The sequence below is a fragment of the Schistocerca serialis genome, unplaced genomic scaffold (genome assembly GCF_023864345.2).
Source record: "Schistocerca serialis cubense isolate TAMUIC-IGC-003099 unplaced genomic scaffold, iqSchSeri2.2 HiC_scaffold_1362, whole genome shotgun sequence".
NCBI classification, from domain to species: domain Eukaryota; kingdom Metazoa; phylum Arthropoda; class Insecta; order Orthoptera; family Acrididae; genus Schistocerca; species Schistocerca serialis.
Window position 1 is genome coordinate 14,144,208 of NW_026047583.1, and position 72,089 is coordinate 14,216,296.

Sequence of the window (72,089 nt, forward strand, 5' to 3'; positions counted from 1 at the left end):
TTTTCTGTTTGTTCTGGCCCTTTTATTAGTTTGCCTTTGTAATTCACTGTACACAGATTTCATTGGTAGTAAACAAAGGGTCAAGCAGTCCTCACTCAAGGCGCGAAAGCGAACTTGGACGAGAAGCAGGTCATTATATATGGCGTCACAACGGGGAATTTCACAACGAGCAGCACATCGACCGTGGCAGGTAGAATCAGATGCCGCAGATTTTTGCTTCATGGAGAGAAATGTGACTGATGAGATGCATAAGGGCTTTCTGCCTAACAAACGCAGTTTAGGAGCCACCATATTTGTAGTTTTGGCCCTTATTGCTGGTGTTTCTACATTATTGCTTAAATACTCTGAATATGATCTGATGTAATGCTATCATATTGATGATCCCTAGAAAAAAGAGCCGCTTTTGGTACGGTTCTTCGTAATAAAATGTAGGTAGCGAAGTATTGTTGGTTAAAAATATTCTTGTTTAGTGTTTTTCGTGCTTGGTGTTTTTCGTATCGTTATTTGGTGGATCTCGTTTCAAGACACCAGCGCATTAGAAGTTTATCAAAATCGCGCCTTCTTTGTATAATTTATTGTAATTAAATGTCAGTTAACGACATCTCGATAGATAAGGCTTTGACAACATCGTAAAATCAAATAAATGGATATACATTACGTCTTTGAAAAATAGTGTTACGCATATGCGTACGGGCTGAGAACGAAGCGGTTTCTGGCTAGGATCTCCTTTCAGCGAGTCATTTTTTAGTCGTTTGTGTATATTCTTTCGGCATCTGTGACTTCCTTCTACATTTAATAGAAGCATATTCTGGAATATTCGATGTTTTATATAAGTGTATAAATTATATATAAGTTCGGGGCTGCATTTGTTCCATTTTGGAACGCCGTACGGAACATCGACCATTTAATTGCAAAAATTTCTGTCTGTGTCACTCCCTGACTACCTCACAGTTCAGTACAGTGTGTCCTACAGGCGCATCGATATGACCGTCATCTTGATAAAGGAGCAAATATTCGCTTTAATATACACTGTGAAAGAGAGGCAGTGTTAGTTCAGAGTGGATATTATCAATTAGAACAATAAACAACGCCAATTCGAGACGCTTTCTTACGCATGTGAAAAAGTAGAATGCGTCAGGCAGGAGTTAATACTCCAAAGGAATGTCAAAGCAGTTCTCTAAATACGCGTTACAATTCTTTGTTAATTCTACCGACATGTCCACAATATTCTCCGCTATGTTCTCCGCTTATCTTCAACGTTCACTAACGGAACTGACGTAACTATTTCAAAGGCGTCCATTATTGTTAAACAACCTTTGTTGTTTGCACGGCATATACAGTCGAAAATTGCAGCTGGAGGGGCAGTGCTAGCAAATTACCGTGAGGAGGACGGTCTCTATGAAATACCAACTCGTAACTGAGTGTGCAACAACTACATTGGAAACCCCGTTAGAATGGTTGGTTCAAATGGCTCTGAGCACTATGGGACTCAACTGCTGAGGTCATTAGTCCCCTAGAACTTAGAACTAGTTAAACCTAACTAACCTAAGGACATCACAAACATCCATGCCCAAAGTTAAACCTAACTAACCTAAGGACATCACAAACATCCATGCCCGAGGCAGGATTCGAACCTGCGACCGTAGCGGTCTTGCGGTTCCAGACTGCAGCGCCTTTAACCGCACGGCCACTTCGGCCGGCACCCGTTAGAATGTGTGCATTTTATAATGCCAATTACCATTACAACAAATAGAGTTTAGCAGCAGACCTTTTCTACTTTCCAACAAAAACTTTCGTCGGAGCAGCGCACTTCGCAAAAAACAGCATTACTGATAATTTCCTGTAGTATTTCGAGATACACTGCCGGTCAGAAGTTTTCGATCCCTTACGAAAAAAGCTATATACTTTGTTTCAGTGTTCAAACACAACATACAAACTAAATACACCAACAAAATAAATATTTTCTCTCTCTGTGATTAAGTACAGTTCAACATAGTTTAGATTTTAGCGTCTTCAAAGTGCCAACACTGTGCCCTCAGTACATTTACACAAACTCTTGTCATTCTGGAGATATGATTTTGTAGTGTTTCTGCAGATACTGTAGTCCAACACATCCGTAAATTATTCCACACACCTTCAACATTAGATAACCTCAATTATCTATTGTCCCTGTCAAGTTCAGCCCTTAAGACTTTGATGGAATTTGAAGCAGGAGACTGACTTGGCCAAATCATATTCTTCTGTTCCCCACATTTTTCTTTCCTATTGACAGACCCTCTGCACAATTTAGATGCATGTCTGGGATCGTTGTCCCGCTAATGAACTAATCCACGAAATGTAAGTCACTTGCCAGATGGAATTGCATTGTTGATGAGTATCCTTGTACTATTACTCCTTCTCTAATTTTTTATTGATTCTCATTAGACCATTGACTTTATCGACCATAAAATATCCCACCACCATGGCCGACCATCCGCCGTTGCCGCCAAACATGACTCCTCATACGTTATCCACGAAGTCGACGATGGCTTCTAAAATACTTCATATTTAGATTTGTCCGTGAAAACCACTGCTTTCGCTGTACCCGTCGTAATAGTTACACCATTTTGTTCACATAATAACCGTTTTATGGCCGCTATGCACCACTTTAAAACTTGTCACGGAGAAGGGATTGCGCTATTGGGACAGCGATTGGAGTTGCTCGCATAGTATTTACTTTCTCGGGAATTTAAGGTGCAGTACGCGTCCTCTGGTGATTAGTCTGTGCACATAGGAATTGATTTTTCCTGTATGATGTTACTCGGTGTTTTCCAGACACACTTACATTGACACTAGTTTACTTGAACCGCTACAACGTATATATCACTGTAGATGGGGTTATGCAAACTTTTGTTGCTGCTGTCTTTCTAGAGTAGCGTTCCTGTTGCAGGGCTAAAATTACAGCACGTTTTTTGAATTCCAGTCTTCTGATTCTGTCTCATTAGGAGATAATACGTTATGAACCTCACTAGGTATACAAGCACACTGTCAGATTCACCCTCTGTACTGTACACTGACGTGAACTGAAGGAATGAGGCCTACTAGAAGGGAACCAGCTTAGGTTAAGGTACGTCAGTGTTGTAGTGGGTGCTCATCAGCGCCCCTCTAGGTGAACAACCAGTCAAATACACAGTACAGGTGCTTCCAACTTTACGTGATTATAACTGTTTTATTATCAGAATTGGGGATGTGATAAAATATTTAGAATGAATTCTCTGTTTTAATTAAAAATCCATAGTTGTGATAGGTAACCGAAAACTTTTGTCCGGTAGTGTATATAATGACGGTTCCAAAACCACAGCTAATGGCGGGGGTTGTTGCGTGTTCCTGTGGCCAAGCACATGTTGCAAAGAATCTGATTGCACTTCCCAGGGAGACTTTCCATAGAAGCGCCAACGAACTATGCGTGAAGCTTTAAATTAGTTGCGGAAACTCACAATATAAACATTGCGCTTTTACTGTACTGTAGAATGTTGTTCCAAGACATTCAGACGTGAGCTCTTCTCAGGAAAGCTAATCTAATGGTAGCGGACACTAAGAATGCCACAAAAAAGGTCTGTACTCACGCGTAGAAGTTAACGTTTACGTGGATCAAGGGAGACGCTAACATTATATTTAATGAAGTGGTGGATGAGTAAGTGGGGATCGCTGATAAAAATGGCTCTTTAAAATATGCCATCTCACCGAAAGATTGCATTATACAGAAGAAGAAGACTAGTGGGCACTCGAATATCAGTCATCAAGGAGCAGTAAATGGAAATACTATGGACAAACATAGCCAAACATATCCTTTAAGCCCTAGTTCCTGGTTCCACAGAATCAAGGCAAATAAAGTTTTTTATGTTCCATAATTGGCATTACATTTAGTCATCAGTGATTCCTCAGCCATCTACATCGAATACATGTTCGACATGATCTTCATCGTGAATGTCTCTGATCTTTATTCATCTCTGTAATGTATATATATATATATATGATTGGAGACGAAAATAAAGCTGTAAACATTATACGTTTGTTAATGCACGGTGCATAATATGGTGCCGAAACCCGGGAACCTGTGACTAGGATAGTATGGCAGTGGAGTGGGAGTCTAGCTGTCAGACGAAAATCGACGTCCACTTACTTCACGCCCTCGAGTCGAGGTAAGAACGGAGACAGCATATAGCAGAGTACTCAGCAGTCGCATAGCCTCGGCACAGCAATTGAGTTGTACGCTTTACTATTGTGGCAAACGTATATTAAGTAACCTCTGCAAGTATTGTGAGGTTCATTCACAGGCTGGATAGTAACAGTTTAAACAAAGTCGTGTAATGATAAAATATTTAACCGCAGGCAGCGCTTTCTATTGTTTGTTTATATTGCTATAATCTTTGAATTTTCCAGCGTAGCACCAATTCGCGATAGCGCGATCTATAGACAGTTTCTGTGGTGTCACCGCCAGACACCACACTTGCTAGGTGGTAGCCTTTAAATCGACCGCGGTCCATTAGTATACGTCGGACCCGCGTGTCGCCACTGTCAGTAATTGCAGACCGAGCGCCGCCACACGGCAGGTCTAGAGAGACGTACTAGCACTCGCCCTAGTTGTACAGACGACTTTGCCAGAAGGGGATCACTGACAATTACGCTCTCATTTGCCGAGACGATAGTTAGCATAGCCTTCAGCTACGTCATTTGCTACGACCTAGCAAGGCGCCATAGCCTTTGATAAGTAATATATTGAAGCATGTACAGTAACGAGAGATGTTCTCCAATTATGGATTGAAGTTAAGTATTCCAAGATCTTCGTACTGTATTGCAATTCTCAAGACATTGTCCTGTTCCAGACCTCACGCCAGTCTGCGTGCTTTGCACGCGTGCATTTCGGCCTCCTCTAGCAACACTGTGTTGGCTCTTCTGCCAACACAGCAGTTTCTTGTACTATACTCTCTGGTTATTCGCATGTGACATCATGTCAGGATATGATATGGAGACGGATACAGAAATACGTTTGTGCAATTTCAATAAGAAACGAATCATTGAAAGAAAGCTAGTAACGCTGTTCAGTACGGCAACTGATGAGGGAGGTAAAAACAAAGATACAGATTATGAGTACTTTCAAACGCGACTGAAAGAGGTGTTAGACCGTTCGAGAGCCCGAGATGACACAATTCAGGATCTGCTTTCTAACACGCTGACGTAAAGAACTGCGAAGAATATGTCGACATTGCTAACAGGACAGTTTTGAAAGGAACATGAACGATAGCAGATACTGCATCCTAATCGGTTGTAAACGTGAAACTGACTCCACCTTCAGCCGCGACATCAGCAGCTGCAGCTGTGACACACACCGTTAAACTCCCAGCCATCAGCTTAGAGCTACTTTCAAGATAAATATTTATTTATTTCTCAACCTGAACAGCTTAGGGCCATCGGGCCTTGTCATGCATCTGACCAAAGTTTCACATATGAAGTACATTTTTATGTCATATTTACCTAAAAAATAGAAGTTTTAATATGATAAATAGTATCAAAATGGTTATAGTATCAATACAAATAATGTGAGTAATACTATGAGCTGAGAGGTTAATACTGGCAGTACTTCTACTACCGCTGCCGCCGCCACTAATAACGTTAATAACAATAAAAAATGGTAATCAAGACAGCGATGACAATGCCGATAGTGGCAGATGTAAAAAGAATGTGTAGGTGTGCATAATAGATGTTTTTCGATACCGCGAATGCTGGGGAAAGGAAATTTAAGTATGTTTGGCGCTAACGAGTGCGTTCAGGAACATTTGTATCCATTATTTATGCTTCAGTAGATATGTCACCAGCTCTATTCTGAAGTTGTAAATGTTATTCATTTATCTAGTATAGTGCAGGAGGTTATGCCAGAGTCGAGTTCCTGCTTCTGAGAAGGACTTCGTGAAAGTGGCTCAGCCATGGAGTGGTGTAGAAAGCACTTTTCTCTGATAGGAATGGGTATTTCTGAAATGTTGTTGAGACAAGAACGTTAAGGTCTAGGAGAGTTATGAAGGACTGCGTACGTTGGTAAGACAGTAGAGAACCCGAAGGACATGGAAAAAATCTGTACTAGTCTGCACGCAGTCAGTATAGATATGTATATGATGGTGAAATATGATCAAGGAGTCGAACACCACAGATGCAACGAACACAGGCGTCCATGACCAGTTACAGGTTTTTGTGCTTTCCTGAGAGAGACCTTTCAGGGTACATTCAGTCTAATCAATAACTGTAAGTATATGTGTTCGCACTAATTTCTTGTTCTGATCAAGAGGGAAGATGTTTTTATTATATATTTTTGTAGGACATGCAGAAATGCTGATGCCGTCTTGTACAGAGCAGTTACGTGCTCGTCCAAGTCTATATTTTCATCTATTATTTCTTCTAGAACATATGCTGAGATAGATAAGTCGATATTTATTTCCAATTAGGACTGAAGGTGGTAGGAATTCCCGATAATTCGGGCTAATGAGGCTAGAATGACGAGTCAGTACTGCTGGGATTTAGGGTGGGTTGCCCTTTAACCCGACAGACTGCCTACATTTTGGTATCGAGCAAAGGTCGGTATTGACATTCTCGATTTCTGTCTTCAGGCCTATTGGTTTTGTACTTAGATACAGCTTCGTCACGTTGTATTTTCAGCAGGACAAAACTGATGACACATCAATGGCATTCAATGAACAGATTATAGAAACTAATAAAGAACCGTAGGCCCTGTCTAAAACTGCCTGCCTCCTTTGAGTCTTCATAGTACCCAGCATGACACATTGCTGGCGATGCGACATGTATGAGCGATACCATTACACTACACTCGGCGAGAAATTTAGTCTGCTAAGTTCGGTATACTTGGAAAAGGCCGGGAGATACGGGAAGATTTCAATTAGATTACATCATGGTCAGACAGAGATTCCGAAATCAGATACTGGATTATAAGGCGTACCCAGGAGCTGATATAGACTCAGATCACAATATAGTAGTGATGAAGAGAAGGCTGAAGTTCAAGACATTAGTCAGGAAGAATCAATACGCAAAGAAGTGGGATACGGAAGTACTAAGGAATGACGAGATACGTTTGAAGTTCTCTAACGCTATAGATACAGCAATAAGGAATAGCGCAGTAGGCAGTACAGTTGAAGAGGGATGGACATCTCTAAAAAGGGCCATCACAGAAGTTGGGAAGGAAAACATAGGTACAAAGAAGGTAGCTGCGAAGAAACCATGGGTAACAGAAGAAATACTTCAGTTGATTGATGAATGGAGGAAGTACAAACATGTTCCGGGAAAATCAGGAATACAGAAATACAAGTTGCTGAGGAATGAAATAAATAGGAAGTGCAGGGAAGCTAAGACGAAATGGCTGCAGGAAAAATGTGAAGACATCGAAAAAGATATGATTGTCGGAAGGACAGACTCAGCATACAGGAAAGTCAAAACAACCTTTGGTGACATTAAAAGCAACGGTGGTAACATTAAGAGTGCAACGGGAATTCCACTGTTAAATGCAGAGGAGAGAGCAGATGGGTTCAAAAAATACATTGAAAGCCTCTATGAGGGTGAAGATTTGTCTGATGTGATAGAAGAAGAAACAGGAGTCGATTTAGAAGAGATAGGGGATCCAGTATTAGAATCGGAATTTAACAGAGCTTTGGAGGACTTACGGTGAAATAAGGCAGAAGGGATAGATAACATTCCATCAGAATTTCTAAAATCATTGGGGGAAGTGGCAACAAAACGACTATTCACGTTGGTGTGTAGAATATATGAGTCTGGCGACATACCATCTGACTTTCGGAAAAGCATCATCCACACAATTCCGAAGACGGCAAGAGCTGACAAGTGCGAGAATTATCGCACAATCAGCTTAACAGCTCATGCATCGAAACTGCTTACAAGAATAATATACAGAAGAATGGAAAAGAAAATTGAGAATGCGCTAGGTGACGATCAGTTTGGATTTATGAAAAGTAAACGGACGAGAGAGGCAATTCTAACGTTACGGCTAATAATGGAAGCAAGGCTAAAGAAAAATCAAGACACTTTCATAGGATTTGTCGACCTGGAAAAAGCGTTCGACAATATAAAATGGTGCAAGCTGTTCGAGATTCTGAAAAAAGTAGGGGTAAGCTATAGGGAGAGACGGGTCATATACAATATGTACAACAACCAAGAGGGAATAATAAGAGTGGACGATCAAGAACGAAGTGCTCGTATTAAGAAGGGTGTAAGACAAGGCTGTAGCCTTTCGCCCCTACTCTTCAATCTGTACATCGAGGAAGCAATGACGGAAATAAAAGAAAGGTTCAGGAGTGGAATTAAAATACAAGGTGAAAGGATATCAATGATGCGATTCGCTGATGACATTGCTATCCTGAGTGAAAGTGAAGAAGAATTAAATGATCTGCTGAACGGACGAACAGCCTAATGAGTACACAGTATGGTTTGAGAGTAAATCGGAGAAAGACGAAGGTAATGAGAAGTAGTAGAAATGAGAACAGCGAGAAACTTAACATCAGGATTGATGGTCACGAAGTCAATGAAGTTAAGGAATTCTGCTACCTAGGCAGTAAAATAACCAATGACGGACGGAGCAAGGAGGACATCAAAAGCAGACTCGCTATGGCAAAAAAGGCATTTCTGGCCAAGAGAAGTCTACTAATATCAAATACCGGCCTTAATTTGAGAAGGAAATTTCTGAGGATGTACGTCTGGAGTACAGCATTGTATGGTAGTGAAACATGGACTGTGGGAAAACCGGAACAGAAGACAATCGAAGCATTTGAGATGTGGTGCTATAGACGAATGTTGAAAATTATGTGGACTGATAAGGTAAGGAATGAGGAGGTTCTACGCAGAATCGGAGAGGAAAGGAATATGTGGAAAACACTGATAAGGAGAAGGGACAGGATGATAGGACATCTGCTAAGACATGAGGGAATGACTTCCATGGTACTAGAGGGAGCTGTAGAGGGCAAAAACTGTAGAGGAAGACAGGGATTGGAATACGTCAAACAAATAATTGAGGACGTAGGTTGCAAGTGCTACTCTGAGATGAAGAGGTTAGCACAGGAAAGGAATTCGTGGCGGGCCGCATCACATCAAACCAGTCAGTAGACTGATGACCAAAAAAAAAAAAAGTTCGGAAACTAAACGTCGGCAATGTCAAATGCTTTGCTGAAGTCCGAGCAGCACGTGATAGTTGCCTCTTATGCATCCATGACTAGCTTCAGGTCATACTGTATGTTAACTTTATTAAGGCAGATATTGTGCTTCGATGTTTACGGATGCACGATTGTTATTCCTCTAGTAGGTTGACCGTAGTTAGGTAATTTGTTAGCTGGCCTCATAATGTTTATTCTAAGACCTTCGCGCCGCAAGAAGATTGCAAATAGGTCCGTAATCAGAGGGTACTGTTGCAGCGCCAATTTTAGGTAGTTCCTAAACTAGTCCATGTTTTCAGGCCTCAGTGAAGACACTTATGGTTAAGGAGTGGTGTTAGATACCTGCCCCTTCATCTAACCCATACTTCGCAAACCAACGTACTCTGCATGGCGGAAGGTATCTTGTCCACTACTTGTCCTCCTATTCCTGTCGCAAATAGAGCGAGAGGAAAACGACTGCCTAAAAGCCCCTGTATGAACTCTAATTTCTCGCATGTTATCTTCATGGTCCTTACGCGAAATGTACGTTGGCGGTAGTGGAATCGTTCTGCAGTCAGCCTCAAATGCCGGTTCTCTAAACTTGTGCAGTAGTATCTTGAGGAAAGAGCATCGTATCCCCTCCAGGGATTAACATTTCAGTTCACGAAGCATCCGCGTAATACTCATGTACCTATTGAAACTGTCGTTAACAACGCTAGCAGTCCGCCTCTATATTGCTTCGATGCCTTACTTTAATTTGTCCTCTGCTGGGATCCCAAAAATTCGAACAGTACACGAGAATGCGTCGCACTGGCGTTCTAAACGACGTCTCCTTCATGGATGAGTTACTCTTTCCCATACTTCTCCCAATAAATCGAAGTCGAGCATCAACCTTACGTATTACCGAAATGATGTTTTCATTACATTTCATACCGCTTTGCAACGTTATGCCTGGATATTCAATCGAAGCTTTACCCTAATAATGCTGTATTTGAAGGTTACAAGACTGTCTTTCTTATTCATCCGCTTTTATCTAAATCATCTGGCATGTTCCCATAGTGATTCAGCTAGGATACCTACCCGAACACCTCAGTGGCATCAGCAAACATCCGTAAGTTGCTGCTCACCCTGTTCGTTGGACCATTTATGTACATGGAGAATGAAAACGTTCCTATCACAGTTCCCAGGCACACTCCCGAAGATGCCCTGAACACACGCCGTTGAAAATTCTGTGCTGGGTTCTACTACTTAAAAAGCTTTCAAGCCACTTGCATATCTCGAAACCTAACACATGTGCTCGGATCTTTAACAGTCTGCCATTGGGCACCAAGTGAAATGCTTTCCGTTTCGTTGCCGTTCAATTGTGGTTGTTGTCAATGTGAAGTATCGGTTGAGTTCTTCAGCTGCGACAATGAAATCAGCTGCCGCTTTAACTTTCCATATACCAAGAGAACGCAAGTTTTTCCATAGAGCAGCTAGTTTGTTTCTGTTATCGGTCAATGTATGGGCATTCCTGAGTTTTCTCTTTCTCACGGCTTGACTGATTATTACTGTTCTGCTTGTAGGCAAGACGATTATCCGGCTTAGGGCATAGATTGTATCATCGATGTCCCGAATCTCTCAGACTCATGAGCTGTTTTATTTCTTCAATTGGACAACGTGCAGATTTCCTCCTTATTTTTTTGGTCGTAGGGGAGCACATTTTTTTTTATAAACGCTAATGGACACTTGCGGCACTGAGTAAGCAATGAGCAGACTATAACAGAATACGCGAAGGCGGGGCAGTGCAGGCTCTAGGAAGTGAAAGCGCTGGGTATCTTTAGGAACGAAGGAGGTCTTATGGCCAACGCCACAGAGATTAGCAGTAGTCGTTAAACAGCCGAGAGGCGACAAGAAAATAAAATCCCCATACAGAGCTAGAATAATCTGTTAACAACAGTACTGAAATCAAGATAATGGAATAAAAGTAGAATGTACAATACTATTACTGGCTCTAACGATGAGAAACAACAATAATACGGTAAAGAACTGTTCAATAAAAATGGGGCAAGACTAACAAGTCAACGTTCCCAAGTGTAAATAAACGATGTTGATGAAATCTGGGAGTATAGCTTTGTTTCTACCTAGTTCCACTATTAAGAAGTAGAGCGCAGCCCATAATGTAATCTAGATTTAGAGGGAATATCTTGTAAATTATGATATATTGTTTTTCGTATAAAAGTTGACTTGTAATTAACGTTCTTGAAAATTATATACAGCTATTGTAATAATCTGAAATTTTGCAGACTACTGCACCACAATTAATAATTTTGAAAAATTATAACTTTTGTTACAATATAATTTCGAGAAATTTTCAAACCACGTAGATCCAGGCGTAATGAAGCTGTGCGGCTAGGCGGGTTAAAAGTCGCGTTTGGTTGCGTAATTGTATGACCACTGTCTTTCGTCGTGCTGTGCTCTACAAAAAGTTCCACCTACCTCAGTGCGGCATCTGGTCACCAGCCCGTTTCTCTGAATACGTTGACACTGTGCAGACGATTTTAACAGCAGCGTTGAAGAAAAACATCAATACTTACGTTTGCAAAGTCCGCCTAAACTCTGGTAGCAAGTTATCCTGTAATATCTTACAACGTTTTTCGGGTGGAGGGCGATTGCTTCGTTCTTTTAGAAAAAGTGTCAAAATTCGGCAACAAGTTCTTTATTTCTTTAGGTTCAAAATTACAGAATCAGCCATCAGCCCGTATTTATTTAAACGACTAATATAAATTTCCTCAGCTCACAGTTCATACAACCCAGTATAAGAAATGTACTTAAGTCCTACCCGAAATATTACGTGATCTACGGTCGATGCTTTGCTACAATATATGAGTTTCACATTCGGTCTTTTTTTCAGTGGATTAGTAAAAAAAACTGCTCGCCAACTTTTCCATAGATGAATATGAAACATGAAACTTCCTGGCAGATTAAAACTGTGTGCCCGACCGAGACTCGAACTCGGGACCTTTGCCTTTCGCGGGCAAGTGCTCTACCATCTGAGCTACCGAAGCACGACTCACGCCCGGTACTCACAGCTTTACTTCTGCCAGTATAAGCCAATTGAAGTTTCATATCAGCGCACACTCCGCTGCAGAGTGAAAATTTCATTCTGGAAATATGAAACATGCCACGTGGAATTCTACAGAGGCCGAAAGTTCGAACGCGTTTCTCGTCCCAACTAAACACTTCAGAAAACTCAAATTTCCACAGTCTGTCTGTAAATGAAACTGCTTTCACGGCAATACCATCCGGACGCGAAATACCCCTAACTTCTTCATTTTACTCATAACATAGACGGACACGTCCTACGTGGCCTGTACGTCCAATAACTAGCCAACGACTGAATCCCTGCCGTTCCTTCCACGTCTTATAACTGCTTAATAGAGCACGGGAAATGCTTAACGCTGATTGGTTGTTCAAAATGACCAGCCTATCAAAACAATCCTTCGAGTTCTTTCTCGCGTCAAAACTGTCCAACGCCAATCAGTACTCACATATGCATTTACGTCACTTCATCATCCAAATCTTAATAAAATGTTTAACAAAACCAAACGAAAAGAAAACTAATCTTGAAGTGACTTTAGAAAATCATTACTGTGAAAATGGCTATTCTGGCTGCCTTCTTACAAAAGCAGGTACTCTTGGACATACGTCATCAGCAAGGTAGGGAAATTACAAGTTTCATTGCAACTGCTTGCTTCACACTTTCCCATGACATAGTTACGTAAAGTTTAACATCAGATAATATTCAATCTTTACGTATGTCCCACATATACACTCTTACTCACTCTCATTTATTCATACAACAAAAGAAATAGTTATTAAATAAATATTAACCCTTTCTGAATTCTATGTTACTAATATGAAAAATAGTGGACGTTTTTAATTATAAAACATCTAAATAAATTGTTCTGCCATTTAGTGAACTTCAGTAATAATTCCAAATGATGCCAAGAGACAAACTGCTGTGAATCCTAACTAACTTTAATCATATAAGTGTCGGTTTTTGGTGTTTTAGGTAATTGTGTCTGAATCTGAAAGTATCTCAGCTAGATAGCTGAGATTTTAACACAACCTTTCTTTCAATAACAAAGTGCTGTATATTGACTTTTAACAAAACTGAATAATATTTAATACTTAGGGACTTGAATAATCTGTCGCTCGAACTAACACAGGTTCCGCTTCCCACGGCTAGGCTAGCGACCGGTGCGAGTGAGTCACGCTAAGACACCAGCGGCCGTATGTTGCCACCGCCAATGGCTCCAAAGCTACGAGCCCGTACTTCAAAGTAGGTTACTGCAATAAAATGCTATTGCGTATTGACTCGCGACGTTACAGGTGGTTTCTAAAATCCCATTTTTGGAAGATAAGCTGTCACTATGCGCTGCCAGAATATTTAAATATTAAGTTTTAAATTGTTATTTTACATTTCACATTTATGTCCTTCTTTCCTCTAATTTTACCATTTCACATAGATATATTTTGTTAACTGATAACAATCAGTAACTGATTATTATGATGTAAAATCATTACCTTAGTGATAATCTGTGAACAAATTCTTAAAGCATAGCATTTTTTTACATCTAACACATAAAATGAACGAAATTTCTTCGCAAAATGTACACGACAAACACAATATAAATAAAGTTCAGCAGGATTTTAAGCTGTGAAGGTCACCCTCTAAATTTCGCGATAAGCCTTAGGAGCCAAAGGGAAAAACGTGAACAATTATAGCAGCATGATGGCACCCAAAATTCTGCGTGCGTTACCTGCAGATATTGCTCAACACTGGTTTATGTATGCTACAAGACAATAGAACGCAGAAAGGCACGTGAGGAAGCTAATGGAATTTTACGATTGTTAAGTGGTAGTAAGATTAACGAATGTAGCAACAAAACCAAAGTAGCCCGTTCGAGACGAAAGGAGTCCTTTATTCGAATCGTTGCAACGCAGGTAAACGTAGCACATCGTTACAATGAAAATTTTCTAAAAACGTTCAGTTTTGTGAGATGTGTCATTCCCAAACCAGCAGGGCGAAACGATCAGTACGTTGGATACTATAAATTATGTATACTACCTTCCTCATCAGGCTGTGAGGAAAGAATGACTGAAATTTACAAAACGTAGAATTATTTGATGCTTCAACTCGGAAAAACAGTTCACCATCACTCAATGACATTTTGGACACAGGCTCGAATCCGTTGTGTGAAATATTGTCATCATGAATTTGCTTCAGGATGTTCCAGACGACAATCATTGGAGATGGCACTCAGGTATATTTACAACTGACGTAGAACGAAAAGGATAGAGATACGAGATTCCCCTGGTTTCATGTCGAGAAAAAAGATGCAGTTTGGCAAACTATGATGACCTCATCATTCACAGGTTTAATACACGTTTACAGTTTGGCCTCACATACACCAAGGTTCTCCTTTCCGCAACTTTGCGTGATTTGGCTACAGGACTTAGGGGCACATATCCTACTGCAGCAGAACTTCTGCTTGAAAGTACTTTCGTGGACGACTTTGCCGCCTGTTGCGAGGGCGACAATAATCTGATATCCTTACAAAAGCAGCTGACAAGTCTGCTGAAACAGAAAATACTTCCAATGACAAAATGGGATGGTACTTATAATATACTAGAGGTCATATGGAAAACGGATCAGCGAAGAGTTGAAGAACACACAGCAGAGTTAGGCATTGATTGGGACACACAAGTTTTCTATGATTACCGTCCCGTAACCGATAAACTGCAGTATGTACCTGCTAATTAAAGGAAAGTTACTACACGTGACTGCGAAATTCTATGATTTTCTTGGTATCTTGTCATCAACATCCGCTGTAGAAAAAATTATTTTTTAGGGTATGTGATGCCTTGGGGAGGGTTCATGGAGCAGTGCTGTACATCAGAATCTCCCAGACTAAAAACACATTTGTTATTTTCATTTTAAGTAAAAGCAGTGTACCTTTATTAAAATGGTGACACTTCCGCGCCTTGACTAAGTATACGCCTTCCTGAGTTCGCGACTTCTGAGATTTTTTCACCAGTTCTCAGTAATTGACATCGCAAACGCCAGAATGTGGAGCGATCCTATGGTGACTCTGGACTAGATACGGAGACACCGAAATTGCCAGAATACGATTGTCCGTAGAGTAATTGATACCTAAGAGAGTTTGACGCCATTGCAGTGGTGACATTGTCCCATCACATATGATCCTGCAGATCTGGTATTACGTGGAACATCAATGGCCATATACCGGTCTTCTGTACTATGATGGAATGGACCTCCGTGTTAAAGTCAGCCACTTCACATGTGGTCTCTGGAAAAAATCTCTGACGATTCCCTTCCAGAGATGCGAAAGATATCGAACATTCTTTCATTATTAATGCTTTGGTGTGTTCCATTGAGACGTCAAAATATAGAGGATACTGGAAACATTACACATAACGCCATGGATTATTGCCTTTGATCTATAATGTTCGACGCTCAGAAAATGTTAAGAGCAAATTCACTTTCCAAGAGTTAGAATCAGAAAAACGCAGTTGGGTGCGGATGGTCCAGCATCATAGCTTCCCTGACAAATACCCAGCTTCCAACGGAATATGAAATTTAATGTTATAACAAGCTCCTTCGTAACGAACTTGTACGACTTGGAAGGCGAGTTCACTTTGCAGAGTCTAAGATACAAGAAAAGCACCCACTACTCATAGAGTATACCCACCCATTCACAAAACTACTCATTCGACAGAGGGATGTACATTTACACCACCTATGAACTGCTATAGCGCAGTCTGAAATACGTAACGACTTTTGAATCTTGAAGGTAAGAGAAACGGTAAAAATGATCATACGTACGTGTCTCCTTGGAAACGAAACAGAAGTGTCCGCGTATCCGAGGTAGAAGGTCCTCTACCATCTGACTGTATTGAAATCACCAAGCTGTTTTCTGTAACAGGCGTAGATTTCGTAGGTCCACTTTTCGTCAAGCTCGATAACTTGTTTCGTTGCTACAACCTTCTTTTTAGATTTGCTATAACAACAACTCTTCAATTTGAACTAATGTTAAATATGAAAACAAGCAAATGTATGGTGCCTTTCCCATGTTTCCGGCGAGAAGGGGACTGCCAGGGACTATATTTTATGTCGCGCACAGAACTAAAATACCTCACTCACCTCTTCGAGAACACGAAGACCTATCAGAACTTGACTCACAAAGGTGTTTCTTTGAAGTTTATTGTACTACTTGCGCCTTGGTGGTGAGCGTACGGTACGAACTGAGAAACACTATCTGAGAAGGATTTTGGAAAACGATAGTAGAGGAAGAAACTTTTAGGACTTTATTGGTAGAAATACACTGAAGATCCAAAGAAACTGGTACACCTGTCTTTTAGTGTAGAGCCACCGCGAGCACGCAGAAGTGCCGCAACACGACGTGGTAGGAACTCGACTAGTGTCTGAACTATTGCTGGAGGGAACTGACACCATCAATCCTGTAGGGAAGTCCATAAATCCTCAAGAGTACGATGGGATGGAGATCTCTTCTACACAGTGCGTTACAAGGCATACCAGATATTCTCAATAATGTTCATGTCTGGGGAGTTTGGTGGCCAGCGGAAGTGTTTAAACTCAGAAGAGTGTTCCTGGTGCCACTCTGTAGCAGCTCTGGACGAGTGGGTTGTCGTATTGTCCTGTTGGAATTGCCCAAGTCCGTCGGAAAGCACAGTGGATATGAATGGATGCAGGTGATCAGACAGTGTGCTTACGTACGTGTCACCTGTCAGAGTCATATCTAGACGTATCAAGAGTCCGATACCACTCCAACTGCGAACACCCACCATATTGAACAGTCCCCTGCTGACATGCAGGGTCCAAGGATTCATGAGGTTTTCTCCACACCAATGAACGTCCATCCGCTCGATACAATTTGAAACGAGTGTCGTCCAACCAGGCAACATATATCCAGTCATCAACAATCGCCTATTATTGTTAGTTTTCATCGTTAGAGCCAATAATAGTATTGTACATTCTACTTTTATTCCATTTATCTTGATTTCAATACTGATGTCGATGTTGATGGGCCCAGGCGAGACGTAAAACTTTGTGCCGTGTAGTCATCAAGGGTACACGAGTATGCCTTTGGCTCCACAGGCCCGTATCGATGATGTTTTGTTGAATGGTTCGCACACTGACACTTGTTGATAGCCCAGCATTGAAATCTGCAGCAATTTGCGGAAGGATTGCACTCCTGTCAGTTTGAACGATTCTCTTCAGTCGTTATTAGTCCTGTTCTTGCAGGATCTTTCTCTGGCCGGACCGCTGCCAGAGATTTGATATTTTACTCGATTCCTGATATTCACGGTACACTCATGAAATGGTCGCACACGAAAATTCACATTTCATCGCTACCTCTGAGATGCTGTGTCCCACCACTTGTGCACCGACTGTAGCACCACGTTCAAACTGACTTAAGTCTTATAACGTGCCATTGCAGCAGCAATAACCGATGTAACAACTGTGCCAGACACGTTTTGCCCTATACAGGCGTTGGCGACCATATGGCCGTATTCTGCCTATTAACGTATCTCTGTATTTGAATACGCATGCCTACACCAGTTTCTTTGGCGCTTCAGTGTAGATGTCGCCATCAGCTCGCGATCGACCACACGGTGCGACTGGGAAATACTGACACGAAGCCATTTCTGCACTGGAGAACGGTTGACTTCATTAACCTCTGCTCTTGAATCTCGTATACTCAATAATCTTGGATAAGATGCGAACCTAATAGAAAAACTGCAAAATAACTTCATGAAGAGATGGAAGAAACATTATCTCCTCGAGTTGAGGAAAGTTTATGAATACCACCGTCCTCACAGCAAAACTGAGAAATACAGATCTGGCGATATTGTACTCTTTAGCTGACAGTTGAAGCATATGTGGAAGAGAACCCGCACTATTGAAAGAAGTCCAACGAAATGTGGAATAGGGCGGACCTTAATCCTTCAAACTTTGGTCGGCCGGTGCAGACGGTCACCCAACTTGAGAGTGACTAGGTTGGGGAGGCTGTTGATGACTGAATAAGTTCTCTGTTTGTTATTTATCTCTGTATTATAAATATCTCTGAATGGATACGAAAATAAATCAGTAAGCACTACACGTGGTCTCAAGGATTGTCTGTTTTATTTTCTGTAAAGTTGTCGCACTCAGATCATTCTTGGGGCCAAGAGTTGGCTGAAACCTGAAGTAGAAGCCTCTGAGATATTTAGCGAATAATGATACATATATCGAAAAGTGGATTAGACGCCATAGGAGGGGGAGTATTTAATGCAGTTCACGAAAATACTGTCTCTACTGAGGTCAAAATTGGGTGTGACAGTAACGTTATCTGGTCGCGTATTAGAGGTCGAGGTGAAACCATGTTATTTATTATATGTTTCACCGGCCATCGAATTCTTCTGAGACAGTTCTAGAGTCATTCAAAGACAGTCTACGGCCAGTTGCACGTAAATACCCAGATCACGCAATAACAGTAGGAGGCGACTTTGACCTATCGAGTGCAGATTGAAACGTCTATAGGTTCATTGCGTGGGGTACAGACAGACAGTCTTGCGAAGTACTTTTGATCACGTATGCTGAAATCATTCTTGAGCAGTTAATCTGATAGCCCACACGCAGTTGAAATTTATTAGACATCGTAGCTACAACTAGGCCGGACCTCAACGGAAGCGTCAATATAGAGGTAGAAATTAATAAGCAAGATGTCATTATAGCAGCTATGGTTACAAAAATTAATAAATTAGTCAAGAAAGTTAGGAGAATGTTTCTTCTAGAAAGAGCAGATAAGAAGTTGTCAGTATCTCACTTAGACAGTGAACTGGAATCACTTAGTTCTAGTGAGACAGACGTAGAAAAATTATCCCCGAAGCTTAAACAGTTTGTAAACCGTAGTCTGGAGAATTATGGTCCTAGTAAGTGGAATAAGGACAGAAAAGAGCAACCGTGGTTTAACAACGAAATTCAGAAAATGCTAAGACAACTAAGGCTGTTGCTTCTAATTGTGTCAACAAGAAGTTGCAGTTTTTAAGCAATTTTTTAATTCCATGATAAAATTAAAAAATTGCTTAAAAACTGCAACTTCTTATTGACACCATTAGAAGCAAAGCACTGTATAGTGATGAACCCATCAGCACTAAAACTGAGAGCACAGCCTAAGATCCACAAACCAGAATGTCCTATACGTCCCATTGTGAACTCCATCAATAGTCCAAGCTACAAAATCACCAAGAAACTTAATGATATTATCCGTAAGACGTATTTGAAAATAACTTCTCCATCAAAAACAGTTATGAGCTCATCAATAGTATAAAAGATATCCCCATCCCTGTCACAGCTAAATTTGCATCTCTTGACATAGTCAACCTATATACAAACATACCTGTGAAAGAAACAATTAGTTTAGTAAGAAATAACTTACTCAAACATGGGACAATGGGTAGAGATGAAATCTATGAACTCTTAGAGATCCTGGAGCTTATATTATATCACAACTACTTCCTGTTCAACTACAAGTTTTACATTCAGGAAGATGGATTGGCAATGGGCAGTAGTCTTGCAGGCTTGATAGCAAACATATATATCAATAACCTTGAAAACAACTTTTTTAGATCCCAAACCCAACTAAAAGATAAGGTGCTTTATTACAAACGCTATGTTGATGACACTATCATTCTGTTCAATGGAACAACAGAAGAAATAGATAATCTAGCCAAAGAACTTAACAAAATACACAATAAAATTCAATTCACAGTAGAACATGAAACACCAGAAGGCATTTACTATCTTGATCTAACAATCTCAAATAAAAATCAAAAGCATAAATTTCAAATTTTCAGAAAACCAACAACGACCAATGTTATCATACACAAATCCTCTTGCCATCCACACCAAAATAAAAAAGCGTTCTTCAGAACAATGGTTAATCGCATGCTTAAAATCTCAATGGACACTAATGAAAGACAAAAAGAAACAGAAATTATTAAATAAATTGCCTCAATTTTGCCAACAAAGGCACAATACTTGACCTTCAAACTGAACTGAGGAACAAATTTTTCCTTCAGAACTTTGAAGATCTACTAGTTCAAAACAAGTAACCACTCAACGAACCCTACACTGCCTCTCCAACCCCACCCCCTCCAACCACCTCCCCCTCCCCCTCCTCACATCCTAACTAGACCGGTGCCAATGTAATATCCTACCACAGAATAAAACCTGTACTATATTTCTAAATGTTAAAGCCCTCTACTGCTAACATAAACCAGTACTTTTATACATGTTACTTCTAGCTGGAACAAACAGAAGCTGCCTTTACCAAAATATTCCAGATCACTTTAATGTTAGAATAAAAATAAGTCAACAGTTAAAGAACTTTTGTTCATAGTTTTTAAATATAAAGTGTACAGCCATACAAACAATTTTAGTCCATTACAATCACTGTAACATTTATACATATACCTTTAGCTAAAATAAACAGAATCTACTCTTGCTAATACCACAGATCATGTTAACATAACAACAGAAATAAGTCAACAGTTCATCTGAAGGTTAGTCATCAATTTAAATTAAAATATAAAGGTCGTAGTCTAACAGACAGCTGCATCTCACTGCCGATACAATAACTCTGTAGCATTGATTCATGGACATTCATGTTAAGGCCAATCACATAATGAAATAAAAATAAAAAATAAACCAAGAAATATAAACGCTATAAACTGCCTGTATAGTACATAATATACAAATAGAAATAAAATATCAGATCACCTGAAGTTTGTTCTTGTTGTCTTCTTTCTTCTTCTTCGCAGATGGATCACTTAGGACCACGCGTAATCAACATTTGTTGGCCTTCCTTTTCTCCCAGCATTCCTTCATAAACAACGAATGGGCTAGCTTTCGTTGCGTAGACCATGTATGTCGGTTAGATTTTCTCTCTTCTTCCTCAAAACTCCGTATGTTTGTGATTTTTCTGATTTCATTTCTATCACGTAGATTTGGAGACTCTAATTCTCTCAGGTCTTTTTCCGTCTGTTTGTACCAGTTCGGTCTTGTAGTTTTGTTCTTTAAAAATGTATGGATTTTGTGCGTTAACCTGTTTGAGTCCATTCTTTCTAAGTGCCCCATGAATTGGATTCTTCTCATGCGCATTGTGTCTGTTATTTTGGAGATATTTTTATTTATTTCTGCATTGGGTTTTGGATAATGTACCCCATCTTTAGTTCTTGGTCCTAGGATTTTCCTCATTATCTTACGTTCATTCACTTCTAATTCCTCTTTTACTGTTCTGTGTTGAAGGTTTAGTGTCTCAGATGCGTAGAGAGCTTCGAGTCTAATTACTGTTGTAGTGTCGTATTTTGCAGTTCCACGAGAGACTCTTTTTGTTGTAAATGTTTTTTGTTAACTGAAACGCCGTCTCCATTTTCTGGACTCTTGATCTGACAGATTTCTTTTCATTACAATATTCTGCTATCCATTCACCTAAATATTTAAATTCTTTTACTCGAGAGATGTAGTTATTACCAATTTTGAGATCAGAAGGTGCATCTTTGATGTCAGTCATAAATTTTGTTTTTCAAATGAAATTTTGTAATCCTATTTTAGCTGCCTGTTCTTGTAATAATTCTAGCTGTTTCTGTGCATCGGCAATGTCTTGTGCGATCAGTGCCATGTCATCAGCAAATGCTAAACAGTCTAATTCTTATGTCTTGGTCCCAGTCTTGTTCTTGTAGTAGTTTATTTATTTATTTTATTTTCTGCTCTCATGTTATCGCCAGTCTGATTAAAATATTTGCCCTTAAATGGACCTTAATACATATAAAGAAGAACAAATTACATCTCTGTGCAAAGTAGGCCTATGCCATATCTTTCTTTCAAGATCTTTGTTACAAGCAACAGTTGTAAAGCGCATGCTGGGTGCTGGAAAAGTCTCGCTGTCAGAGTGTAATTAATATAGTTTGTGTGCAATTGTGTGTAGTGATACAACAACTGGACATCAAAATGGAGGCAGACAGATGGACACTAACCGAGAAAAGCTGCCTATACTGTCGCAGTAAGTAAAAAACTAAATTTAAATCCGTATCGACAGATAAGTTATAGTCATGGCGATACATTAAAGTGAATTCCATCTTTTTGTCATAGATCCAGCACCCAGCATTATGCTAGCAATAATGATGTAACTTCTTGAAACCATCTGGAGATGAACCTGAAAAGGTTCGAAAACCGGTTCAAGGAATAAAACATAATTATTCCAAAAAGTGACTGGTTGCAGTTTTGTATAACTTATTTATAAAAAGATTTTCATTCTGACGCAAACTGAAAGTGTAGTGTTTTAATTGTATTGAACTGCTAGTTGACGTGTCCTGGCATGGTAAGCCAGTTCTAAGATAGAACTAGGTTTTATATCTTGTGACATAACTAATGCTCGCAGGGTAACCTAACTGGATGGTTACTGTTGTGGCGTAACAAGTTTGCTACGCCACACTGGGAAGGGAGCCGAAAGAAAGGCACGCGTACACACATGCCGACTGGCGTCAAGTCTGGAACAGGATATCTATTGAATGGTAGCAAGAAAAGTACGTAGCTGCTTTATACTTAACTTTTATTCTTTGATGAATACAGCGTTCATCTTGAGACATTTATACGATAACTCTCAAACTAGGTAAGGCTAATTGCGCCTTGCTAGGTCGTAGCCATGGACTTAGCAGAAGGCTATTCTAACTGTCTCTCGGCAAATGAGAGGAAGGCTTCGTCCGTATTGTCGCTAGCAATGTCGTCGTACAACTGGGGCGAGTGCAATATCGAATCTCGAGACCTGCCTTGTGGTGGCGCTAGGTCTGCGATCACACAGTGGCGACACGCGGGTCCGACATGTACTAAATGGACCGCGGCCGATTTAAGCTACCACCTAGCAAGTGTGGTGTCTGGCGGTGACACCACAGTTACTAATCTGTAACTGTTGCAACAGTGCAGCATTGGAGTTTATTAACATTTTTAATTTGTTCCTTATAGGAATCACCCGTGTAATGTGGATGTGTCTGGAGTGTATACAGTATGAAACCTACATTAATATATTGAAAAGCAATTAAAAAGGGATACCCAAATAATTGCAAATTATAAGCATGTTAACTGAGCATGTAAAGGGACTCTATTTCGTTCTGTGGTCACTCGATCCACTGCAAGTCGTCTTACATCCCGAGGTTCAAAATTACACGTGATTAAAATACTTACGTACGCAGCTACCAGTGCATGACATCTGGAATGGAATGTCCAATAAATTAGTATGATATGGAAAAATTAGAAATTTGTGGTAAGATCTTATGAGACGAAACTGCTGAGGCCATCGGTCCCTAAGCCTACACACTACTTAATCTAACTTAATCTAACTCACGCTAAGGACGACACACATCGACCATGCCCCAGGGAGGACTCGAACCTCCGACGGGGGGAGCCGCGCGGACCGTGGCAAGACGCGCTCAGACCGCGCGGATACTCGGCGCGTCATTATCATATGTGTGGCACACTCACACACTATATATGGTAAAGGGAAAAAATCACAACACCGAAAAGTAATTAAAGCAGAGAACTGAAAGTTATAGGGAATACATTTGTCATATGTAGACTGGCAATGGCAAGGAAAGCGTTTCTGAAGAAGAGAAATTTGTTAACATCCAGTATTGATTTAAGTGTCAGGAAGTCATTTCTGAAAGTATTCATATGGAGTGTAGCCATGTATGGAAGTGAAACATGAACGATAAATAGTTTGGACAAGAAGAGAATAGAAGCTTTCGAAATGTGGTGCTACAGAAGAATGCTGAAGATTAGATGGGTAGATCACATAACTAATGAGGAAGTATTGAATAAGATTGGGGAGAAGAGAAGTTTGTGGCACAACTTGACCAGAAGAAGGGATCGGTTGGTAGGACATGTTCTGAGGCATCAAGGGATCACCAATTTAGTATTGGAGGGCAGCGTGGAGGGTAAAAATCGTAGAGGGAGACCAAGAGATGAATACACTAAGCAGATTCAGAAGGATGTAGGTTGCAGTAGGTACTGGGAGATGAAAAAGCTTGCACAGGATAGAGTAGCATTGAGAGCTGCATCAAACCAGTCTCAGGACTGAAGACCACAACAACAACAACAACAACATGGCATGTAAGTGATTAACAACGCAAAACAACAAATTAATGTACGCATGAGATAAGCCACTGCAAAAGTGAAACGCTGGTACATTAATAACCGGTGTACCTTCCATAATATTGAATATAAGCATGAAAACGTACCTGCAGTGTGTTTTACAGGTGCCGATTGTTGGTTTGCGATGTTGAGATCCACGTCTGCTGCACTTGATCCGTAAATATAGGTACGGTTAACGCTGGTTGTGAATGACGCTGCAGTTGTCGTCAATTGGTGGACCACATGTGCTCGGCTGGAGACAGATCTGTCGATCGAGCAGGCCAAGGCAACGCGTCCACATTCCTTAGCGCGTGTTCGGTTACAACAACGGTGTGTGAGCGAGCGTTATCCTGTTGGAAAGCGTCTTTGCAATGCGCTCATGAGTGGCAGCACAACAGGTCGAATCACCACACGGACTTACAAATTTGCAGTCTTGGTGCGTGGGATAACCACGCGAGTGCTCCTGCTGTCGTTAGAAATCGCACTCCAGATCATAGCTCCAGGTGTAGATCCAGTCTCTCTAGCACAGAGACAGGGTGGTTGCACCGAGCCAGAACCAGCTTTCATCAGGAAACACACCTGACCTCCACCCTGTCCTCCAATGAGCTCCCGTTTAACGCAACTGAAGTCGCTGATGGAGGACGTTAGGGGTCAGTAAAATGCACGATACAGGCTGAGTGGCGCAGAGGCGTCTTTGAAGGAACATCTACATCTACATCTACATTTATACTCCGCAAGCCACCCAACGGTATGTGGCGGAGGGCACTTTACGTGCCACTGTCATTACCTCCCTTTCCTGTTCCAGTCGCGTATGGTTCGCGGGAAGCACGACTGTCTGAAATCCTCCGTGCGCGCTCTAATCTCTCTAATTTTACATTCGTGATCTCCTCTGGAGGTATAAGTAGGGGGAAGCAATATGTTCGATACCTCATCCAGAAACACACCCTCTCGAAACCTGGACAGCAAGCTACACCGCGATGCAGAGTCTACCACCTGAGTTTGCTAAACATCTCCGTAACGCTATCACGGTTACCAAATAACCCTGTGACGAAACGCGCCGCTCTTCTTTGGATATTCTATATCTCCTCCGTCAACCCGATCTGGTACAGATCCCACACTGATGAGCAATACTCAAGTATAGGTCGAACGAGTGTTTTGTAAGCCACCTCCTTTGTTGATGGACTACATTTTCTAAGCACTCTCCGAATGAATCTCAACCTGGTACCCGCCTTACCAACAATTAATTTTATATGATCATTCCACTTCAAATCGTTGGGCACGCATACGCCAAGATATTTTACAGAAGTAACTGCTACCAGTGTTTGTTCCGCTATCATATAATCATACAATAAAGGATCCTTCTTTCTATGTATTCGCAATACATTACATTTGTCTATGTTAAGGGACAGTTACCACCCCCTGCACCAAGTGCCTATCCGCTGCAGATCTTCCTGCATTTTGCTACAATTTTATAATGCTGCAACTTCTCTGTATACTACAGCATCATCCGCGAAAAACAGCATGGAACTTCCGACACTATCTACTAGGTCATTTATATATATATTGTGAAAAGCAATGGTCCCATAACACTCCCCTGTGGCACGCCAGAGGTTACCTTAACGTCTGTAGACGTCTCTCCATTGATAACAACATGCTGTGTTCTGTTTGCTAAAAACTGTTCAATCCAGCCACACAGCTGGTCTGATATTCCGTAGGCTCTTACTTTGTTTATCAGGCGACAGTGTGGAACTGTATCGAACGCCTTCCGGAAGTCAAGAAAAATAGCATCTTCCTGGGAGCCTGTATCTAATATTTTCTGGGTCTCATGAACAAATAAAGCAAGTTGGGTCTCACACGATCGCTGTTTCCGGAATACATGTTGATTCCTACATAGTAGATTCTGGGTTTCCAAAAACGACATGATACGCGAGCAAAAAACATGTTCTAAAATTCTACAACAGATCGACGTCAGAGATATAGGTCTATAGTTTTGCGCATCTGCTCGACGACCCTTCTTGAAGACTGGGACTACCTGTGCTCTTATCCAATCATTTGGAACCCCCCGTTCCTCTAGAGACTTGCGGTACACGGCTGTTAGAAGGGGGGCAAGTTCTTTCGCGTACTCTGTGTAGAATCGAATTGGTATCCCGTCAGGTCCAGTGGACTTTCCTCTGTTGAGTGATTCCAGTTGCTTTTCTATTCCTTGGACACTTATTTCGATGTCAACCATTTTTCCGTTTGTGCGAGGATTTAGAGAAGGAACTGCAGTGCGGTCTTCCTCTGTGAAACAGCTTTGGAGAAAGGTGTTTAGTATTTCAGCTTTACGCGTGTCATCCTCTGTTTCAATGCCATCATCATCCCGGAGTGTCTGGATATGCTATTTCGAGCCACTTACTGATTTAACGTAAGACCAGAACATCGTAGGATTTTCTGTCAAGTGGGTACATAGAATTTTACTTTCGAATTCACTGAACGCTTCACTCATAGCCCTCCTTACGCTAATTTTGACATCGTTTAGCTTCTGTTTGTCTGAGAGGTTTTGGCTGCGTTTAAACTTGGAGTGAAGCTCTCTTTGCTTTCGCAGTAGTTTCCTAACTTTGTTGTTGTACCACGGTGGGTTTTTCCCGTCCCTCACAGTATTACTCGGCACGTACCTGTCTAAAACGCATTTTACGATTGCCTTGAACTTACCTATAACGATTTCAGCTTCGGTGCTTTCTATCAGCGCTTGAAGTTCCGGTACTTTACCAACGCAGCTTCGACAGTTGACAATTACAATACCGATTGCTGCTTGGTCCCCGCATGTCCTGACTTTGCCCCGCACCCGTTGAGGCTGTTGCCCTTTCTGTACTTGTCCAAGGCCATCTAACCTAAAAAACCGCCCAGCCCACGCCACACAACCCCTGCTACCCGTGTAGCCGCTTGTTGCGTGTAGTGGACTCCTGACCTATCCAGCGGAACCTGAAACCCCACCACCCTATGGCGCAAGTCGAGGAATCTGCAGCCCACACGGTCGCAGAACCTTCTCAGCCTCTGATTCAGACCCTCCACTCGGCTGTGTACCTAAGGTCCGCAGTCAGTCCTGTCGACGATGCTGCAGATGGTGAGCTCTGCTTTCATCCCGCTAGCGAGACTGGCAGTCTTCACCAAATCAGACAACCGCCGGAAGCCAGAGAGGATTTCCTTCGATCCATAGCGACATACATCATTGGTGCCGACATGAGCGACCACCTGCAGATGGGTGCACCCTGTACCCTTCATGGCATCCGGAATGACCCTTTCCACATCTGGCATGACTCCCCCCGGTATGCACACGGAGTGCACATTGGTTTTCTTCCCCTCTCTTGCTGCCATTTCCCTAAGGGGCCCCATTACGCGCCTGACGTTGGAGCTCCCAACTACCAGTAAGCCCACCCTCTGCGACCGCCCGGATCTTGCAGACTGAGGGGCAACCTCTGGAACAGGACAAGCAGCCATGTCAGGCCGAAGATCAGTACCAGCCTGAGACAGAGCCTGAAACCGGTTCGTCAGACAAACTGGAGAGGCCTTCCGTTCAGCCCTCCGGAATGTCTTTTGCCCCCTGCCACACCTTGAGACGACCTCCCACTCTACCACAGGTAAGGGATCAGCCTCAATGCGGGCAGTATCCTGGGCAACCACAGTCGTAGTCCGATCGGGGGATGCGTGGGACGAGCTGGCCGTCCCCGACAAACCCCCATCCGGACCCCCACAGTGATGCTCATTGGCAACAGCCTCAAGCTGTGTGACCGAAGCCAACACTGCCTGAACCCGGGAGCGAAGGGATGCCAACTCAGCCTGCATCCGAACACAGCAGTCGCAGTCCCTATCCATGCTAAAAACTGTTGTGCAAAGATCGTCTGAACTAATCAACAGAGAGCGCAAACAAATCGACACAAAATTTAAACGGTTATTAAAATACAAGATTGCCTAGTAAATGCAGTAATGCTGCTACTTGCGCACTGCTGACACACTGCTCGGCGGCGGAAGGAGACTACGCGATTTTACACCATTCACGTACTAAAACGCGATGCTGCAACTCTCAAATACTATAATACGCCCGAAATTTTTGAATTAAACAATGGAAGTACCAAAAACACGCAAAGAAATTAAGAATTAAACTATGTAACAAATGAGTGAGCTAGGAGTATACGACTTGCTGCTGCAGCTGCTTATCCAACGGCGGCAGGGAGCACCGATAAGTAACAGTTCCTTGTGTCACCTTCGTGCCAACTGCTGCTGAAGTTGCTGCTGCAGATGTAGCATGGTGCGCCAGAGCCATAAGCCGAACACGGTTGTCTTCCCTCTCGACAACGCCACGCGGCCATCCAGCACCCGGTCTTCCCGTGACCACCGCAGTCAGCCATCATGTGCAGTGGCCACATTCTTGCCAAGTCTTCCTGAGCATCAGCGATGAACATCCAGCTTCTCCTAGCCCTATTTCACACCCTCGTTCAAAAACAAAGAAGTGATGACAATGGAATGTTAGTCGCCTTAAAGGCATCAATGATAAACATCGAATCAGCACGTCCAATCTCAATGGCAACTAACGCCCATGACCGTTACAGCGTGTATTCAAAGCAAACCTGAGCAAACCAAACGCAGTCCTGGACGAAACTTTAGGAACACAAGAGTTTCTGGGGCCACGACCCCACGTCCCGAAAGGTTTACCAGCAGCTAAAACTGATTTGCATCCTTACAGTGGCGTTAGTAGCGCCACTCCTAAGCGACTGGCGCGAAATTTAGAATAAATATCATCTTTCAGATGTAGAAACACGCCTTCTAACTTTCGTTTATGTCGCAAATTCCTTCTTGGTATTGCCATTTTTTCCGTTTTAATTTAACTTGAGAAAACTAAGTATCTTGGAAACGACCCATCGCACGAAAAACGTGTTCTAGGTTAAAAGTTTCTATTTGTAATGTTGACGTCTATCTCTGGTGCAATTGGCTTTCTCCTAATCGCTCTTCCTACGTGTGAGGGGTCAACTTCATATTTTCAAATGAGAAATCCCATTTTTTAACACATTCGGATTCTACGCCAAAAAATATGTACGGCTTACTGAAAGGATTGTTTACCATTCGTGGTAGATGGCGCCGTAATCGAAAAATATCATGTGTGCCTGTTTTTGCAGTTAGGAACCGATGCATTTGATTCAACATTTCGTTTACGATGTAAATGTAAACCTGTATGTTCTATTGGTTGACGTTTGTGTTCAATGTTACTTGAGAGTTGCATTTGTGATTGTACAGCACAAATAGTAAGGTTAGGCCTTGAAATTTCTGGCAGGTAAGCTACTTGTATGGTGACGTAGTTTTATGTTCCTGTAGGGTTGGTTTTGGTGAGTACCGATACCATGGGAATGATTGATTTGGGAGACCGCCTGCGAACCCCATCACCAGAGTGACTGATACCGGTGTGTTTCCATCCAATCCCCGTAACTCTCGCACTGCCAGCTGTGTTGCTATCGGTGGAATACGAACCACATCCTCTGAAATAACGTAAAATGTCCATGAAGTGAACTTGACAGGCTCATGTGCCGTGGATACTCAACGAAATGAGGCAACGCAATGGTAAGAGGCATGGGGATTCACCGAAATCAAACATTCCGATGGGAACAGAGAACTATTACATTCACTTCTTTGTTCCGCGATCATGCTAAACTTAGCTTCTAGGCAGACTTTGGAACGGCTAACCGTATTGAACTGCACAAACAAACATGGAACACATGAGTAAATTTCGAACATAAATACGAACTGTTAGAACACAAAGGTTTTCATTTACACCGTAAATGAAATGTATGACCAAGTAATAGCAAAACAGCACACTTCATATTTGTCGATTACAGCGCCGTCTACCACGTATGGGAAACAATGGCTTAAAAAAAACCGCAAGTATTTTTTTGGTTTACAATCCGAATAGGAAATAAAAAGGGGGGAGGGGGGGGGGTCAATTGGAAATGTAAACTAGATTCCTCACAAACAAGAGAGGTGGTTAGAAGTGGCTAGTTTTAGCACAGACAAATGTCCCCTTTACTAATATTAACTTTTCACCTAGAAATTCTCTAACCAGGTCTTGGTGCTAAATGAATTGTGCTATGCGCAAAATTCTATCAGGCGGCTTCATCTTCCGTTCCTTTAGCCCAGTCCATATTCACCTACAAGTTTTCGTTCTCTTCCTTTTCCTGCTGCCGAATTCCAATGACAAAATTTTCGTTTCCCTAATCTATCTGAATAATTTCTTTTATCTCATCGTATATTTCTGCGATTTCTTCACCATCTGCGGAGCTAGTTGGCATATAAATTTGTACTACTGGGGTGGGTGTGGGCTTCGTGTCTATCTTGGTATCTTGCTTACAATAATGCGTTCACTGCACGGTTCATAGTTGCCTACCAGCATTCTTATTTTCTTATTTATTATTAAGCTGACTCCTGCATTACCCCTGCTTGGTTTTGTACCTATAACCATGTATTCAATTGTCCGAAAGTCCTGTTCCACTTGCCAATAATCTTCAATTATTCTCACAATATCTAACTGTAGCCGCTCCATTTCCCTTTTCAGGTTTTCTAACCTACCTCCCCCCACTAAGGGATCTAACGTACCTCTCTCGATCCGTAGAACGCCAGTTTTGTATTTCCTGATGTCGTCATCCACTTGAATAGTCCTCTCCTCAGTATCCGAATGGGGGACTATTTTATTTACTGAATTTTCTACCCAAGGGGATGCCATCATCATTAAACAATACAGTAAAACTCCGTACCCTCGGGAAAAATTACGTATCTAGTTTCCCCTTGCTTTCAGCCTTTAGCAGTACGAGCACTGCAATATCGTTTTGGTTGATATTATAAAGCGAGATCCCTCAGTCATCCAGATTGTAGACTTATGAATTAAAAATCTACAAAACCCATCAAAAATAGACTAGCAATGGGGATATTAAGATGTAACAGCATACATTATTCATGAAACAGTAGTTTACGGATTAAGAAAATACGTCTACCTATTATTCTTACATGTTGACTTTAGTTGCTTGCATCCGAGAGGGGCGACGTAAACATTATACAAGGACGATTGATGGAAGACTGGAAGACTGAACGATATGTTACATAACAATGCCAGAATGAAAAATGCTATCATAGTACAAAAAAGGCAAGGAAGGCCTGTGGAGACTTAAAGATGTAAAAGAAGGGAACTAGCTTTTCTACTTGTCTGACACATTCAGAGACATTTAAATCAAAATATCTTGACATACCTGCAATTTTTGCTTGTTAGTATTAGTACACATGCCATGTGCCATGTTAAGTCCAGTAACATCATACATGATATCATATAACATGAAACATGTCATCATGTCTACCAGAATGGCATTTGCCTTGTCGTGCGGTATGATACAACTGGTCATTGAAGTTTAGGATGCATGCATCCCCACTAGGGGATATATCCTATATACTCGTACAAGCAAACACGTATCTTGGATACTTCCTATTGTAGATACATCCCACTCCCTAGAAGCACACAAGTTTGTTCTTACTTCTCTTACCGTACAAGTAACAGGTGGTGGGCTTGGGGTGAAATTGTCCCTTTGAGGAAAAAAAATCAACACCCCCACCCCAAAAATAAGAATAAAATGTTTTTTCATCCCAAACAGTAGCAAATCCAACCCCAGAAATTTTGTCCCTGTAGAAAAACTTTCTCAGAAATTACACGTATGCTCTTCAGGGGTATGGGATTATATACTGTTTAGTATGGCTGACGAATATTCTGGATTTTGGCACAGGATGAGGAACTTTTCCAAGATCAGGTGTACCAACACCTTGCAGCTCAGATAGCTCACTGCCCTGAGGATGTAGGGATAACTCAAAAAAGAGTGAAAATGTCAAGACGTTTCCATTTAAATTTCTTTGAAGCTGGCTGATAATTTTCCTTCTTCTGGTGTTTAGTCTCGCTACGACAACCCTGTGTAAACTAATCCCTGTATCCGCTTTGATGATCGTTATTAGCGGAGGATTATTTGTTACTAAGAGGTCAACAATGTTTTCGCATCCGTTTACTATTGGCATGGGCTCATGAATTAACTGCTCGAAATAATTGTCAGCGAATGCGTTTATCACAGCTTCGGATGATATTTTACGCATGCCTCCGGATTTAAACACGTATTTTTGACAACATATCCATTGTACATTAAAGTCATCATCAACTATAACTGTATGAGTCAGGTACGTGTTCAAAATTAGACTGAAGTTTTCTTTGAACCTTTCAGCAATTGTATTAATTCAGTTGGGAGATCTATAAAACGATCCAGTTATTACTTTATTCCAGTTACTACGAATGACACCCACCCATACTAACTCGCAGGAACTACCTACTTAAATTTCGCTACGAGATGAACTACTTCTAACAGCAACAAACTAAACAACGCTCACTGTGTTTACCTTATCCTTTCGTAATACCGTTAGATTCTTTGCAAATATTACGGCTGAACTTATCTCCGACTTCAGCTAGCTTTCAGTGCCTATGACGATTTGAGCGTCAGTGTTATCTATTACCACTTGAAGCTCTGGTACTTTCCCAACACAGTTACAAGCAATTTACAACTGTTGAAACGATGATTCCTAGAACTACGTTCATCTTGCACATTTTGAGACAGAACCCCTTTTTGTCTTTCCCCGAGACTCTGTAACCCTAAAAACCGCCCAGACCACGCCACACAGCACCTACTACCCGGTAATGCCGCTGACCTATTCAGCGAAGCACCCTATGGCGCAAATCGAGGTATCTGCAGCCTACACTGTCACAGTACCGTTTGAGCCTCTGGTTTAGACCCTCCACTCGGTTCTCTACCAGAGGTCCGCCATCGGTCCTGTCGACTATGCTGCAAACGCTGCGCTCTCCTTTCACCTCGCCACCAGGACTAGCAGCTTTTGCCACTCTGTTAGCCGCTCGAAACCAGAGAGAATTTCTTTCGATCCAAAGCGACACACATCAATGCTACCGACTTGAGCCACCACCTGCAGTTCGCTTTAACCTCTCTCTTCACGGCATCCGGAAGGACCCGATTCATTTCTGGAATGACTCCGCCCAGTATGCATACAGAGTGCATACTGGCTTTCTTCCCCTCCTTGCCAGTCACGTCTCTAATAAGCCCCATAACACGTCTAAGATTGGAGGTCCCAATTACCAATAATCCGACACTCTGTGATTGCCAGGATCTTGCAATAATAACGAAAATTGAACGTTAAAAATCCATCGCCAGAAAATTTCACATAATTAATTTTGCCACGAAATGTTGCAACAACCACACCGAATTAGCAGTGAGTATGATTGGCTGAAATAAATAGACGAACAGCGAAATATCCTATGCACGACAAAATACTATCAACTTTTCAATCCTGTACGAAAAATGACGAAATTAAGCGTGTTGTGTCCGAAAATAAATTTTCTGTAAGACAGCACGTTAGTGTTTAAGAAAACACAGAAAAACCTTATCTACTGGTTAGAAGTAAGGTGACCTCTTTTCTGACACTTATTTTTGTACCAATTCGTAGGTTAGTTTAACTGTCTGAGGGGTCGTCGACAAAGCTTTAAATGCTCTAGCAAACAATATATCATTTTATACAGGGCTGGGCATAATTATGGTTTGTTACATGCTTTATTTTGATGTCCAAAGATTTTTCGAGAGTTATAAGCCACTGGTGAATAAAATGTAAACGCATTAACAAGGAAATGATAATCAACTGTAATAAAAGTTATTTTAATTATGTCCAAATGCACAGCCAAAAATGAAACGCATTTCTACGAAACACAATTTCGCGTAAAAGCACATGATTTTACGTAAGTGAAAGACGAATGATAAAAGATTTTGGCAAACGTTTCGTACATTTACAGTAAGTCTGAATTTATTATTATCGCCTTCAACGGTCTCAGCTTGTGCTATTCACATAAAACCGAATTTCACTTGCATTTGTGTGCAAACGTAGACCGCTATATCGTGTCAAGGGATAAAGCTTTCACAAAACAATAGGATAGCCGTTAATTACACGATTTTGTCTAACTTCTTACAACATTTGAACCGATTCGCGCAATTTGGGAACATAGAAGTGGCGTGGCGTGCTTAGAAAGGCTCACAGAAACGTGTATTTTGCACATAAAATCCCACTCTATCTAAATTTTTGAAAGCAAGTTTTCAATTTTACCGTAGTAAGGCGTTTTGTATTTGTTTGATTTACTTGAAACCGTTTACGCGCATTCGATTCAAGTAAGTACGAATTTTATGTACTACAATAACCTCGAATCTAAATCATCTTATCTCGATAACGGATCAACATTATTGGATTAAAACAAAATTGTTTTGACTCTATTTATCTACATTTGTGCAGTGTTTGAGCCGTTTTGTATCAGTTTAAAGTATAGAAGTGCCGCGGTTCAGAAACCTCACAGGAAAAGGTGTTTCTTGTACGTAAAATCCAAACGAAGCAAGATTGTTTCGAAACTGTTGAATCTTATCTTGGACGAAGGTCCGACACATGAGTGGACCAAATTTGAACCATCAGTCTCACTCCAGTCAGCAGTTATTTAAGGGCGACTGTTTTTCCTCATCAAATCCGAATGGTTCACATACAAATGGTATCATTAACTGAGCTTTAATTTCAGCCCAATTACAATCTTTTGCAAATGGAATTAATCGAGTCATCCATTTTTCCTGAGCGCCAGCTCCGGGTCGTCGATCAAACGCTGCTTATTATACTGTAAATAAGCCACAGCAAAACCGATGTCAGAACGTATATAAAAATGGCCGCAGGTCCGGGCGAACGAAAAATATTTCTACTCTATGTTCTTAGGTCAAATAGGAACCTAACACCAAGAGCCCACAAAAAAACAATTTCGTGCGTGGCCTTTTCAACGCAGTAACAATTCATCTCTATTGCTTGTTACTTTAAATGTTTTTACTGTCTATCATACTCCTTCATACCATTTTCGTGATACATTTATTTTCCTTTATTAATCCTCAATTCAATGTCTCTGTTGCGTATGTGCGATCTGTCCCAATTAATATTTTGTAATGATGAAATTTCGAATTTTTACTTTCTACACAATGTTTTCTTTTACACATTTTCACGACTTTGTTGCAGTTACATAGCTTTTGGGACATCTGTTTGTTATTGTTGTCAGTTTCTAGGCTTTAGTTAGCGCCTTTCTCTGAAATATCCCATCTTCCAGGAGTCACAGTGCCCCATCTTCCTGGAGTGACAGTGCTGGGCAACTGCTGCGACGTTTGGAATGTGGGAGGGAGGTGCTGGCGGAAGTAAACCTTGGGAACCGGTAATCGAAACCGGGACCCCGTGATCCAGAGGCAGCAACGCTAGCCACTGGAATAGTAACTGAGGACATCATCAGAAGATGAAAAATCTGTTTTTCATTGTTGTGAGGCCAGAAATTCCATGAAAAGCAACAAACAATTGGCTTCTACCTGTCGCGAGACTGTTCCAAGGTATGTTCAACATGCTGCCCAACGTTTTCTGCACAAGTTGAGATTGAGAAAAAACATGTTCCACAACAGATCAGAATATGTCAGGGGTCACGTTGAGAATGCGTTGGGCAATTTGTGCCTTCAGTTGAGCTACACTCGTAATGGGAGCCCTGAACACAACATCTTTCACAGGCAGAGATTGCAATGAGACTGTGGGGGATGGATTTGAAGATGGGTTTAGGACAGAATACGAGCTAGGTACTAGGAATAACAGAGGAGAAAGACTAACGGAGTTTTGCAATAAATTTTTAGGTGCTAATAGCGAATATTGTCTTCAAAACTCACAAGAGGAGGAGGCATACCTGTAATAGGCCAGAAATAGAGGGCGAATTCAGCTGAATTACATTTTTATAAGTCATAAGTTCCGAAATCAGAAATCAGATACTGAATTGTAGGGCTTACCCAGGAGCAGATATAGATTCAAACCGCAATTTGGTATTGATGGAGAGTTGGCTGAAGATCAAGAAACCATTTAGAAAGACTCAGTGCGTAAGATAGTGGGTTACGGAAGTACTAAGGAATGAAAAGATAGGCTTTGAGTTCTCTGAAGCTATAGATACTGCGAAAAATATATTAGTCAGTAGGCAGTTCAGATGAAGGAAATGGCAGTCATAAACGTTCGAAAGAAAAACGTAAATACACGAAAGGTAACTGCGAAAAAACCATGTCTAACAGGAAATACTTCAGCTGGCCGACGAAAGAAGGAACTACAAAAATGTTCAGGCATGTTCAGGAATATAGACGTGCAAAACACGTAGGAACTAAATGGGATATCCAGGGAAGCAAAGGCGAAATGACTACATGAAAAATATGAAGCAATCGGACAATAAATTACTGTCGAAAGGACTGACTCAGCATGTAGAAAAGTAAAACGAAGGCATTAACATTAAGAGTGCAATGGAAATTCCTCTACTAAATGAATACGGGAGAACGGATGCGTGGAAAGAGTACATTGAAGGCCTCTGTGAGGGGGAGGACTTGCCTGATGACATCATGGAATAAGTAAGTAACGGAAGTCGACAGGGAAGGGCATGGAGAAGCAGCATTAGAGTAAGAATTTAAGAGAGTTTTCGATGAGTTGCGGTCACGTAATGGAGAGGGGATGGATAACATTCAGTCAGAATTTCTAAAATTATTCGGGGGTGTGGCAACAAAACGACTAGTCACGTTGGTGTGTAGAATAAATGAGACTAGTGATTTACAGTGTGACTTCGGGAAAAATATCAGTCGGCAGAAATGGATGGGTTTGAGTGACTTACAGCGATGGACTAATGGGTTTGTTTAGGGTAGCTGGTGGGACTCTGAGGTGAGTTGCATGCTAAGAAAAGCCCGAGTACGTTCGCATGACACAATTTTTGGGAAAGTTTTTAAAGGCACTGAAAAAGGTAAACTGAGGGAGCTGGTAACGAGCTTTTCAGTCAGAGTCCTTTAAATAAACAGGAACTTATTCGAATTTTTTGTACTCCCATAGGAGCATTGTTCCACCGGTTGACAGATCCTTGGAATACTCGTAAAACGGTGTTCGTCTACAGAATGTTCCATGGTCGCTCATTGTACACTGCCATGCGAGTAACGAATCCTAGAGCAAACGTTTATCTAACTCCACGCGAGCATGAAGCAAGTCCTGAAAATGAGTAATTTTGCACGGATATGGATACATGATGTTTCGCAGAATTTTATGCACTGGTCTCACAGGCATGTCCAAAGTTCGGGTAATTCCCCGTGCACTCCATGTTTACACACCTCTGCTCGAGACCCCTGGCAATGCAGAATATTTCATCAGGAATATCGTTATCATTTACTCCAGACCCTTGGCAGACATCGGACCAACAATCTTTTCCATACCACTGAGTGTCCAGAACTTCTGCAGAGCTGCTGGCGCACAGTCACCGTTCTTGTAAAAGAGCTTTACAAGCAGCTTGCGATCCTGCATTGAGATAGTTACTCTGAGTATATCAGACGCAAACTGAAAAACAGTCGTTTACCATGTGTCTTGTATTTTGCACATTTTCCCCTTTACTGCGACATCTGTTGGCAAACCTTTCGTTTTTCTTTTCCTGTAGCGTTTCCGCCTTTTTCGATAAAAATCCGTTCAAGTTATAAACAGTTCTGAGAAGTGGTTAGCTGTTTACAGCGTTTTGAACTGGAACTAAAATTTTTATAACCCTATGATTCGATAACGTTATTTTCCTTTCTAACACCATTATTATAATGAACACCCGCAATCGAGTTAAACAGATTACGAAAATCAATTTTGAGTTATCATTAGTAGGGTCCTGATTTAAAGGTCTTATCCTTATTCACCCCATTACGATCTGAGCAATTGTCGTGTTGTTATCAGGAGGTCGAGCGGAGAGCGAGATTGAGTGATCCTGCAGAACGCCAAGGCGCTAACGAAACGTCATTAAATTAAAATCATTTCTCGGCGGGAATTTTGCAGTCACTCAGTCTTCCTCCCTGTGCTGTCTAGCAGCGAACGTGCCGAGTCCACGCTGATTGAAAGCGCGAGAGGTAGCGCGCCAGTGCCAGGCAAGGAGGAACTTGCCAAACACAGGTCCCGTGTTCCCCGTTGTCAGCGCTGCGGCTACGTCGCAGGAGACTGCGTCCCGCAGCCCGGCGTGGCCGTGGACGTCCTTCAGAGCCTCAGCGTCCTCGACGAGTGGAGCCGCACCGAGGCTCGGTCCCAGGAATCTGCTCGTGCCTGTTGTCGGTTGTCGAGGTGGTGTTTAGGCAGGAGACTCAGCAGCAACACACAGCCGGTAAGGCTGTACTTGTACTGCCCCAGTAGCGGTGACACGGGCACCCAGCCTAAGCTGAACAGCTCGGAGAGAGGTAGATCGGCTCTTCATCGACGAAAGACAGGCTCCCCCCCACCATTTCCAGTCAGCTACTGTTGTGGTCGGCAGGAAAGCGGATCGTGTATCAGAAGTCCCCTGTGAGGCAAGACGGCTGTAGATTTGCAGCAGTGGACTCCAAGTTACCGGAAGCTTGTAGATGGTAGTTGAATTCACCATAGCATCCTGTAAATTGGGGATGAAGTGGAACTATCACCCTCCCCCTCCCCCTCGCGCATACTGGTGACGGAGATGACTGAATATCCTCTCTTTCCAAGCCTGTAAGCGCTCTCGTCTGCTCTAGTGTTTAACTTCAGGGTTTCAGAGAGTTCCTTTATGTGAACTTTGCATCCCTAAAGGTATTCTTATGACAGTCTGATGAAATGCGCTCGTAGATTGTTTGTACTTTTGGCCTCCAACGTTGACATTCAGTTACAACACTGTTACGAAGCCGGTAGCAGCTGCGGCCCAGTTAGCCGTCTCTGTCGGTTCTTAACAAAATATTATCCGTGCACTACTTACTATTCCACTGTGCAACATACCTAAAAACGCTTAAATCTTTCTTAAAGGTCACAAAGGGAGCTAAATTGGACTTACACAGAAAAAGTGGGGACTAAAAGGACTTGTTGCTACAAAACATGATTTTTAAATAGAATTTCTGATCCAATACTATGGAAAAAATTCGCAAAAGAGCTTCTGTAAAGTTTGGGAGGTAGGATACGAGGTACTGGCAGAAGTAAAGCTGTGAGGACGGGGCGAGAGTCGTGCTTGGGTAGCTCAGTTGGTAGAGCACTTGCCCGCGAAAGGCAAAGGTCCCGAGTTCGAGTCTCGGTCCGGCACACAGTTTTAATCTGCCAGGAAGTTTCATACGGAGCTGCTGATTCATGATAACGCACGTCCCCACATTGAAAATGTCGTAATGTACAAGTCACGCCAAGGTAAGTGGGAGCCACTTGAACACCCGGCCTGTAGTACTGATCTCATCCCGATGGATTATCACGCCAGCGCTCTCTTAAAATAAGACCTTGACAAATCAGCTGCACCTGTCGGAGGATGTGTATCGGGTAGTTACGGACTTCGTCAACCAGCAGACTTGTTGTTTTAGCTAACAGTTATCTCCAGTCTGATGCGTCGGTGGGATGATTTCCTGAATGGCCACGGCGATTTTTCCTGATCGGCATACCGATTCTAGACTGTACGGCATTTGTGGCAAATAAGCTACTAATTAGTAGCTCATTTGCCACAAAGAACTAGAATGGCCCTGTCAAAAATATAATAACCGTTTCTATGTTAATATGGGAGTCCATTACACTTTCAATTGAAGGAGTCCAAAAACGCTAAAATCAGTCTTACAAAACCCAATAATGCGGGCGCTTGTCATCATCACCAATATTATTTCCAGGGCAGGCTCACAACAATGAGAAAATCGCGCGACGTGACTCTGCCGTTGCTTAGCACCTGTCTGCTTTGTGAGCTCAAGTCATCCGGGCGTGTGTCGGAGTTCTTCGAGAGGAATACAGTGATTACAGAGTTTGCTGTCGTTCTTAGCACTTAGAAGTTAAATAAGGTTTTGAAAGAAGGTTAACTGTTGAAGAGAAGCAGACTTGTGACGAAAAACAATGGAGGTAAGTGACCAATCCATATTCAACCATCATAACAAGTCCACGCTGAAATCTGATACTGTAGGCAACAATTTCAAAAGCTGCTGCTACTACTGAATGCTGTGTGTGCTAATGAGAGTAAGATACAGCGTGAATCCGAGCATTGTCAAAACCACTTCCAAAGTTTATACGCGTATTTCCTTAGTATTTTAGCTTGGGAGTCTCCTGTGAATCGTGCATCACTCAGCTTCGACACATATGCTCCGAAAACGCTTTACGGTGTGTGGCACAGAGTGTTTCAGCACTTCTGCCTTCCCTTTTGTATTCGCACATGGTACAGGGAAGGTCTCCTGTAAACAAACCATCGTAACGAATCCAGTTGTTCTGATTTCCCAGTATTTAGCATTTCGTGAGAATATGTTGCCCATCGTTCTTCGACATGTATGCTCTTGAAATTTCTGCAGTACCTTCTTCGTGATGTACAACATCTTGCGGCGTCTGCGACTAGAGTACGTATTTTGAGCATACCGTAACGTTCTCGCGACAACTCGAGAATCCTTCGACGAAACGTACCGACCTTAGTTGAATCTTCTCACTCACTTATATTACTCAAACCAGACAAAGGCTCCAGAGTGATCAGCAATTCTTAAAAATCTGTCGAACAAAATTTTTGTAAGCCACCTCTCTCGTGAATGAATTACAGTAATACTGGCCTGCAATTATGTGCATGTAGCCGACGACCCCTCTTGAATACGGTGATGCCTTGCACTTCTTTTCCAATCGCTTGATACGAGTAATCTGTGTAGAATGCGCACTGTCTCATGCATCAACAACGTGCTTCCTCTGATGAACGATTTCTGTTGATTTCCTATTTCGTGGTCGCTTGTTTCAAAACTAGCTCTTCGGAATTTTTGCGATGATTCAAAGGAGCAATAATTGTTAAGCTTCGTGGCGTAATATTTTGGGACAGTCAAATACAGCAATTCGACCTTTATTGTATTCTATTTTTGGGCCAGTAGGGCTAACGCAGCAACTAATTAGAAAACTTCGATCCTTTAACCGGACTTGCGATGAACACACACACATTCAGTGGATCTACACTTACGATGCTCTCAGCTTGAGCCTCATGAGACTGACAAAACGAGCAGCGGATACCTCTCCTCTAAACCACGTGAAACTAGCGTAGATGCAGTAATCGAGAGTGCACGCTGCTAAATTTTAACTCCAGTGCAGGTGTGTGCATGTTCCTACGAGCAGTAAATATACGGTCGAAGGAAACAGGTCTGTTAAACGGTTCATCTGCAACCCTCCGACCCTTCGCCATCTTAGATTAATTCTTCGGGATATATGCTAAGCAAAACAGATCGCCTTATATCCGTTGTCAATCGAATTAAGTTTCTTAGAGAATCAAGAGAGATCGATTTCGATTTGTTTTGCGTTCGTAGCGTGAATGTAAAACTGCAGTAGTAAAACAAGCATCCCAATTAAATAACGTGTTTTGTCACTACGTACGAACCTATTTGTCTGATTACCATTAAGTCCTTTATGCTCAGTACACATGAAGGTGGAAGTGAATTAAAATATGTGGTTAGATACATCTGAAAAGAATTTTAGGAATAAATAGTTAAAAAATAATCCCAGATACGGAATTATTTCCGCTATTGCCTCTCATTATCGCAATTTACTGTTCCACTACTTAGAACCATTCATTATGTGGTACGGAATTGAAGTGTTTCGTAGGACAGCGTTCATACTGAATGTCATTATCATCTTAGCATTAACTTTACCATTGAGGTTTATCTTAACATTTTATTGAAGTTTACATGTTCATTAAAGTATGTATTACATAAGTTTTCTTAAGCATTTGAAGGTAAAGACACTGCACCGTGCATGTCACCATGGGATGCACCTATTAATCTTCCTCCATTCCGCAGGATTTTGCATCTAAGTACGAGACATAAGATGACAATTTATATTTCAACAACTTGTTTGCGTGTTTCTGAAACTACTATCTTCAGCATTCTTATTCGGATACAACGATATATCAATGTGGTGTCACCGCCAGACACCACACTTGCTACGTGGTAGCCTTTAAATCGGCCGCGGTCCGTTAGTATACGTCGGACCCGCGTGTCGCCACTATCAGTGATTGCAGACCGAGCGCCGTCACACGACAGGTCTAGAGAAACTTCCTAGCACTCGCCCCAGTTGTACAGCCGACTTTGCTAGCGATGGTTCACTGATAAAATACATTCTCATTTGCCAAGACGATAGTTAGCATAGCCTTCAGCTACGTCATTTGCTACGACCTAGCAAGGCGCCATTATCAATTGCTATTTATCTTGTGATGCATGTACCGTCAGAGCGATGTTCACCAATTATGGATTAAAGTTAAGTATTCCAGCAGCTACGTACTTTTCTTGATGGTATAATTACTTTACCTGTTCCAGACCTCACGCCAGCCTGCGTGAGCTAAACGCGTGCCTTTCGACTTCCTCCAAACCCCGTGGATTGGCTCCTGCCAACCCACAACAGACAATGTTCCTCAGTCAGATGCAGTCGCTTGCCCTATTTCAAAGGAAACCTCTCGGCCTGCAAGATCCGGGCACTCACAAAGGGTTGGATCATTGGTAGCTGGGAGGTTCAATGTCAGGCGCGTTATGGAGACCCTTAGGGATATGGCTGCCAAGGAAGGGAAGAAAGCCCGTGTGCATACCCGGTGGGGCCAATCCTGATGTGGAACGGGTCCTTCCGGCTGCCATGAAGAGCACAGGGTGGAGCCAACTGCAGGTGGCTAATAGAAAGTACTGATGTTCTAATCGTTATAGGTACTTAAAATTATGCTTGGGCGACATTTTTTGCGAAGAACCTAACGGTGTTCAGAAAGGATAGGCTAAATACAGCTGGCAGTCGCGTGTTTGTTGCTGTTAGAAGCAGTTTATCTTGTACCGAAATGGAAGTAGATAGTTCCTGTGAGTTAGTATGGGTACATGTCATTCTTGACAACCGGATAAAATAATAACTGGATCATTTTACTGACCTCCCAGCTGAAATAATACACTTGCTGAAAGGTTGAAACAAAACTTCAGTCTAATTTCAAACACGTACCCGACTCATACTGTTATAGTTGGTGGTGACTTTAACTTGCCCTCGATATGTTGGTGAAAATACGTGTTTAAATCCGAAGGTATCCATGAAACATCATGCGAAATTGTGCTAAACGCATTCTCTGAAAATTATTTCAAGTAATTAGTTGACCAACCTATTAGAATCCTAAATGATTGTAAAAACACTGTTGATCTCATAGGAGCAAATTATCCTGAGCGAGTAACGAGCATCAAAACGGATACAGCAACACAGGGTTGTTGTAGCGAGCGTAAGTACCGTAACTCCAAAATCCACTAAAAATACTTCTATTCAAAAAACCAGATAAAAATTCGCTTCACTGTTTCCTGAGAGACAATTTCCATTCCTCCTTAATTAACTATGTAACCTGATATAGCTTGAATTCAAACAACTAGTATCGACAGCAATTTAAAGATTTATACCAAACAAATTAAAAAACGACTACACAAACCAGATCGTAACACCGCTGCAGAAAAAACGAAAAAGCATGCCAAACTTAAACGGACGCAAAACACCCAAAATTGCCGATCTTTTACAAAAGCTCGAAATTTAGTGCGGATATCAACATGAAATGCTTCTATTACTTACCATAAAGGACCTTTGTCTCGAAACCTGGTAGAAAATCCAAAGAGATTTTGCTCGTATGTTATATATGTAGCGAGAAGGCACAATCAGCGCTTTCTTGCGTGATAACAAAGGAAATAATATCGATGACAGTACTAGCAATGCAGATTTGCTAAACAAAGCTCTCCGAAATTCCTTCAACAAAGAAGACGTATCAAATATTTCATAATTTGAATCAAGAACAGCTGCCAACAAGAATAATTTTGCATTAAATGCCCTCGGAGTAGTGAAGCAACTCGAATCATTTAATAAAAGCAAGTTTTACGGTCCGGAATGTATGTGAATTAAGTTCCTATGAGAGTACGCTGATGCAATAGCTTCACAATTAACAATATAAACAGCAGCTCGCTCGTCGAAAGATCCGTACACAAGGACAGGAAAATTTCACAGGTCACACTAATACTCTAGAAAGGCAATAGGAGTAATCCACTAAATTACAGAACCCTAGCATTAACGTCTATATGCAGTCGGATTTTGGAACATATATTGTGATCAAACTTTTACCTCGAAGACTTAAAAAACATCGTTCTTATGAAACAGAAGTAGCTGTATACTCAAAGATGTGTTGAGTGGAATCTACAAAGGATTTCGTATTGATTCCGTTTTTCTAGATTTCCAGAATGTAACTGGGTGATGTCTTTTGATGCTAGTCAATTGTCAGGATGAGCATTACTGCAAAGGGCATTTGATTCCAAAACATTATGTCAGGGTGAAAAACACTAAATAAATTACTTTTCCTCTCTTAACAATACGTGGGCATGGTGGGTTCTTCCTTGGCTCGGGTATGAGGTATAATGAAACAGCATTTTACATAAGATAACTTTTATTGAAGATTTGTACAATGGTTTCCTTACTGGATTGTTCTGGCTGGGAGAGCGGCAGCTGTGTCGTTTGCGAAGCCTCTGCTGTGTGAGCGGCGGCGTCTGATTATGTCTGGCGGTGTGTATCTCGTGTCGCTGTTTCGCCCAGTTGACTGGAGACACGCATCGTGAGGTGACCCGTTTAATTATTGAGAACGAAGTCGTGAATTGGATGGCGATACCTCGGATGTGGCGTCCCAGTGTTCCTCTACTCTATGCGGCGGCGTGTGTCAGTGTTGTGCGAGGGCCAGCGTCCCGGACTCGAACAACAGACTCCAGCTTGCCAGTCTTCGGCTGTCAGATCTTCATCACCAGCTCACAGGTGACTGCTGATGTGAGGCCGTCTCCTTCCCGTCCTCACGAGTAATCCGGGTACGTAAAAATCAGTCTTCAAATACCTTCTGACTTTTGTCTTCTGGCGGCGAGGTTGCTGCTTGCTATTCCATTACAGCGGCGGACTTGGTGCTTCTGTGTACGATGTAGTCTCTTCCTGCATGACGGTCTTCAGCACCGACTGAACTGTACTGGAACTGAACTCGAACCGAAACTGAACTGCAAACTACTACTGTCTGGCTCACTGCGTCTCGCGTATTTATTCACTTCAGTTCACTGGAGGTGAATGACTTCACGGTCATTGCCTCTTCTTGAAAAGCTTCTCGAAGAATCTTCTTAACGTCGGTCATTGGCTCTTGGAATGTAGGCGAGGGCCTTTGATCACATGTGACAATTGAGAAACACGTGAGCCGGTCGGGTGATGCCCTGACGGCTGAATCTACAGCTTCCGCTTATGTGGAGAGGGCGATGGCTTCTCCTGAACGTGTCGACTTCATGGTCATTGCCTCTGCTGCACTGCGCGCTATTTGCCAGTGTGTAACTCTTCTAAACTAAACTAAGTTTTTCATTTATTTTCAAATTTCTACTTCACTTCACATTGATTTCACTAATTTATTTACCTATCTTAAGTACCACTCAACAAGAAGGCTTTTGACACCGTACTTCACAAGTGGCTTGTAATCAAATAGCGTGCTTACTTGATATGGCCTCACTTATGCAAGTGGATACGTGTTTTTCTGTCAGAGAAGTCACAGTTCGTAGTAGACCGAGCGAGACTGTGCAGTGGTTAGCACACTGGACTCACATTCGGGAGGACGACAGTTCAAACTCGCGTTCGGCCATCCATATTTAGATTTTCTGTAATTTCCCTCAATCGTTTCAGGCAAATGCCGGGATGATTCCTTTGAAAGGGCATGGATGATTTCGTTCCCCATCCTTCCCTATATAGGGGGCAGAGTTTCACGGACATGATGCGGGATTTGGGATGGGCATCATTAAATCACAAGCGTTTCTCGTTGCGGCGGGACCTTATCACGACATTTCAGTCACTAGTTTGCTCCTCCGAGTGAAAAAAATATTTTGTTGACGCCGGCATACATCGGGAGAAAAGATCATGTTTATAAAATAAGGAAAATTAGATTTCGTACGGAAAGGTATATCTGTTTGATTTTTCTGCGCATTGCTCCACAGTGGAATAACAGGGGATTATTGTAAAGGTGGTTCGATGAAGCCTCTGCAAGGGATTTAAGTGTGATTTGCAGAGTATCCATGAAGATGTAGATGTAGATGTATACAACGAAAGTTTGAAAGTGAGGGTCCTAATTTAGACCCTCACCCTCAAACGTTCCACGACGTTATCCCTACAGCAGCAGGTCAGCTCAGAAATCATAAGACACTGGAGCACCTATCTTTAACGACTTCATTGGTCCTGGTTTTCTCACCTGGTAAGCGCTTTCAGCTGCTCCGACACTGTTCTAAGGAGTTCCGGCCTCGGTTTTTAGAGACTGTGGGTGGCACATCCTGCAGTATGAGCATACTGAATGAGTGTCCTTGCATTCTGAATATCTCTTCTTGCTCGACAAGATGTGGGTACTTCTCCCTCTATGTCATAATTAGAACGCTGGATAAGTTTTGACAAGGGAAGGTGAAAAAGCTCTGTTCTCTCTGTTTCCGGCCTAGACACCGAGAAGAGCACGTGGTTCCAGTGTTTGCTAAAATTAAACATAACGTCAATTCTAGACTGATCAACAGAATTGACCATCGAGCGAGCTCAGCATTGGTCAGGGAGAGAGTACGTGACATATGTGACCGACTAAATGTGACGTCCAGAGTGTTGCTGTCTCTACACTATTTTATACCAAACCTTCTAACCAGACAAGTCTTGGACCGATTTGATGGCATCTTTTGATCACTAGCGGAGTACACAAGGAGGAAATCAGCGTCCTGTCAACTAGCCAACTTTGAACGTCTTAATAACAAGGCGCAGCCGAACGAGGACGCTCACACGGTCGTCAACCTGAGTGAGAAGGGATTCGACGCAACAACATTGAAAGTGCTCAGCAAGGGTCTTAATTTCTCAGTTACCCCCATAAATGTTCCTGCGGCGTCCTTCGTTAGTGCAATGGAGCAGGTGGCCCTGAAATTTAGTGCCAATGATGCTGAAGAAGTGCGAGGGGAGATTCGCAGAGCACTCACGAAACATCTCTGGAGATGTGATGTTTTCTCTTAAACAATTCAGGGAAGTGTCAGTGTCGTCGTAACTGCCGTCTGCTTCACGTCTGCCGTGCAGCGAGCTACCTTGATTTAAGTATTAACTGTATTTCTCTTACTTGTCACTTCTTCTTCCGTGTGATTTTGCTTTTAGGAAGCTTTAATTTTCGAGTGCTAGTAACAGTGTTCCATAGATTTCGTGTTTGTTTTGAATACATTCAGAGCGAGTCCCTTTAGTCAGCTGTAGTCTCAGTAGTGCTAGTGTCTTCAATACAGTCCAGAGACAGGTAGTGCTATTTTCATTGTTTTCTACAAGAAGTGGCTAGCAACCACAGTTTAGTCAACAATCAGCCGCCTTTAGTGAATTAGCAGTCTAGTTAAAAGTAGATTAACTCTCTACAGTAAACTGATTTCTTAGCATGGATAGGATATGTGACTGCTGTGTACGGACGCAGGTGGAGCTGGCCACTGTTCGCGAACAGCTGAACGTGTTGATGGCCGCGGTCAGCCGTCTTCAGGCTGCTGCCTCGGAGTGTAGCGGCAGTGGGGAGTCTGGTGCGTCGCATGGTACACCCCAGGTGTTACATGCTTCACCAACTGTCCCTGCTGTCGAGACATCTTCGCGGGTACCGGGCGCGGTTGGGCCACCCTCTCCCCAAGGGGACTGGCGGGTTCAGCGGCGTTCGCGGCGCACGAAGCGGAGGGTCAATGTGGAGGCTGGCCGTGTGGCATCGCCTGCTCTGCCTGTGAGTGGACATGCGGCCGCTCCTTCAGCAAGATCCGAGCAGGCACACGGGGGGAGGGGTTTATTAGTTATTGGGAGCTCCAACGTTAGGCGGGTGATGGAGCCCCTTAGGGAAATAACGGAAAGGTCGAGGAAGAAGGCCAGTGTTCACTCTCTCTGCTTGCCGGGGGTTCTCATCCGAGATGCGGAGGAGGCCCTGCCGGCGGCGATAGAGAGCACTGGGTGCACCCGACTGCAAATTGTTGCTCATGTCGGCACCAATGACTCCTGCCGTCTGGGTTCAGAGGTCATCCTCAGTTCGTACAGGCGGTTGGCGGAACTGGTGAAGGCGGAAAGCCTCGCTCGCGGGGTGGAATCAGAGCTAACTATTTGTTGTATCGTTCCTAGAACCGATCGCGGTCCTCTGGTTTGGAATCGAGTGGAAGGCTTAAACCAGAGGCTCAGACGATTCGGCGGAGATCTGGGATGCTAATTTCTCGACCTCCGCTATCGGATGGAGAAATGTAGGGTCCCCCTGAATAGGTCAGGTGTGCACTACACGGCGGAAGCGGCTGCAAGGGTAGCGGAGTACGTGTGGAGTGCACATGTGGGTTTTTTAGGTTAGAGAATTCCCTCCCTAGACCCGAAAAGACGCCTCCTGAGACGCGGTAAGGTAGGAATAGGCAAAATGCAACAGGGAATAACAATATTAATGTTCTAATAGTAAACTGCAGGAGCGTCTATAGAAAGGTCCCAGAACTGCTCTCATTAATAAACGGTCACAACGCCCATATAGTACTAGGGACAGAAAGTTGGCTGAAACCAGACGTAAACAGTAACGAAATCCTAAACTCATATTGGAATGTATACCGCAGAGACAGGCTGGACAGTAAAGGGGGAGGCGTGTTTATAGCGATAAGAAGTGCAATAGTATCGAAGGAAATTGACGGAGATCCGAAATGTGAAATAATTTCGGTGAAGGTCACGGTTAAAGCAGGCTCAGACATGGTAATTGGATGTCTCTATAGGCCCCCTGGCTCAGCAGGTGTTGTGGCCGAGCACCTGAAGGATAATTTGGAAAATATTTCGAGTAGATTTCCCCACCATGTTATAGTTCTGGGTGGAGATTTCAATTTGCCGGATATAGACTGGGAGACTCAAACGTTCATGACGGGTGGCAGGGACAAAGAATCCAGTAAATTTTTTTAAAGTGCTTTATCTGAAAACTACCTTGAGCAGTTAAACAGAGAACCGTCTCGTGGCGATAACGTATCAGACCTTCTGGTGACAAACAGACCGAACTATTTGAAACAGTTGACGCAGAGCAGGGAATCAGCGATCATAAAGCGGTAACTGCATCGATGATTTCAGCCGTAAATAGAAATATTAAAAAAGGTAGGAAGATTTTTCTGTTTAGCAAAAGGGACAAAAAGCAGATTACAGTGTACCTGACGGCTCAACACATAAATTTTGTTTCAAGTACAGATAGTGTTGAGGATCAGTGGACAAAGTTCAAAACCATCGTACAATATGCGTTAGATGAGTATGTGCCAAGCAAGATCGTGAGAGATGGAAAAGAGCCACCGTGGCACAACAACCGAGTTAGGAAACTGCTGCGGAAGCAAAGGGAACTCCACAGCAAACATAAACATAGCCAAAGCCTTGCAGACAAACAAAAACTACGCGAAGCGAAATATAGTGTGAGGAGGGCTATGTGAGAGGCGTTCAATGAATTCGAAAGTAAAATTCTGTGTACTGACTTGGCAGAAAATCCTAAGAAATTTTGGTCTTATGTCAAAGCGGTAGGTGGATCAAAACAAAATGTCCAGACACTCTGTGACCAAAATGGTACTGAAACAGAACATGACAGACTAAAGGCCGAAATACTACATGTCTTTTTCCAAAGCTGTTTCACAGAGGAAGACTGCACTTTAGTTCTTTCTCTAGATTGTCGCACAGATGACAAAATGGTAGATATCTAAATAGACGACAGAGGGATAGAGAAACACTTAAAATCGCTCAAAAGAGGAAAGGCCGCTGGACCTGATGGGATACCAGTTCGATTTTACACAGAGTACGCGAAGGAACTGGCCCCCTTCTTGCAGCGGTGTACCATAGGTCTCTAGAAGAGCGTAGCGTTCCAAAGGATTGGAAGAGGGCACAGGTCATACCCGTTTTCAAGAAGGGACGTCGAACAGATGTGCAGAACTATAGACCTATATCTCTAACGTCGATCAGTTGTAGAATTTTGGAACACGTATTATGTTCGAGTATAATGACTTTTATGGAGACTAGAAATCTACTCTGTAGGAATCAGTATGGGTTTCGAAAAAGACGGTCGTGTGAAACCCAGCTCGCGCTATTCGTCCACGAGACTCACAGGGCCATAGACACGGGTTCACAGGTAGATGCCGTGTTTCTTGACTTCCGCAAGGCGTTCGATACCGTTCCCCACAGTCGTTTAATGAACAAAGTAAGAGCATATGGACTATCAGATCAATTTTGTGATTGGATTGAAGAGTTCCTAGATAACAGAACGCAGCATGTCATTCTCAATGGAGAGAAGTCTTCCGAAGTAAGAGTGATTTCAGGTGTGCCGCAGGGGAGTCTCATAGGACCGTTGCTGTGCACAATATAAATAAATGACCTTGTGGATGACATCGGAAGTTCACTGAGGCTTTTTGCAGATGATGCTGTGGTGTATCGAGAGGTTGTAACAATGGAAATTTGTACTGAAATGCAGGAGGATCTGAGGCGAATTCACGCATGGTGCAGGGAATGGCAATTGAATCTCAATGTAGACAAGTGTAATGTGCTGCGAATACATAGAAAGATAGTTCCCTAATCATTTAGCTAAAAAATAGCATGTCATTAACTGGAAACAGTTAATTCCATAAATTATCTGGGAGTACGCATTAGGAGCGATTTAAAATGGAATGATCATATGAAGTTGATCGTCGGTAAAGCGGATGCCAGACTGAGATTCATTGGAAGAATCCTAAGGAAATTCAATCCGAAAACAAAGGAAGTAGGGGTTACAGTACGCTTGTTCGCCGACTGCTTGAATATTGCTCAGCAGTGTGGGATCCGTACCAGATAGGGTTGATGGAAGAGATAGAGCGTTACGGAGGTGATAGACAAACTCCAGTGGAAGACTCTGCAGGAGAGACGCTCAGTAGCTCGGTACGGGATTTTGTTAAAGTTTAGAGAACATACCTTCACCGAAGAGTCAAGCAGTATATTGCTCCCTCCTACGTATAGCTCGTGAAGAGACCATGAGGATAAAATCAGAGAGATTAGAGCCCACACAGAAGCATGCCGACAATCCTTCTTTCCACGAACAATACGAGACTGGAATAGAAGGGAGAACCGATAGAGGTACTCAGGGTACCCTCCGCCACACACCGTCAGGTGGCTTGCGGAGTATGGATGTAGATGTAGATGTAGATTTCGATGTAGAAGATGATAGAGTTGCGGTGATACCAGCAGATGAAGGGAAATGCTACCGTCGTCCTACAGAAGGCAGATTATGACAGTGAAGTGCGACAACTTTTGGACGACCCGGTATAAAGACCAGTGGACAGCGACTTCACAAGACAAGGTGGATAAGAAGATCTGGGCTCTTCTAAAGGAAATCTGCCTTCCAGAAAAGATCGTTAAGCAACTAAGAGCAAAAGCACCAGTGACGCCAAGACCTTATGGTCTGCCTAAGGTTTAAAAAACAGGCGTTCCTCTACGTCCAGTAGTCAGCAACACGGGCGCAGCCACCTACCCCACTGCTCAACACCTCCAGAGGATGCTCTCCCCATATGTGGGAAAGTGTGCCCGTCACATTCGTAACTCAGAGGATTTCCTATAACGGCTGAGGCAGTTACAGGTCAAGGTATCTGACATCACGGTCAGTTTCGACATGGTGCCCCTGTTCACCCGCGTAGCACTGAATGATTCACTTGATCTGATAGGGAAACGTTCAACGGTTCTCTGCTACACTTATTGAGACACACATTTACCTCGACTTACCTCCTATATGGGGCTCAATTGTACGTGCAAATGAAAGGGGTGGTAATGGGTAGCCTTCTCTCACCGATGATGGCCAATCTCCCTATGGAGAGATTTGAAGATGAGGCCCTTACATCGGCCCCAGATCAACTGCAATGCTTTTTCAGGTACATGGAAGACGCCTTTGTTATATGGCATCACGGGAGGGAAAATCTCCACGTTTTCTTGGACCTCTTAGGAGGTCACGCCATCCTAACATTAAATTTATCATGGAAATGGGGATGGATGGGCTATCCCATTCCTAGGTGTACTAGTCAAGAGGAAGGCAGATGGTATCTTCAGTCACAGAGCGTAGGCCTACCCCAAACACACTCCGACTTGTAACTGCACGCCAGCGGTTACCACTATCCGACATAGAAAAATAGTTTACTCAGAACTGGTTGAACAGACACGAATAATTTGACGACGGAGACAGAACAGTTGTAATCTGTGTTCTAGATATGTTCAAAAGGCACCGCGGTCTCTTTATCCATCAGAGGTTCGTTAAGAGGTAAAAGATGAAATGAAGAAAGTTGGATATTTGCCATATGTCGGGCCGATATCTGCAAAAATCAGTAGAATTCTCCTCGAACATAACACCAAGAGCGTATTCTATCCACCCACCAAGCTTAAGGCTGTTCCTGGGAGTGTTAAGGTTTACGTGGATGTGCAGAAACCAGGCTTTTACCACATACATTTTGAATGTGGGATGGAATATATCGGCCAGACGACTAGTGCCGTTGCCATAGGTGCAAAGAATATCAATGGCACACCATACTGACACAGGCAACCGGGATAGTGATTGTCGTGCACTGTTTAAAATTCAATCATTCTGTGAACTATAACGATGCCAAGATTCTAACATATACATCGAGATATTGGGGCAGCAATCTATTGAGATTAAGGTCACGGAGAGTATTATTAACCGCAAAACCTGTTTCCAGTTGAGTTCTGCCTCGAATTCGGGACTCGGTCTCATGAAGCCTCAGCGGGAACAACATGAGGACCCCATGGGACAGAAATATGAAGACGGAATTAGAGAAAACTGTTCGGTGCATGTAGCATAGGACGCACACGGAATGGTACCTCAGACAACAGATCAATACCTGAGGACGCTCTACCGGGTCTCGAGCGACAGTTTGAGCAACAGCGGCCTGAAAACAACACTGCAGCCGCCCCTGGTGGGCACGGACCTCGCACGGAACGCCTGACACGGCACGCAACGGTCACAGAACGTCCTACCAAGATCACAGGTGACGACAACCGGAAGATAAAATGTCTAGCACGACTTGGACGTCGTTCAGAACTGCAACAGCGAGATTGGCAACGGGTATTGACCACAGCGTTCGGGACTGCCGCGGCCAGAGGAGAGCACTACAGTCGCTGCTATTGGTCGGTGCATGACGCGGGGCGGGCCGCAGACGGAGCGCCTGGCACAACACAGTCATAAATACCGGGCTCGTTCCACACTGGAATCAGTATCAGGCAACACCTGAAGAAGACTGCGAGCCTCGCAGTTGAAATATCGGTACAAGAGAGCGGCGAACAACCGGCAGAAACCCGATAGTCTTGATTTCTTTTCTCTGCACATTATTTCCTACTGGAAAATTTTCTTTAGTTTTCTATTCTGCCTGCTCATTGTACATACTGAATAACATCGGGGATAAGCTACAACTCTGTCTTACCGCCTTCTCAGCCACTGCTTCCCATTTCCGCCCCTCGACTCTTATAACCGCGGTCTTGGCTTTTGTACAAGTTGTCAATACCCTTTCACTCCCTTTATTTTACTCCTGTTACCTTGAAATTTTCAAAGAGAGTGTTCCAGTCAGCTTTTTCGTAAGTTTTTCATACCTCTACAAATATTATAGGTTTGTCTTTCCATAATCTATCTTCTCAGAGTGGTCGTGGGGTCAGTATTGGGTTGCCTGTTATACCTTTCTAAGGAATCCTAACTAATCTTCCCAGAGGATGACTTCTGCAAGCATTTCCATTCTTCTGTATAGAATTCGCGTTAGTATTTTGCAACCATGTGTAATTAAACTGATAGTTCGGTATTGTTTGCATCCGTCAGCACTTGCTTCAGCGCGGATGCACAAACACGTTCGACTCCCAGCTGGAATCTCGAAGTCGCCAGCATGAAGGACATGGGAGGGGACTGCAGTTAGGTGGCGCCAGACAGGAATGTGGTACTGCTGGGGGCTACGTGGGGTTTCCTATCGTGGGGTTTCCTACAAGGGTGCAGCAGGTAGCGAAGCTGTCCAGAGCAACCGGTTCCCTAACGAGGTGTTTGGTATTTGAGCCTCCCCCACTGCTTGTCTACCCCAGTCTCTCACCCTCGGTGTAGGTGTTGTCACCGTTTCTCAGACAGTGTCGTCGTTGATCAGCATCAATAATTTCGCAAAGTTAACTTGCTGATTCTGGAGTTTCGTCATATACGTCATACGAAACTAACTATTTGTATTTGGCGGATCGCATTCACAAAAGTACGCTTTTATCGGTATTTTTAAAGTTCTAATACACAATCTGCTATTTATTGAATTTTTATCTCAACATAACTGAAATTTTACTTGGTAAATTTCTTACATAAAATGGTCACTCGTACTGTGAAGCTTCCAGAATTTTTGGTGTGGAAGGCAGAATGAGGACGCAGACAGCTGGTTGCCCACTTTTCTGCCAGAGACTTTTAAACACGATGATATTTGCCTTTATTGTGCTCCAACAGGAGCATTTTTCAGCTGATTATTATGCAGTTCATTTTATAAAGATGAAATTCCAACTAGAGTGACATTGGTGGAGTCATATATATATTAGGCAACTAAATTTTATCATCTGTAGACATCAAGAACAACACTCTAGTTATCGAGACTTAATGCGCCGCATTTAACCATAGGGAAATATTCTGTAATTTCTTTCAGATTAACACGCCCATTGTTGCGTAAATCTTTACCTAATTACTAACTGTAAACCGGGCGTTGCCCAGATATTTATTCATCCCAGTTTTATGTCAGTTCATCCCCTCTTCCCTTATCTCTCTTGTCCATTTAGTCCTATCTCGTCTCTCTATCCACCTCCATCCGTCTTCCCGTCTCTGTCCACCTCCTCGTCCGCTTTTTCTAATAAGACGTCAAATTCACAATAACACCCCTAATTTATGTATTTATTACAGTGTTCCATTAGCCATTCATCACCTACCCCCTTTCTCTGTTTACCTGCTGCTCCCTCTCTCTTTTAATCTGTTTCTCTCATTTCTCTGGATGCACCTGCTGCCCCCTCCCCACCCCCAACACGTTCTCCTCTCTCCGTAGATCTCGTCCTCCGCCTCCGTCATGCCATCTTCTCTTTCCCCGTCTATGAAAAAATACGTATATCTGCCAACTTTCATGCTGACTGACGAGACGACGTTGAATTTATTTAAAGGTAGACCAACCATCCGCCATACGCTGGTTTGTGTAAATGCCTTCACCACGAAAACATACATACATGAGCCAATTCCCAAGCTGATCAGTCAAATGGTGCGTAATTCTGTTGTAAGGCACCCTCCGCCATACACCGCATGAACTTTCACGTAGACAGTGAGGTTCCTCTTGTTTTTAAGATCAAATGTACAAAATTTCATCAAGGTCGGAGCGACACTGTGGCTTTTGTTGAAATCCGTAAGCAAAGTACACTCCACCATGCACTGAACGAAGTTTTATGTAGACAGTGACCTTCCTCTTGGTTTGGGAAATAGGAATTCATTTTTATACACCCCGCTCGCTCTATGTTTTCAGTGTTACGTAAAATAACGTTATACCTTGTAAATTATCACGACACAAAATGAAGATGATAAGCAATGTGGGACTTCCTTCCGTTTGCGTTTGAAACTCTCGGAGAAATCCTGTGAGGATGGTGGGAGAGAGCAGCAAGGGGAGCCTCGATTTGTTTTGCCGGCCCGGGCCTCTGACAGGTTTAGTGTGCCACTGCTCGTAGGAAACCACCCGGTAGGAAAGCCCACGGTAGGAAAGCCCACGACACACTGCTGGGAGAAGCGCCAAGATTGTCAGCGCGGGTCGGGGCAGCACAGTTGTTAACGTAACTGCCTAGCAAGCAGGAGATCCCGGTCTCGAATACCTGTCCGACACACATCTTCACTCGTCGTCGCTGACTCTGTATAAATTCCCGGATGCAGCTGACATCAATATTTCCTTCCCTTTCAGTCAGTTTCTCCGCCTTTTTTTCCCTATAGGATGGTGCCCCTCCACGCCCACACCGACGTGATGACCAACCAAAAAGTTCTACTGACACCACCATGTAACATGTTAGTTTTCGAATCAGGAGTCACAGGATGCGGGCTGTGATGTTGTTCATGCTTCTGGGTAGGATTACTCACTGACATGGTCCATCACGAGACAGGAAGATAACGAAAGCGATCGAAGGGTATCGGTTTGTAAGGGCAGAGGAGAAGAAAGTGCCAAGGCAAGCACCAAGAGAAAAAAACCTCTGCGACAGTAGGACTGGTAGTAAGAGCAGTAGCGGCTTGCTAACTGCGACAGAGCATACAAGGTGATGTTACGTTAGTGCGAGGCATCGTGCATTGTTACCTTTATCGTTGCGGGTACTCGTTGTAGGGCCTGCTGCAGCGGTTGCGTCCCTGTAACAGTTCGAGGTCGTCACACATTAGTGGGCGATCGGCCATAGATCAGCTCACACTGTTGGGGATGTGTGTGTGGCTGGTTTGCGTGTTGTGTACAGTACGGCTTCCCTGCGATTGCCTGTTTTTCGGCGGGTCGAGCATCTGGGGTTACCAGTGGTAGCTATGTTGCAGGGGATCGCCAGTACTGTTGTGTTAGCGTACTATTGCCCATAGATGTTTAGTTCCTCGCCAATAGTGTCTTTGTTTCCATCTATTGTTGCGGTCGTAGTTCCCCAGAGAAAGAATAAACGGGTTACGCGAGTGTCTCATGTTTCTGTAAAGTCGTGTGGAGAGTATTTGGAATACCTGCAAGACGGTATCTAGTCGAAATTCCCGGTGAAGATCCGCGGCGCGTGTGTAACGCGGTGCATTGCTTATGATTCTGAGTACTTTGTTTTGTATGAGCTGCAGACGGCGCAGTCCTGTGGGCGGAGCGTATCCCCAGATGGCGGCAGCATACGTCATCAGAGGTCTAATAAGTGTGATGTACATGGACCTGGACACCCTCCTGTTCAGAGTGCTACGTCTGTTAAGCACAGGATAGTTTGAGCCTCGCGTTTGCTTTGTTGGTCCCCCCAGAGTAGTTTCCGGTCCAGCTAGCCACCAAGGTATTTGACCTTTTCACGGAAACATTTTGGGATTGCATTTAGTGTTATTGGGTTGCAGCGTTGATGTTTTCGCAGTAGTTTCGGTCTTGTAGTGAACAGAACGGCTTCGCACTTGTCGAAGTTTATTCTAACACCCCATTCTACAAACCAAGGCTCTGCCTCTCTGAGTGCAGTCTGTAGTCGTGAGTTAATGTTGGACGGTTTCCAGTCTTGCTCGAGGATGGCAGTGTCATCCGCGTAGATTGCCACCATCGTGTTGCGTGTAGCTGGATGGTCATTAATGTAGAGGTTAGACAGTATGGGCCCTAGGATGCTTCCTTGGGGTACTCCAGCCTGGATACCGTGTCGTGTTGATTGTTTGCCCTCCACGTCGGTGTTGAAATTCCTGTCCGCGAGATATGAGTGTATGAGAAGTAAGAGCCCGTCGGGGAACCGTCCGTCGCTGAGTTTGCGTATGAGGCCGTTGTGCCACAGACGGTCAAAGGTCTTTTCGATGTCCAGGAACACTGCCCCAGTTGCTTTGTTTGTGTTGTATCCGTGTGTTATGTATTCGACGCGCAGAACCTTAAAGCTTCATACCCTAGAAGGAAGAAATATTAGTCGGCTGGTGCAACGTGTCATCCCACTTGATACTGACCAGGTGGTGAGGCTGTTGAGGATTAAATAAATTCTGTATTTGCGATTCATCTCTGTAATACTTATATGTTTGAAAGGAGACGAAAATAAAGCAGTAGATACGACATGTGGTGTCCTCTCAGTTAATACATGATATGAGAGTGAGAGTGTCAGTTTGTTGCCTTGGCCAACGCGTTCTCTAGATTGAAAACGTCTGGTAGTGCGTTCTTGAACGGCTAGCACGCTAGCACTTGCCAGTCACTACAGTGGTTGGACTGTGGCAGTGAGCTGAAGCAACTCTGGGTGCTGTGTCCGTATCTCCCCTCTAGGCTCAGTTCAGCACGATGGACGACCGAATTAAAATTAATATCCCTGAGTGAGGAGGCAGTTGTGTGTATGTCACACTCTGTACACCCCCAGATCACATGCAAATTTAAACGTGTATTCATGCTGCTCTTGCATATACACGCAATGAGTACAGCTTCGTTACTGGTTAATCTTCCTAGTGTTACGATTTTAATGGCCAGAAGTACACCTTTTTGGGTGGTTGATTTACCATTAAAAGGATACACTAAAGCAGGAATTAGAAAGGTAGCTCTAAACTCTGTAACCTCTAGATGAAAAGTGTTGGTTTTATCATTCGTGTTATGTGTTCTTAAGACTGTATCTTCTTATGTCAGAGGAACGCTTACCAATGGGCATTTAATTTCCCTTTTCTCGTAATACACTTGTCTCGTAATATACGTATAAATGTATCAGTATTTCTGCAACATTTCCTCATAGAAAAATTAAAGACCATATCTTCGGAGAAATATCACAAGCACGAATTGAACAATGTTGGTTAACGGAGTGAACTGTGAACCTCTTCAGTGGGCCCCGCCAGGCATTGACCTCAGTCGTTGTAAGGTACCAAACAGAGGAGCATAACGAGGGTGGTCGGACGAGTGTGTGAACCCTTGTTATCCTTTTCTTGAATAATGCTGACTTACAAGATCAACAGAAACACTCCAATTAATTAATTAATCATTCCGCACAAGTAGTAAGGTCTCGATAATTGCTAATCATCTTGCTGTTGCAATTCTAATGGCCAGCGAAGTTACGTTACTAGTCGCGATTGCGTCAGATGAGCTAGGCACAATGAGTCCGTGTCTCAACTTACGTACAATGCGTTACTGCCGGTTTTTCTTCAGTTCAGAAACCATTAATGGATCGCACGGAGTAAAGCATTTAATTCCCTGCTTCAAAGAATGCCTGTGAAAGTACGACATTGAGACATTACACGTGTCGACTCATTTTTCTAGCTGGCTACACAAAAGGCACACGAGTTTTGTAAATTAATGAGCTGTGTGGTGAGTCAAACGATCAGCAGAAGCGATCTATTCCTGACGTGTGGTATTAGCTAGCAACAGGTGGCTGCCAGGAGCCACTGTGCTGTTTCAAGGGTCGGCAGTGGCGATTTCCTCTGCGGAACTTCTTAGACCGTTCTATCCACGTCTCACAACGCACTCAACCTGTAAACTACCTGAAAGTAACTTGTACTCGCTCTCCCTTCAATATTCCAATGTCCTTTACATGTTAACCATTACATGTTAACCACTTCTAGATACCAGATCCCCTTTGTCGTTACAGCTAAATCTATAAACTGTCAGGTCTTCTCATTTTACCCGCGACATTCTACCGGCCCATGTTCATTCAAGCAGTTCATCCAGCTTTGATAGCTCCTATGCAGTATGAGGCATACATGTAGTGAATGGAGCTTACTTATTTATAAATATCATTTTTCTTCTAGTACACACAGTGAGATTATTATTCACTTTTATTGAATTGCTAGTTAAAATATCCGGGCATAGTCAGCCAACTGTAAGGCAGCATTAGATATTATGTTACGTGATATGATTAATGTTAGCAGGATAGGTCAACTGAAAGGTTACTGACATGGAAAAGAACAACGTTGCATCTGTGAATATTGGTCCTTATAGGAATCACATGTGCAGTGCATATGTGTCTGTAGTCTGTTTAGCATGCAGTCCAATATTAACATACTGAAGATCAAACAAAACGAGATACGCCAATGACAGCGAATTTTAATCATACAAACTGAACACCTCGAAATGCCTGGCTATGTATTTATTCTAGTGTTCTGTTAGACCACTCCTCCTCCACTTCTGCGTCCACTTTCTCTGCACCTATCTCCGTACATCTCAGATTCCTCCTCTCCCCCCTTTTTCTACGCATCTCCTCCTTCCCCCTCTTACTCCTCACATTATTCACCCCCTCACTCTCTCCGTTTCCTCCCGCTTCCCTTTTCACCCATCTCCCACGCCCTCAATCTCATTCTCTCCGTTTGTCTGCCCTTCTCGTCCTCTAACTATGTCCTTTTACTCCTTACCCCTGACTGTTTCTCCATCTCCTCTTTCTCCATCCTTCTCTCTCCGTGAGCACTCCTCAAAATAGTAGGTGATTCCTAGGCCCACAATATTTTTTCGAGATAATACATAAGTAACATGTGTACCAAGTTTGGTTGACATTGGATTTAGGAGCAGTTTTTACTTGCAGCTTGTGTCACATACATTTCAAATATATTTAACATATTTCATACAAACTGGTACCCGTATTTGACTTGTACCCCTAGTGAATTTCACCCCGCAGTTTCCTTTCCACGAAATTCAATGTTTTGACGTCTTATCTTCTGAACAATGAGTCGTACTATTATATAATGTTACAGATTCATTCAACGGTATTTGTGCGCACTGTCCGCAAAGTGTGTTGGGAGTAGAGTTGGTTCTATAGTAGCAATAAACTAAAACGTCATGCTCTTCACGCACGTCAGTTTATATGACATCATATTTCCAAACTATGTGCCGTACATTGGTATACAGGGTGATTCAAAAAGAATACCACAACTTTGGGAATTTAAAACTCTGCAACGACAAAAGGCAGAGCTAAGCACTATCTGTCGGCAAATTAAGGGAGCTATAAAGTTTCATTTAGTTGTACATTTGTTCGCTTGAGGCGCTGTTGATTAGGCGTCAGCGTCAGTTGATGCTAAGATGGCGACCGCTCAACAGAAAGCTTTTTGTGTTATTGAGTACGGCAGAAGTGAATCGACGACAGTTGTTCAGCGTGCATTTCGAACGAAGTATGGTGTTAAACCTCCTGATAGGTGGTGTATTAAACGTTGGTATAAACAGTTTACAGAGAATGGGTGTTTGTGCAAAGGGAAAAGTTCTGGACGGCCGAGAACGAGTGATGAAAATGTAGCACGCATCCAGCAAGCATTTGTTCGCAGCCCAGGAAAATCGACTCGCAGAGCTAGCAGAGAGCTGCAAATTCCACAATCAACTGTATGGAGAGTCCTACGAAAAAGGTTAGTTATGAAACCTTATCGTCTGAAATTGGTTCAAGCACTGTCTGCAGCTGATAAGATTAAAAGAATCGATTTCTGTGATTTTATCGTTGCTCAAATGGAAACAGATGAATCTTTCGTTTCAAAGATTGTGTTTAGTGATGAAGCATCTTTCCACACTAACGGGAAAGTCAACCGTCACAATGTCTGTATCTGGGGCACTGAGAATCCGCGGGAAACAACTCAGTATGAACGTGACTCGCCTAAGGTGAACGTTTTCTCTGCCATTTCAGCCAATAAAGTTTTTGGTCCCTTTTTCTTCGAAGGTGCTACTGTAACTGGACTACAGTATCTGGAGATGTTAGAGAATTGGCTGTTCCCTCAGCTCGAACAAGAAGCACAACAATTCATATTTCAGCAGGATGGAGCGCCACCACATTGGCATTTATCTGTCCGTAACTACCTGAACGTCAACTACCCAAGGCGATGGATCGGCCGCCAGGCAGCCCGTGACAGAGCACTTCATCACTGGCCTCCAAGAAGCCCTGATCTTACCCCCTGCGATTTTTTCTTATGGGGGTATGTTAAGGATATGGTGTTTCGGCCACCTCTCCCAGTCACCATTGATGATTTGAAACGAGAAATAACAGCAGCTATCCGAACTATTACGCCTGATATGCTACAGAGAGTGTGGAACGAGTTGGAATATCGGGTTGATATTGCTCGAGTGTCTGGATGGGGTCATATTGAACATCTCTGAAATTGTTTTTGAGTGAAAAAAAACCTTTTTAAATACTCTCTGTAATGATGTATAACAGAAGGTAATATTACGTTTCTTTCATTAAAAACACATTTTTAAAGTTGTGGTATTCTTTTTGAATCACCCTGTATTTTGCAAGTGCAGTCGATGATATGTGAATACTGTACGCGATATATGTGACGAATAGAGTTTCTATCAAAAAAAGCCATAAATTGAAATGTAATTCTTGATGCAGCTGTTTTACTGCACTACATGAAAATGCAGTAAGGGATAAACATTGAAATTACGTATAGAGTTTGTTCCAAGTGACTCAGTGCTCCCACTCTTAAATGTTGAATGAATAAATTCCAGATATTTGTCAGTCGTGGGCTACGCTACTTTTTCAACTGCACCCCCACCTCTTTGATAGGTGGGTGGTTCTTACACACCACAGCGCTTCTTTCCAGACAGTGCGAAGTTTGGGTCAAATCGAGCCAGTGGTTTAATAGCGGATGTGGAATATAGGCAACGATACAATTATCCGTTTTTATAAAATATATGGATTAATTCGGCACACAAGGACAGGTTATTTCATTCTGTACCAAGGAAATGTACTGTATGTGGTCACTGGGTACGCTGCTCGTCTAATTACACTGAGAACTTAAAATTACATGTGATTAAATTACTTAGCTTCACAGCAACTAGTGAATGACTTCTGGACAGAAATTTTCATTAAATTACTGTCATACGGATAGCAAACACACACACACACACACACACACACACACACATCTGCATGCCCATAAGTGTGTGTACGTGTTTCTGTGTGTGTCGGTTTCCTTGCACCGAATAGTGTCTACTCTAAAATGCAAATGTCTAAACTTGACAACCAGCTCAGAACACTCGGAGTCACCTGGTGCCGAGTCATCAGATCGCCATGGAATACCGCAAGTGCTGACTCATTAACTACGATTTCATAATTTCCTCCTTTGTTCCACATTCGGCACCAACAGTTTAGAGGAAACCCCACTTCGTCAAAGCGTAGCCACATCTTCATTAACCCGTCCTATTGCCATTGATCTTAGATCAAATTTGGCACGGTGGTTTAAATCATCAACTTTTTTCGTTGGGTCTTGAGATAGCTGACCGTTGTTGAGTGTACGTACGTTCGTTCCTGCGTTGGCGCCACCCGAATGTCACGTCGAAGGAACTGATACCTTCTGAACCAGCCTAGTGTGGTTCACGTCATTTCATAGGGATTGTTGGTGGATCTTGTAGCGCTTCGTACATGGGAGAGCAGGTTTACCTTAGCTGCCTTCCTCCTTAGATATTTCGGAGCAATGTAGGATAGGACAGCTAATACGGAATGGAAGCAATAGGGTTATGGAAACATGTGGTAACTGGTGAGCGAAGGAAACGGGAATAAACCGCTGGGAAAGCTATTCACACTGGGTAGAGGGCAGTTTTAGTTTCTCTTTATTTGACCCGTAAAAGTTTACAAACAATGGGAAGACCGCCATTTGTATTTAGAAGGGAATACAGTGACTGATTATTTTTAGAGTAATATAATTATCTGGCACAATCGCATTTATTCCTAACGAAGTAACCGGTTTCGGTCGACATCGGCCTCCAGTGATACTAAAATATAGGCTGTGCTTCCGTTCCACGACTGCGGAAACCATGTTGTCAGTGGTGGGACGTAACCACGCACTGTATTTTATGACCTGAGCGTTGCTAATGTCAGCCGAAACAGGATATTTTATTAGATATAAATGTGATTGTGCAGATGATTTTATTATTCTAATTCTAAAACAAGTTTAGTTTGTATGGTAGACTGCATCCTGGTTCATATGAGTCGCCAATAAAGTGACTGAATTCATCACGTCTGAAAGAAACGTCGGAAGCAGACTGAAGTTTACGCAGACAATTTTAATATTAATATCTTCCCAACTTGCAAGGGCACCATGCGACCCCATCGATTAAAGCAGCATGTGGACTTGCCTAGACGTTCGTCCGGTCAGCTCCTAAATTTCACCGCAAGAGTTAAAAATCAGAAACTGCATATTTCAATCACGTTTCGGCCAAGGCCTGGTTTGCACCACACCAAAAACCCTGAAAAAGTTTTATGTAGCCCAGCCACAGGTCAGCTCAGAGAGAACTGTGTGAGTTCTGCCATTGATCGACACGTGCACACATCTCTGGTCATTTTATTGCTTATACGAACTCACGGTAATAAAGGAGTCCCAATAAAAGCAACTTTTCAGCAGTATTCAGTTTCTACTAGGTGGGCTTCTACACACTTCCAGCTCAACGTTTCTTCCGTCGTTTACAGCATTACTTACCACCTGACGTCTTTCCGCTAACTTCCACACAGACATGTTTGACCGCCTGTTCGCCATTTGATGGCTGTCTAAACGGAAAGACACGAAGCACATCTCATAGTTACTTCCATATTCAGATGTCGTACATGAATGTTACTCGAACATATTAAATTTCACACGCTTCTTTCGTTAGAGACGATCTGAGGACCATTTTTAGCAAATTAAATTTGCGTTACGCTTTCTTTCTTCTCTCCTGCTCTGCATTTTCTTAAATGTCTTTTTCGAACAGTTTTGTCTTAGAAATCTTGCCAACTTTCAGTTTCGCGTGAGTATGGTTTGTATAGACGTTTGGGTGGATTACGTGGAAGAGGTGTATGGTGTATAAGCTGATAACAGCAGATTGAATTTGGAAGATGAAGGGGAAGAAAATGAAAAAAAAACGAAGTCCTAACATATTGAAATGTGTTTTGGAGAAAATGAAACAGGAGCTCCGGGAAAAGAAACCATTGGGCCCTAGCAAAATACCATCTGAGACACTGAAAATCTTAGGTGTAAATTCGATATCCACATTGACTGTGGTAGTAAACAGAATTTATGACATCGGAATCTAGTATCAAGATTTACTTAAGACTATTCTACTACATTTACCAAAAAAGTACTATACAAAAGAATACAAAGAATATAAGACAGTTACTTTCATCTGTCCAGTAACAAAGGCTATAACGAGAGTCATCCTACAGAGACTCGAAAGGAAAATTGAGGAAAATAATGGGGACAACCAGGTTTGGTTCAACAAAGGTAAAAGAACAAGAGGTGCCATAGGTCGTATGAGGATGATAAGATAAAGAGTGACAGAAATGAACAAGGTGGTGTATATTTGCATTGTCGACTGGAAGAAGACTTCTGGTATTGTCAGCTGGAGTATACGGCTGATATTTTTAAAAGAAGTGGAAGGTGGAATGATGGAAGGTTAACATAGGAGACGTGTACAGAGCAAAAGGTGATAGTATAGGCAATCTGGTGACGGAATATACGTGCACTGAAAGAGTTGTAAGGCAAAGATGCTCACTGTCACCGAAGCTATTCAACATATGTGGAGAAAAACTGTTAGGTAGGGCCATAGAGGATACAAGAGTTATTGTAATTAGAAGAGAAAGGAGAATGACTATAAAATAAGCGGATGGGCCAGCAGTGCTGGCGGAATAAAAAGAGAAGCTACAGAAAATGTTGAAGAGTATTGCAGGAAGGAGCAAAGAGTATAGGATGAAGATAAATACTGGAAAGAGGAAGTGCTGAGAACAGGCATAAAGGAAGCTCCAGTAAACGTATTCTCAGAGAGAAAAAAGAGAGAACAAGTAAGAGTCTTTCTACACGTGAAAGTTTTTTATCATGGAATTGAAGTTATACGGACGAAATGAGGAGTAAAATATCCATAGGAAAGAGAGCGTTTGTAAAAGTGAAGCAGTTAGTAACATCTAGAGGAATTCCAACGCAGTTGAGGAAGGGATTTGCTCAATTTTGTATCTGGATTGTAGTGTATACAGCAGTGAATCATGGATGGTTAAAAAGGAAGAAAAAATATTAGGAAGTTTCGAAATGTAGCTATGGAGAAGAATTCTGAAACCGACTTTAGAATGAGGAAGTTTTGAAGAAAATAGGTGATGAAAGAAAATTTATCGAAGGAATCTGAAAAGAATGCATAGCAGTTGCCTGCAACAAAGAATTACATAGGGAAAAGTGGAAGGAATTAGAGGAAGAGGTAGGAAGAAAACAGGAATGACAGATGACGTTTGAAGATGACGGACGTAGAAACAGATGATGCTCAGAACAGTACAGATTTGAAATCTGAAACATCACAGGTACTCTAAAGAAATTGAATAAGAAGCAGCACACTAGCTTCCTGCACAAGAAGCTGATCCAGACTCTAATCGAAATCGCGCGGCAGAGTAACGACGTTGGGCTGGTACACGGATCAGCCTGACGGTGTGTTTTAGGTGGTTTCCACGCTCGTTTAGACGAATGATATGCTGTACCCAAATTCCGTATCACATGACGTAACACATAAGCTGTTCAAATACGATAACATACAGAACAAAGTTTAAGCGATTCACAGACAAATGGCGCACATTGCTTTCCTCCTTTATGTTACTGTGACAACTGTGGCATCAGGAAGAGCAGTCGTTCACAGAGATAAATAATTTAAAAAAATTACTAAGTCGTCGAATAGGGGACTTCGTAGCAGATGGCAATAAATGCTGGGGAAATAAGAGAAAGAAAGAAGCTGTTCAGTTGTTCTTATAAGCTTACTCTCTGTACGCACCCACAGAACGTTAGTCTTCTTTTCCTAATTTAGTCCGTAAGACTTAGTCCGTAAGAAAGAGTGTAACAAAAAGTAAAAAATAAATAATTCTGCATAATTGTATACTTTTGTATTACATGTTACTTTAAATGTTTTTACTTTTTGTAACACTCTTTCTTTCCATTTCCCTCATTTCTTTATTTTCCTTTATTGATTTTTAGCTCAGTGTTTCTGTTGCATATGGCATTATGGCCAACTCAATCTTTGGTAGTGGGGAGTTTTTGAACATTTGCCTTCTAGACAATTTTTTGTTATGAACGAGTGTTGTTAAGTAGATTGCTAAGTCCATCTTCGTTAATCGTATTCTGATAGCATTCTTTCTCTTCCACTGGTCCGAATACCTTCTCCTATATATCAAAATTTGCTTGTTCTTCATGTACCCATATTAGGTGCTTAATTTTGATGATGCAATAGTGAATTTTATCATTGTGTTTCTCAAAGACATTTGTAGACAATCATACTGCTGATTTAATTACTCTTACTTATTTTAATTTTACCTCTACGATCGTGGAGGTATGTATGGTCTATGCAACTAAATGAAGGCAGTTTGTTTATTTCCATACGCATTTCGCTCCTATTATTTGGGAAGCATCATCAGTGGCAGGAAATACATTTTTTGTATACATACAATAAACATCCCCCCCATGAACCATGGACCTTGCCGTTGGTGGGGAGGCTTGCGTGCCTCAGCGATACAGATGGCCGTACCGTAGGTGCAACCACAACGGAGGGGTATCAGTTGAGAGGCCAGACAAACATGTGGTTCCTGAAGAGAGGCAGCAGCCTTTTCAGTAGTTGCAGGGGCAACAGTCTGGATGATTGACTGATCTGGCCTTGTAACATTAACCAAAACAGCCTTGCTGTGCTGGTACTGCGAACGGCTGAAAGCAAGGGGAAACTACCGCCGTAATTTTTCCCGAGGGCATGCAGCTCTACTGTATGGTTAATGATGATGGCGTCCTCTTGGGTAAAAAAATTCCGGAGGTAAAATAGTCCCCCATTCGGATCTCCGGACGGGGACTACTCAGGAGGACGTCGTTATCAGGAGAAAGAAAACTGGCGTTCTACGGATCGGAGCGTGGAATGTCAGATCCCTTAATCGGGCAGGTAGGTTAGAAAATTTAAAAAGGGAAATGGATAGGTTAAAGTTAGATATAGTGGGAATTAGTGAAGTTCGGTAGCAGGAGGAACAAGACTTTTGGTCAGGCGAATACAGGATTATAAATACAAAGTCAAATATGAGTAATGCAGGAGTAGGTTTAATAATTATATAGGTTTAATAATGTATGATGAGATAAAAGAAATTATTCAGGTAGTGAAGGGAGACGAAAATTTAATAGTCATGGGTGACTGGAATTCGTCGATAGGAAAAGGGAGAGAAGGAAACATAGCAGGTGAATGTGGATTGAGGCTAAGAAATGAAAGAGGAAGCCGCCTTGTAGAATATTGCACAGAGCATAACTTAATCATAGCTAACACTTGGTTCAAGAATCATGAAAGAAGGTTGTATACCTGGAAGAATCCTGGAGATACTAAAAGGTATCAGACAGATTACATAATGGTAAGACAGAGATTTAGGAACCAGGTTTTAAATTGTAAGACATTTCCAGGGGCAGATGTGGATTCTGACCACAACTTATTGGTTATGAATTGCAGATTGAAACTGAAGAAACTGCAAAAAGGCGGGAATTTAAGGAGATGGGACCTGGATAAACTGAAAGAACCAGAGGTTGTACAGAGTTTCAGGGAGAGCATAAGGGAACAATTGACAGGAATGGGGGAAAGAAATACAGTAGAAGAAGAATGGGTAGCTCTGAGGGATGAAGTAGTGAAGGCAGCAGAGGATCAAGTACGTAAAAAGACGAGGGCTAATAGAAATCCTTGGGTAACAGAAGAAATATTGAATTTAATTGATGAAAGGAGAAAATATAAAAATGCAGTAAATGAAGCAGGCAAAAAGGAATACAAACGTCCCAAAAATGAGATCGACAGGAAGTGCAAAATGGCTAAGCAGGGATGGCTAGAGGACAAATGTAAGGATGTAGAGGCTTGTCTCACTAGGGGTAAGACAGATACTGCCTACAGGAAAATTAAAGAGACCTTTGGAGAGATGAGAACCACTTGTATGAATATCAAGAGCTCAGATGGCAACCCAGTTCTAAGCAAAGATTGGAAGGCAGAAACGTGGAAGGAGTATATAGAGGGTTTATACAAGGGCGATGTACTTGAGGACAATATTATGGAAATGGAAGAGGATGTAGATGAAGGTGAAATGGGGGATAAGATACTGCGTGAAGAGTTTGACAGAGCACTGAAAGACCTGAGTCGAAACAAGGCCCCAGGAGTAGACAACATTCCATTAGAACTACTGATGGCCTTGGGAGAGCCAGTCATGACAGAACTCTACCATCTGGTGAGCAAGATGTATGACACAGGCGAAATACCCTCAGACTTCCAGAAGAATATAATAATTCCAATCCTAAAGAAAGCAGGTGTTGACAGATGTGAAAATTACCGAACTATCAGTTTAATAAGTCATAGCTGCAAAATACTAACGCGAGTTCTTTACAGACGAATGGAAAAACTGATAGAAGCGGACCTCGGGGAAGATCAGTTTAGATTCCGTAGAAATGTTGGAACACGTGAGGCAATACTAATCTTAAGACTTATCTTACAAGAAAGATTAAGAAAAGGCAAACCTACGTTTCTAGCATTTGTAGACTTAGAGAAAGCTTTTTACAACGTTAACTGGAATACTCTCTTTCAAATTCTGAAGGTGGCAAGGGTAAAATACAGGGAGCGAAAGGCTATTTACAATTTGTACAGAAACCAGATGGCAGTTGTAAGAGTCGAGGGGCATGAAAGGGAAGCAGTGGTTGGGAAAGGAGTGAGACAGGGTTGTAGCCTCTCCCCGATGTTATTCAATCTGTATATTGAGCAAGCAGTAAAGGAAACAAAAGAAAAATTCGGAGTAGGTATTAAAATCCATGGAGAAGAAGTAAAAACTTTGAGGTTCGCCGATGACATTGTAATTCTGTCAGAGACAGCAAAGGACTTGGAAGAGCAGTTGAACGGAATGGACAGTGTCTTGAAAGGAGGATATAAGATGAACATCAACAAAAGCAAAACGAGGATAATGGAATGTAGTCGAGTTAAGTCGGATGATGCTGAGGGTATTAGATTAGGAAATGAGACACTTAAAGTAGTAAAGGAGTTTTGCTATTTTGGGAGTAAAATAACTGATGATGGTCGAAGTAGAGAGGATATAAAATGTAGACTGGCAATGGCAAGGAAATCGTTTCTGAAGAAGAGAAATTTGATAACATCGAGTATAGATTTAAGTGTCAGGAAGTCGTTTCTGAAAGTATTTGTATGGAGTGTAGCCATGTATGGAAGTGAAACATGGACGATAAATAGATTGGACAAGAAGAGAATAGAAGCTTTTGAAATGTGGTGCTACAGAAGAATGCTGAAGATTAGATGGGTAGATCACGTAACTAATGAGGAGGTATTAAATAGGATTGGGGAGAAGAGAAGTTTGTGGCACAAATTGACTAGAAGAAGGGATCGGTTGGTAGGACATGTTTTGAGGCATCAAGGGATCACAAATTTAGCATTGGAGGGCAGCGTGGAGGTTAAAAACCGTAGAGGGAGACCAAGAGATCAATACACTAAGCAGATTGAGAAGGATGTAGGTTGCAGTAGGTACTGGGAGATGAAGAAGCTTGCACAGGATAGAGTAGCATGGAGAGCTGCATGAAACCAGTCTCAAGACTGAAGACCACAACAACAACAACAATGAACGTATTATATGATGGATATAATATGCTGCTATATTACATTTTGTCTTGTTTTTCTCTTGATTTTTAGGCTAGAAATAACTTCTGTAGCATAAGATGCGTATTGTGAAAGTATCGTTCGGTGTTATTTACGATTTCCAGCTGTGTTAACACATGTGTGTGGTCCTGGAGATGTATTTGTCAGTTTCCGTACTCCAGCTGGCCGATTTCTGGCGTTCCACATTTGTCACATCGGATGTTTCACTTTCAATTTGCATTTGCAGATAAACATATGTGCGGTTTATGGTACGAGTATGTAGCCTTGCCAACTGTTGTTGTGTGTTTGTCCGTCTTTTGTTTGTGTTGTGTTTCATGTTTTCATTTGTTCTCTCTCTCTCTCTCTCTCTCTCTCTCTCTCTCTCTCTGTGAGTGTGTGTGTGTGTGTGTGTGTGTGTGTGTGTGTGTGAGCGCGCGCCCGGGGGATGGGGGGCGTGTGTGTGTATTCTGCTGTGTGTAAATGTAATTTTTTTAAATAGATACGAGATTACGTGTGTGTATCTATTTTTCTGTGTGTACTGTAATTTTTTATAGTAAATATATGTGTGTGTGTGGTTTGCTGTGTGTAAACGTATTATTATTATTTTTAATAAGTATGAGTTCATGTTTCTGTATGTGTGTGTGTGTGTGGGGGGGGGGGGGGGGGGTGGAGGTGAGGGGAAGGATATTCATTAATTATTTATCCTGAATACATTTCGGTTTGTTATTGTTTTGGTGGCTAGTATGATCATAGAGTTATGGTTTATATGGATTTGGTCGTTGAATACCTTCTCTTCCATTGCAATGGCTCATTGTATGTGACAGTTTTCTTGCAATGTCAGGAGCTTTCTGTTGTGATTATTCACTCTGATAACTGTCATGTCACAGTCCATGTTGTGTAAATGTATTATTATTATTCTTAATAAATATGAGTACATGTTTCTGTATGTGTGTGTGTGTGTGTGTGTGTGTGTGTGTGTGTGCGCGTGGGGTGGGGTGTGGGAGAGAGAGAGAGGGAGAGAGAGAGAGAGAGGTGAGGGAAGGATATTCATTAATAATGTACCCTGGTTACATCTCTGTTTGTTATAGTTTTGGTGGCTACCATGATGAGAGAGTTATGGTTTATATGGATTTGGTCGCTAAGTACCGTCTCTTCTATTGGAATGGCTCATTTTATGTGATAGTTTTCTTGCAATGTCAGGAGCTTTGCGTTGTAGATATTCACTCTCATAACTGTCATGTCACATTCCATGTTGGATGGTTGTTGTCCATGTTTTATAAGGTG